Raw genomic sequence first — 72089 nt, 5'->3', positions numbered from 1 at the left:
CAATGGGTATTGATATTTAACCGTGATTTTATTCAAAAGCCGATAATCAATACATGGTCTCAAAGATCCGTCCTTTTTTGACACAAAGAAAAAACCGGCTCCTAAGGGAGATGACGATGGACGAATATGTCCCTTTTCCAAGGACTCCTTTATATATTCACGCATAGCAGCATGTTCAGGCACAGACAGGTTAAATAAACGACCCTTTGGGTATTTACTACCCGGGATTAAATCTATAGCACAATCGCACTCGCGGTGCGGAGGTAGAGAACCCAGCTTGGGTTCTTCAAAGACGTCACGATAATCAGACAGGAACTCAGGGATTTCAGAGGGAATAGATGATGAAATGGAAACCAAAGGTACGTCCCCATGAGTCCCCTTACATCCCCAGCTCAACACAGACATAGCTCTCCAGTCAAGGACTGGGTTGTGAGACTGCAGCCATGGCAATCCTAGCACCAAATCATCATGTAGATTATACAGCACCAGAAAACGAATAATCTCCTGGTGATCCGGATTAATACGCATAGTTACTTGTGTCCAGTATTGTGGTTTATTATTAGCCAATGGGGTGGAGTCAATCCCCTTCAGAGGAATAAGAGTCTCCAAAGGCTCTAAATCATACCCACAACGATTGGCAAAGGACCAATCCATAAGACTCAAAGCGGCGCCAGAGTCGATATAGGCGTCCGTGGTAATAGATGACAAAGAGCAAATCAGGGTCACAGACAAAATAAATTTAGACTGTAAAGTGCCAATGGAAACAGATTTATCAAGCTTTTTAGTACGCTTAGAGCATGCTGATATAACATGAGTAGAATCCCCACAATAGAAACACAACCCATTTTTCCGTCTAAAATTCTGCCGCTCGCTTCTGGACAGAATTCTATCACACTGCATACTGTCTGGCGTCTTCTCAGTGGACACCGCCAGATGGTGCACTGGTTTGCGCTCCCGCAAACGTCTATCGATCTGAATAGCCATTGTCATGGACTCATTCAGACCCGCAGGCACAGGAAACCCCACCATAACATCCTTAATGGCATCAGAGAGACCCTCTCTGAAAGTAGCCGCCAGGGCACACTCATTCCACTGAGTAAGCACAGACCATTTACGGAATCTTTGGCAGTAAATTTCAGCTTCATCTTGCCCCTGAGATAGGGACATCAAAGTTTTTTCTGCCTGAAGTTCCAAATGAGGCTCCTCATAAAGCAACCCCAAGGCCAGAAAAAACGCATCCACATTGCGCAACGCAGGATCCCCTGGTGCCAATGAAAAAGCCCAGTCTTGAGGGTCGCCGCGGAGCAAGGAAATCACAATCCCAACCTGCTGTGCAGGGTCTCCGGCAGAACGAGATTTCAGGGACAAAAATAACTTGCAATTATTTCTAAAATTCTGAAAACCAGATCTATTCCCCGAGAAAAATTCCGGCAAAGGAATTCTCGGCTCAGATACCGGAGCATGAACAATAAAATCTTGCAAATTTTGTACTTTCGTGGTGAGATTATTCAAACCTGCAGTTACACTCTGAAGATCCATTATAAACAGGTGAACACAGAGCCATTCAAAGATTAGAAGGAGAGAGAAAAAAAAAAAAAAAGACTGCAGCATAGACAGACTGGCAAGTGATCCAATTAAGAGCACAAAAAAAAAAAAAAAAAAAAAAAAAACTCTCAGCAGACTTCTTATTTCTCTCCTTTCTCAGCCAAGGATTTTAACCCTTTAGTGGCCGGTCAAACTGTCATGATCTCCATGGCCAGAGAACATTGCATAAGCCTACATATGAACAAGCTCTTGGAAGATGGGAACTGTACTGACCATGAACTAAACTTACCGCACAACTAGAAGTAGCCAGGTAGCATGTCCTACTTTTTATCCCTATATGCCCAGCGCCGGCCGGAGAACTAAATAATGCTAGCAGAGGGAAATATAAGACCTGGCTCACCTCTAGAGAAATACCCAAAAAGGAGACAGAGGCCCCCCACATATATTGGCGGTGATTTTAGAAGAAATAACAAACGCAGCAGGAAAATAGTTTTAGCAAATTTGAGGTCCGCTTTCTAGATAGCAGAAGACAGAAAGAACACTTTCATGGTCAGCAGAAAACCCTAACAAAACACCATCCAGAAATTACTTTAGAACTCTGGCATTAACTCATAATACCAGAGTGGCAATTCCTGATCAACAAGAGCTTTCCAGACACAGTAACGAAACTGCAGCTGTGAACTGGAACCAAAAAACAAAAACAAACATGGACAAAAGTCCAACTTATCTAGTTGATGTCTGGGAGCAGGAACAAGCACAGAGAGGCTTCTGATAACATTGTTGACCGGCAAGCAACTAACAGAGAAGCCAGGTTATATAGCGACACCCAGATCTGATGAGAACAGGTGAACAGGGAAGATGATGACACAAGTTCAATTCCACCAGTAGCCACCGGGGGAGCCCAGAATCCAAATTCACAACACCCAGCCCTAACTCTAACTTTAGCCCCAACCCTAACCCTAATGGGAAAATGGAAATAAATACATTTTTTTAAATTTTATTATTTTTCCCCAACTAAGGAGGTGATGATGGGGGTTTTATTTACTTTTATAGCTTTTTTTTAGCGGATTTTTATGATTGGCAGCCGTTACACACTAAAAGACGCTTTTTATTGCAAAAAAATAGTTTTTGTGTCTCCACATTTTGAGAGCTATAATTTTTCCATATTTTGGTCCACAGAGTTATGTGAGGTCTTGTTTTTTGCGGGACAAGTTGACGATTTTATTGGTACCATTTTCGGGCACGTGACATTTTTGGATCGATTTTTATTCCGATTTTTGTGAGGTAGAATAAACAAAAACCAGCTATTCATGAATTTCTTTGGGGGGGGGGGGGCGCTTAAACCGTTCCGCGTTTGGTAAAATTGATAAAGCAGTTTTATTCTTCGGGTCAGAACAATTACAGCGATGCCTCATTTATATATTTTTTATGTTTTGGCGCTTTTATACGATAAAAACTATTTTATATAAAAAATAATCATTTTTGCATCACTTTATTCTGAGGACTATAACTTTTTTATTTTTTCGATGATAATGCTGTATGGCAGCTCGTTTTTTTCGGGACAAGACGACGTTTTCAGCGGTACCATGGTTATTTATATCCATCTTTTTGATCGTGTGTTATTCCACTTTTTGTTTGGCGGTATGATAATAAAGCGTCGTTTTTGCCTCGTTTTTTTTTTGGTGTTCACTGAAGGGGTTAACTAGTGAGACAGTTTTATAGGTGGGGTCGTTACGGACGCGGCGATACTAAATATGTGTACTTTTATTGTTTTTTTTATTTAGATAAAGAAATGTATTTATTGGAACAATATATATATTTTTTTTTTCTTTATTTAGGATTTTTTTTTTTTTTACACGTGTGAATATTTTTTTTTACATTTTTTACATTGCCCCAGGGGGGGACATCACATTATAGTGACAGATCGCTGATCTGACACTTTGCAGTGCACTGTGTCAGATCAGCGATCACACAGGCACTGCAGGGAGGCTTCCTGGCGCCTGCTCTGAGCGGGCGCTTGGAAGCCACCTCCCTGCAGGACCCGCAAGGCCCCCCGCGGCCATTTTGGATCCAGGTCTGCAGGGAGGAGGAGGTAGGAGACCCCCAGAGCAACGTGATCACATCGCGTTGCTCCGGGGGTCTCAGGGGAGCACGCAGGGAGCCCCCTCCCTGCGCGATGCTTCCCTGTGCCGCCGAAACGCTGTGATCATCTTTGATCGCAGTGTGCCGGGGGTTAATGTGCCAGGGGTGGTCCGTTAGCGCTCCTGGCACATAGTGCCATGTGTCAGCTGCGATAGTCAGCTAACACCCGGCCGCGCTCCCCCCGTGAGCGCGGCTGATCGCGCTGGACGTACTATTCCGTCCATGGGAAGTAGGGCCCACCCCACATGGATGGCATAGTACGTCCAATGGTAGAAAGGGGTTAAAAAGTTGATTGGAGAGGGTAAAACTTATAAGGTACGCTGTTCTTCTGAACAATGTCTCGAACGACCCATATTTCTCAGGCTCTCAAGGAGAAATGCATGTATAACATGTCCTGGCTTCACCCTTTAATAAGGGCCACCTGATTCACACCTGTTTCTTCACAGAATGATTGACCTCACTAACTGAACTCCACCCTGCTATTTTGAACACAGCCCCTTTCTATTATTCTAAGTCTACTTTCACACTAGCGTCGTACAACGCACAACGCAATGCGTCGGGCCGACGTACCAACTCATGCTGTGAAAAAAAAGCACAACGGGGGCAGCGGATGCAGTTTTACAACGCATCCGTTGCCCCATTGTAATGTCCGGGGAGGAGGGGGCGGAGTTCCGTTTTTCTATGAATCTGTCTGCACCAACTAGTAAATTGTCTGACATGTGGTAATATAATTTATACCTAAACAGTGTTTTAATCTGGCTATATTGTACTGCTATTATTTTGAACACTACTGTAAATACTCCCCAACCCTCTTTTCCCATTTACATAGCTCCCGACTGTCCCTCATTCTGCGGGACTGTCCCAGTTTTGAGCCTTTGCCCCGCACTCCCGCACGGGATGCTCTGCTTCCCGCAGACAGCAGGAGAAGCAGCTGACACGCCCACTTGTGTTAAGCCATGCCCCTTACCCTTCCGTATGCAGTGCAGTACGTATCAGCCGGTCATCCCTGTTAGCCGGTCATCCCTGCACCCGCAGAGCCTTGCACCACATATTGGCTGCTCTGTGCGCACAAGACCTGTGATGAGGTCACAGGAGGGGAGGAGTCAGGGGTCACATGATCGGGACCTCCGTGGATTGCAGGACTCGGCTGTGCTGGTTGCCAACTTGCCATGGTGCTGCTGGATGAGGTAAGTAAACTGCCTTGTGTGGGGTCAGGAAGTGTTTACAGTGTGGATGTAGCAGAGCCATGTGTGTACAAGGTGTATGGAGCGGAGCCGTGTGTGTACAAGGTGTATGGAGTGGAGCCGTGTGTGTATGAGGTGTATGGAGCGGAGCTGAATGTGTATGAGGTGTATGGTGTATGGAGCGGAGCTGTGTGTGTACGAGGTGTATGGAGCGGAGCCGTGTGTGTACAAGGTGTATGGAGTGGAGCTGTGTGTGTACGAGGTGTATGGAGCGGAGCCGTGTATGAGGTGTACGGAGAGGAGCTGAATGTGTACGAGGTGTATGGAGCGGAGCTGAATGTGTATTAGGTGTATGGAGCGGAGCCGTGTATGAGGTGTACGGAGCGGAGCTGAATGTGTACAAGGTGTATGGAGCGGAGCTGAATGTGTATTAGGTGTATGGAGCGGAGCCGTGTATGAGGTGTATGGAGCGGAGCTGAATGTGTACGAGGTGTACGGAGCGGAGCTGAATGTGTACGAGGTGTATGGAGCAGAGCTGAATGTGTATGAGGTGTATGGAGCAGAGCCGTGTGTGTATGAGGTGTATGGAGCGGAGCTGAATGTGTATGAGGTGTATGGAGCGGAGCTGAATGTGTACGAGGTGTATGAAGCGGAGCGCATGTATAGCGGAGCCGTGTGTGCAAAGTGCGTGTGTGCAGTCGCATGTGTAGGAGTAGATGTGTGGCCATTATATGGTACGATGTATCATGTGTGGTCATTATACAGTATGGAGCATCATGTGCAGCCAATATACAGTATGGAGCATCATGTGCAGTCATTATACAGTATGGAGCATCATGTGCAGCCAATATACAGTATGGAGCATCATGTGCAGTCATTATACAGAATGGAGCATCATGTGCAGCCAATATACAGTATGGAGCATCATGTGCGGTCATTATACAGTATGGAGCATCGTGTGCGGCCATTATACAGTATGGAGCATCATGTGCGGCCATTATACAGTATGGAGCATCATATGGGGCCATTGTACAGTATGGAGCATCATGTGTGGTCATAATACAGTATGGAGCATCATGGGCCATTGTACAGTATGGAGCATCATGTGTGGTCATTATACAGTATGGAGCATCATGTGGGGACATTATACAGTATGGAGCATTGTGAGGACATTATACAGTATGGAGCACTGTGTGGCCATTATACAGTATTGAGCATCATGTGTGGCCATTATACAGTATAGAGCATCATGTGTGGCCATTATACAGTATGGAGCACTGTGTGGCCATTATACAGTATTGAGCATGTGTGGCCATTATACAGTATGGAGCATCATGTGCAGTCATTATACAGTATGGAGCATCATGTGGTGCCATTGTACAGTATGGAGCATCATGTGTGGTCATTATACAGTATGGAGCATCATGTGGGGCCATTATACAGTATGGAGCATTGTGAGGCCATTATACAGTATGGAGCACTGTGTGGCCATTATACAGTATTGAGCATCATGTGTGGCCATTATACAGTATAGAGCATCATGTGTGGCCATTATACAGTATTGAGCATCATGTGTGGTCATTATACAGTATGGAGCATCATGTGCAGCCAATATACAGTATGGAGCATCATGTGCAGTCATTATACAGTATGGAGCATCATGTGCAGCCAATATACAGTATGGAGCATCATGTGCAGTCATTATACAGAATGGAGCATCATGTGCAGCCAATATACAGTATGGAGCATCATGTGCGGTCATTATACAGTATGGAGCATCATGTGCGGCCATTATACAGTATAGAGCATCATGTGTGGCCATTACACAGTATGGAGCACTGTGTGGCCATTATACAGTATTGAGCATGTGTGGCCATTATACAGTATGGAGCATCATGTGCAGTCATTATACAGTATGGAGCATCATGTGGTGCCATTGTACAGTATGGAGCATCATGTGTGGTCATTATACAGTATGGAGCATCATGGGCCATTGTACAGTATGGAGCATCATGTGTGGTCATTATACAGTATGGAGCATCATGTGGGGCCATTATACAGTATGGAGCATCGTGAGGCCATTATACAGTATGGAGCACTGTGTTGCCATTATACAGTATTGAGCATCATGTGTGGCCATTATACAGTATAGAGCATCATGTGTGGCCATTATACAGTATGGAGCACTGTGTGGCCATAATACAGTATTGAGCATGTGTGGCCATTATACAGTATTGAGCATCATGTGCAGTCATTATACAGTATGGAGCATCATGTGGTGCCATTGTACAGTATGGAGCATCATGTGTGGTCATTATACAGTATGGAGCATCATGTGGGGCCATTGTACAGTATGGATTATCATGTGTGGTCATTATACAGTATGGAGCATCATATGGGGACATTATACAGTATGGAGCATTGTGGGGCCATTATACAGTATGGAGCACTGTGTGGCCATTATACAGTATTGAGCATCATGTGTGGCCATTATACAGTATGGAGCATCATGTGTGGCCATTATACAGTATGGAGCACTGTGTGGCCATTATACAGTATTGAGCATCATGTGTGGCCATTATACAGTATGGAGCATCATGTGCGGTCATTATGCAGTATGGAGCATCATGTGGGGCCATTGTACAGTATTGAGCATCATGTGTGGCCATTATACAGTATGGAGCATCATGTGTGGCCATTATACAGTATGGAGCACTGTGTGGCCATTATACAGTATTGAGCATCATGTGTGGCCATTATACAGTATGGAGCATCATGTGCGGTCATTATACATTATGGAGCATCATGTGGGGCCATTGTACAGTATGGAGCATCATGTGTGGTCATTATACAGTATGGAGCATCATGTGGGGCCATTGTACAGTATGGAGCATCATGTGTGGTCATTATACAGTATGGAGCATCATGTGGGGACATTATACAGTATGGAGCATTGTAGGGCCATTATACAGTATGGAGCACTGTGTGGCCATTAAACAGTATTGAGCATCATGTGTGGCCATTATACAGTATGGAGCATCATGTGTGGTCATTATACAGTATGGAGCATCATGTGGGGCCATTGTACAGTATGGAGCATCATGTGTGGGCATTATACAGTATGGAGCATCATGTGGGGCCATTATACAGTATGGAGCACTGTGTGGCCATTATACAGTAGAGCATCATGTGTGGCCATTATACAGTATGGAGCTCATGTGTGGCCATTTTACAGTATGGAGCACTGTGTGACCATTATACACTATGGAGCACTGTGTGACCATTATACAGTATGGAGCACTGTGTGGCCATTATACAGTATGGAGCATCATGTGTGGCCATTATACAGTATGGAGCATCATGTGTGGCCATTATACAGTATGGAGCACTGTGTGGCCATATTTTTTTGTTTATAATTATTCTTTATGAAACAGTGTGATCAGCAATGCTAAATGGGTGTGGTTGGGACGTGGATATGGGTGTGACTAGTTATGAATGGGTGTGGTCAGAGGCATGGCCTGAAATTTGCCGCGCCGTGCGTTGCGCGCCGCAAACTTTGTCCTTCTTTCCCATCTTCAAAAGTTGGGAGGTATGCATTTATTGTGGTATAAATTAAAAAGAAAAAAAAAAACACCATATTCCTCACCTGTGTGACGATAATCCATTTGTCCCACGCCGGTATCCATCTCTGCTTCATCTGGATGCCTTTGCTGAACGGCGGCATGATGCAACCATTCAGCCTGACATCCAGGAGACGCTGAGCATCAGAGAGCAGCTTCAGAGACATCATTCAGGTTACCGCAGGTCACTGAAACTGTGGCTCCCCTGGGCAGCTCATAGTGAGCGGCCCGAAGAACTGCGGTGACCTCTATTGTTGCGAGTACGTGAGAATTTGCTAGCGGGGAGGTCATGAAGGTTACTGCAGTCCACTGGCCGGCTCACACTGAACTGAGCATGGGAACTGCTGGCTTTAATCTGTGGTAACCTCTTTGACGTTACCGCTTGTCACTGAAGCTGCATCCCAAGCTCAGCTCAGTGTCTGCTCGATTCATGGCTGAGCAGTTGTGTCATGCCACAGTGGCTCAGCCATGTTATCCAGATATAGCAGAACTGGACTTTTCAGACAAATGGATTGTCTTCGGACAGGCGAGGATAATGTTTGTTTGTTTTAAATTATTTTCATATTTACAGTAATAAATGGGAACATGAGTGTGGGGTGTGTTTATTGCAATTAAAAGACGTTATCCTGGCTGTGTATTTTTACCATATGACTATGGGGTGAGTAATGGGGGTGTCTAATACAAAGCGGACATCAACCCCAACCCTATTACCCCACTTACCACTGCAGCAGGGCAAGTGGGAAGTGCGAGGCTAAGCGCCAGATTTGGTGCATCTTATGGATGCGCCTTTTCTGGGGCCACTGAGGTATGATGTTGGTAGCTTGGAAGGGGGAGGGGGCAATATCTCTGGCTCCTTCCCAGGCTATTAATATCAACCCACAGCTGTCTGCAAGTAATTTACACAATTTACAGAAATTCGGCAACTTCAATGACTCACCAAAAAGCTCACTGAGAATATATTGTACATCATATATATTGAATGTTGCAATTAACGCACGTAATCTAATAGACTATGTATGCTGAATTAGAATTGATCAGATTTTCTTTTATACAGTGTGCCGTTAACAATAATGTTTTTTTTTCCTTCAAAAAGGATAATCTGGCCTGTGAGCGGTTTCACACCGCACGTCACAGCCCAATATCCAAAGTGCGGTTTACCTCTCTCCTCTGCTTTCATTAGCCGCAAGCGCGCTGGATACTGGGCTGCGGCGTGCGCTCACAGGCCAGACAATCAGGAGGGGAGCACATGAGTGGGTCAGGCCTGGGTGATGCAATGGATTCTGGAACTTGACGATAGTGCCACTCTCAGGCTCAGATGGCAACAGGGGGTATTTACAAAAATACTTCTTTACAAGGTTTAAATCGGTGAGGGCATTATAGAATGTAGTGGACTGCCTCTTTAATCTGATAGCAGTTATAATATATATTTAGTATCTTTCATAAAATCAGGAATTTACTTTATCAAAGGTTGTAACAAGCTGTCAACCCATCCACTCAAATTTTCAATGAAGGAACCAATCCCTGCAATTATGGGACGCATAACTAGTTTGTGCACTTTGCGGAATGAATTGAAAACAGAAGAGTGCAAATTGTCACCATAAATTCATAATGATTTTTTTGCTAAAATTCTAGTTTCGACCCCATTTTGTACCAGTTTTAAAATTTTATTTTGAAAAGTCTGGACTGGATTACTAGACAACATTATGTTGTATTGAGGGACAACGTTTCTGTTAAGTTTTCCGTATAAACCCACATGAAAAATTACAACGGTTCCACCTTTATCAGCAGGTCCTGTAGTAATACATTTATATGGTCGTATACAGCTCTGGCAAAAATTAAAAGAGCACTGCAACAAAACCCTGTCATGGGCAGCCCAATCTCCAGACCTGAACCCCATTGAAAACCTCTGGACTGTAATCAAGAGGATGATGGATAGTTATAAGCCATCAAGGAAAGAAGAACTGCTTAAAATTTTGTGCCAGAAGCAGTGTGAAAGACTGGTGGAAAGCATGCAAAAGACGCATGAAAGCTGGGATTAACAATTATGGTTATTCCACAAAATATTAATTTCTGAGGTAAAACATTAGTATTGTTATTTCTATATGATTATGAACTTGTTTTCTTTGCATTATTTGAGGTCTGAAAGCACTGGGTTATTTTTTTTAAATTTTGACCATTTCTCCTTTTCAGAAAAAAAAAAATACAAAATGTATTGCTTGGAACTTCAGAGACGTGTTGTCAGAAGTTTATAGAATAAATGAACAATTTACATTTTACTAAAAAATATACAAATAAAGAGAAAAATCAGACAAACTGAAAATTTCGCAGTGCTCTTAATTTTTGCCAGAGCTGTATATTAATAGGAGTCACGTAAGAGATAGCCAAAAAAGGAAAAATGACTCCTCTACATATCAGTATCCTATATGCACATATAAAAACAAATAAAAAATAAAAACAAAGAAAATATCCATTGTGGATAGCTGACCGACCAATGTTCCATGTAATGAGTAGTGGAAATACATGGCAGTGTCTCCCCCTAGTGAGGTTGTTAGATATAGGATATAAAATATACCGTAGACTTCCAATGGTGGAAGATTTCTCAATATAACCAGATTGTTATAAGGAACAGAAACAAAGCTATACAATATAAAGGTTAAACATTACTAATATACCAATCCAGATTTCACATGGAAAGGACAATGCTGAAAAGTATTATAAATATTACCACTATATAGTCCGCAGCGGATGAACCCTCCGACCCGCACTTCGCTTGGTGACTTACTCAGATGGGTAACATTCCTTGCTTCCTCCATTGGAAATCTATATTATTTCACATATCTAACCACCCCACTAGTGGGAGACACTGTTGCATATTTCCACTACTTGTTATCTGGAAAGTACTTACGTGTGTGTGTCTTCACGCGAGCTATGTTAGCAGTGTGTCTGTATATTCACATGATTTTTCAGATACTTATCTAAACTTCTATACAAACATGATATTTTAATTCATTTCAGGGAGTGCAATAGTAATTCTTTGATCCATCTTTGTCAGGTATTCTCACCGTGTGTCTTCTCCGTAGTACCTGTCTTTGTTTTCGTATGTGCCCATATTTAATAAAGTGATTTTTTGATACCGCCATGTACAGGAATCATTCTCCCTTTATCAGTGCTATAGTAATCCTGCTATTTTCTTTTAGTTCAGATTGAATGACCTGTGGTTTAGTAAGGTTGTATTTTTTAAGGTTTGATGTTGGACCTCATGATACAAAATAGTTAAATTTCTTTCCACAAGACCTTGAAAAATATCTAACGCCTCCACTCTGTCTAAGGCTGCTGTCACACTAGCAGTATTTGGTCAGTATTTTACATCAGTATTTGTAAGCCAAAACCAGGAGTGGAACAAATAGAGGAAAAGTATAATAGAAACATATGCACCACTTCTGTATTTATCACCCACTCCTGGTTTTGGCTTACAAATACTGATGTAAAATACTGACCAAATACTGCTAGTGTGACGGCAGCCTGAAAGTGGAACAAAAAAAACCCCTTATTTTATATTGTTGTGAAGAATTGATAAACTCCTCCTGCTGTGTAGACTTGCTTTTAAGATGTTGTAAATTAGACACAATTCATCCTGATAGTATAAAGATGTACATACATCACTACATTCATAATTGGAGTATGATAAGAGGAGCAAGCCACTTTTCAGGTGCACCTGATTCATTAAGGGTACTCTTATCAACAAAGGATAACTGTTCAAACTAAGTCCCACCGCTTGGTGCTTCACGACGGGTCCAGTTTTTTTTTGTTTTTTTTTTTTTAAAATACACCTTCCCACCTGCTTGTTTCCCCTCTATCTCCGCCCCCCGTCTCTGATTGACAGCTCAGGCTTCATAGGGTCAGAGAAGGGTGGAGATAGATGGAAACCAAGCAGGTGCATAGAAAGGTTTGGCCCTGCCGTGATGCACCAAGAGTCTGTACTCTTGTACTCCTCTTAAATGGAACCCATTGGGTAACAATGCTATTAATCGTTCACTATCCAACCTGACGGAACTGGAGAGGATCTGCAAGGAAGAATGGCAGAGGATCCCCAAATTCAGGTGTGAAAAACTTATTGCATCATTCCCAAGAAGACTCATGGCTGTACTAGCTCAAAAGGATGCTTCTACTCAATACTGAGCAAAGGGTCTGAATACTTATGACCATGTGATATTTCAGTTTTTCTTTTTTTAGTAAATTTGCAAAAAATGTTCACGTTTTGTTTTTTTTTTTTGCAGTCAAGATGGGGTGCAGAGTGTACATTAATGAGAAAAAAAAATGAACGTTTTTGAATTTACTAAAATGGCTGCAATGAAACAAAGTGAAAAATTTGTCATCGCCATTTTGTGCTTTGCATGTTTTTTTGGACAGAGCATGTCACTTCTTTCAGCGTTTTTCACCCATTAAATTGAAGGGGAAAAAAACGAACCAAAACCTGAGTTTTTGCCGCAGCTTCTTTCCTGCCAAGCGCTGAAGTTTTGCTGCAGAAAAAATAAAAATGCCCAGTGTGAACTTAGCATTAAAATGCATTATAGGTCGGTCAATCTGTAGCTGATAAAAGAAAAGATACTTCCTGCACAGCGGGATATTATGTGATAGCCAAAAACAAAAGTACATTTTTGCACATAAAATGAAAATTAGGTATTGTATATGAGACGTTAGTCCAACTTGCATTTGTTTTTGTTGCAGAAGCTCATTTGTGAGAAATGATATGTACACAGCATTTTACAGTGCCAGCAAAGTGAACGAGATTTCTGAAGTCTGATGCACATGTTGCTTATTTATTTGCGGATTTGAACCTTGAAAGCGTTTTTTTCAAATTTGCAATATGTCAACTCTTTCTGTGTTTTTCACCCATTCGTATGAATAGGGGAAAAAAAAAAAAAAGCGGCAAAATCCTTGTTACCTAAAGTTCCACAATTGTGAGAAAAACGTACAACCATGCAACTTAGGGTACCGTCACACATTGAAATTTTCATCGCTGCGACGGCACGATTCGTGACGTCGCAGCGATCGTATGGTTATCGCTCCAGCGTCGTAGACTGCGGTCACACGTTGCAATCACGGCGCTGGAGCGATGCCGAAGTCCCCGGGTAACCAGGGTAAACATCGGGTAACTAAGCGCAGGGCCGCGCTTAGTAACCCGATGTTTACCCTGGTTACCAGCGTAAACGTAAAAAAACAAACAGTACATACTCACCCGTCGGTGTCCTTCAGGTCCCTTGCCGTCTGCTTCCTGCGCTGAGTGCAGCCGTACACTGAGAGCAGAGCGCAGCACCGCTGTGATCTGCTCTCACTTTCCGGCCGGCACTCAGAGCAGGAAGCAGACGGCAAGGGACCTGAAGGACACCGACGGGTGAGTATGTACGGTTTGTTTTTTTACGTTTACGCTTGTAACCAGGGTAAACATCGGGTTACTAAGCGCGGCCCTGCGCTTAGTTACCCGATGTTTACCCTGGTTACAAGCGAAGACATCGCTGGATCGCTGTCACACACAACGATCCAGCAATGTCAGCGGGTGATCAAGCGACGAAAGAAAGTTCCAAACGATCTGCTACGACGTACGATTCTCAGCAGGGTGTCTGATCGCAGTAGCGTGTCAGACACAGCGATATCGTAACGATATCGCTAGAACGTCACGAATCGTAACGTCGTAGCGATGGAAATTTCAATGTGTGACGGTACCCTTACTGGAATAAAGACGTGCCGAAATTTGTCATTTCTGTTCTCAGTAATAAAATCTAGAGACCTACTGCTTTGCTGGATCAGAAATAAACTACATTTTCTTTATGAAACATCAACGAGTAAATACAAAGCAACTTTGATCAGTTTTATTTTGTAGTTTCAGATAACCAGTCCATGTTCAGACAGATACCATTGATGAAATGGAAAGCTAAAAAGAAATTACGCTTTGTAGAATGGGAAAGTTTTTACAGTAAAAAGGAAAAATAAAAATAAAATCCTTAAAAGAATTTACACATGTTTTGCCTCCGGTTCCACTGTTTCAGATGTATTCTCATGGGATATTATATACAAACACTTTGTGGCAGAATACATCGGATGTTACCACGCTAGTCCTTTTGGGGCTTTAGATTTTCCTTTTTTTCCACGTTGAGTCTTCAGCTTCTTTCTTTGTCTCGGGTGCATCCATACGGGGTACTGCCCGTGCTCATCTCGGAGAGTTTTCTTGTTTCGTTTTCCATCTGTTTCCATCTTCGAAGTTTCACCTGAATGAGTGCCATAAAGAGTGGATAGCATGGATAAGAGAAAAAAAAGGCTTAAAGTCACAACCTGCAAAATATTTGAAATCATTCTCAAAATTAAAATATTGTTTTCTTTATAACAACCTCCTGCTTATATATTAGGACTTTTCTACTTAAACCCAAAATAAATGTTAAAGGGCTTGTCACTATGTGACTGCAGACTTGTGCACCATCACAGTGCACACACTGAGCACTGGAATGCTAACTACAGTATTGTCAGAGAAAACAGCACCAGTAAGTCACTGGTTTTATCAATGCTGTATACACATACTGTATATGCCCTATATCTACCACTATAGTCACTGTATGATGGTATTATTCAGTCACCACTCTATATGATGGGAATATGTGGTCATGGTATGGCGGTATTGGCTCCTTATAGAACAGTATTCATTTAACATTGGTCTTAATACATTGGTTTTTGTTAATGATGAGTATGGTGGTATTTGGTCGCCATGTGGTGGTATTATGTGTATACCTTCTATAGCAGTTTCAATGGCCATTGCGGTCTAGGCATACTGCATTATGTTCAGTAAAGGTATGGCGATAATACTGGTTCCTTGAATAGAGGTGTCATTTTGTGACTATTATTATATAAACAGAATTATCTTATAGCAATGTCTTGGATATCCAAGTTTAGATCACTTTTTGTGGGGAAGGAAGGACATGCTTATAGATCAAAAGCAACACACTGGTGGTAGTGGTGTTGAGGGCATCATGTCTTTGTAACAGGTCACCATTCATGGTGCATTAATTAGGAGAAAAGAGGCCGAGCTTAGTAGTTTTGATGGAAAGAAATGTGGTTCATGTACCGTATATACTCGAGTATAAGCCGAGATTTTCAGCCCAAATTTTTGGGCTGAAAGTGCCCCCTCGGCTTATACTCGAGTCATGATCGGTGGTGGGGTCGGCGGGTGAGCACCGTCATATACTTACCTGCTTCCGGGGCTCCTGTCGCCCCCCCTGCACGTCCCACTGTCTCCGGGTGCCGCAGCCTCTTCCCCTGAGCGGTCACGTGGGACCGCTCATTAGAGAAATGAATAGGCTGCTCCACCTCCCATAGGGGCGGAGCCGCCTATTCATTTCTCTAATGAAGCGGTGCCGGTGACCGCTGACAGAGAAAGAGGCTGCGGCACCGAAGACAGACAGGGGGAAGGAGCGGGACGCCGGGAGCAGGTAAGTATCGCATATTCACCTCTCCTCGTTCCACACGCCGGGCGTCGGCGCCATCTTCCCGGCGTCTCTCTGCACTGACTGCAGGCAGAGGGCGCGATGACGCATATAGTGTGCGCGCCGCCCTCTGCCTGATCAGTCAGTGCAGAGAGACGCCGGGAAGATGGCGCCGAGGAGCTGCAAGCAAGACAGGTGAGTATGTGTTTTTGTTTTTTTTATTGCAGCGGCAGCAACAGCACATATTTATGTGGAGCACCTATGGGGCAATGGTGCAGAGCACTATATGGCAGAGCTATGGGGCAACAGTGCAGAACACTATATGGCACAGCTATGGGGCAACGGTGTAGAGCACTATATGGCACAGCTATGGGGCAATGGTGCAGAGCACTATATGGCACAGCTATGGGGCAACGGTGCAGAGCACTATATGGCACAGCTATGGGGCAACAGTGCAGAACACTATATGGCACAGCTATAGGGCAATGATGCAGAGCACTATATGGCACAGCTATGGGGCAATGGTGCAGAGCACTATATGGCACAGCTATGGGGCAATGGTGCAGAGCACTATATGGCACAGCTATGGGGCAATGGTGCAGAGCACTATATGGCAGAGCTATGGGGCAATGGTGCAGAGCACTATATGGCACAGCTATGGGGCAACGGTGCAGAGCACTATATGGCACAGCTATGGGGCAACGGTGCAGAGCACTATATGGCACAGCTATGGGGCAACGGTGCAGAGCACTATATATATGGCACAGCTATGGGGCAACGGTGCAGAGCACTATATGGCAGAGCTATGGGGCAACGGTGCAGAGCACTATATGGCACAGCTATGGGGCAATGGTGCAGAGCATATATATATATGGCACAGCTATCTATGGGGCAACGGTGCAGAGCATTGTATATATGGCACAGCTTTATGTGGAGTATCTATGGGGCAACGGTGCAGAGCATTGTATATATGGCACAGCTTTATGTGGAGTATCTATGGGGCCATAATGAACGGTGCAGAGCATTATATATGGCACAGCTTTATGTGGAGCATCTATGGGGCCATAATGAATGGTATGGAGTATCTATTTCTAATTTTGAAATTCACCGGTACCTGCTGCATTTTCCACCCTAGGCTTATACTCGAGTCAATAAGTTTTCCCAGTTTTTTGTGGCAAAATTAGGGGGGTCGGCTTATACTCGGGTCGGCTTATACTCGAGTATATACGGTAGTTATTTTTCCCATCAGATAGGACAATCTGCCTTTGAAGGAGATGTGAACGTAGCCTTACATTGTAATCAAAACATCTTGCCTTTTGTGGTAAGAAGCAAAATCAGTTTTTCTTTTGACTTCTTTGGTTAAAGCCCCATAAAAGCTAATTGGTACTCCACATTATAACATGCTTTGTGGTGCTTCCCTAACTAGAAAAGACATGACTAAAGATGATGCAGTGTTAGTTTTGCAATTTACAACCCAAGTACAATGCCCAGAAAATGTCAGATGAAATTCTCCAGAGGGGCAGGAGAATCAATGCACGCACAGCATGACCGGGACCCACACAGGAAAATAAATCTGTCTTCGGTGGAGATGAAAACTGATACCATAAAAACAAAAGTCTTCAAGTAGACACAATGGATTGTGTGCCAGGATCCCCCACCGCCACCCGTCTGTACACAATCATGTGGATTCAGTTCAAAAACAAAAGATTCCTTGCTGAAAAGGAAATGTATTACAGATCTGGTACCATACCTTTACAGTCTGATCACACCAGCTGACCCGGACCATTAAAATGTTTTTACAACTGTGCCAATATTCACATCATTGCTTTCATTCTTTAACCCACTCTACACATTTCAGATACTTGGATACTAATTTCCAGGTACTTGACTTAAAGGGGCTATCAGGTACACATAAAATTGGCCATTTTTATGCGCTAAACGCTCTCATTTTTCATATTTCTAGTGCAGTATTGCAGTTCAGTTTTCATGTTTCATATTTGCATGTCTTAGCGCTGCAGTGTGCTGCCTTTTTTACTTAACTATATATGAGTTGGTTACTCTAGGTTCAGCACCTGTTCACACTTAGTCTATGTATGGATGTGACGGTCAGTTTTTTCAAATATATTATTTAGCCTTCTGACTGAGCACTCCGCCTCCTAGCCTCAGGTGTTTTAATCGCAGCAGGTCCAGTACCCCTCCACAGAGAGAGAGAATATGAGTCTAGGAAGAGGTTTTTCACAGGTACCCATTCACAAGGAGACGTTTATTCTCAGCGAGGTAGGCAAGCGTAGGACCTGATATAAGAGAGATGCCGTAAAGGGGCTATCAGGTACACATAAAATTGGCCATTTTTATGCGCTAAACGCTCTCAATTTTCATATTTCTAGTGCAGTATTGCAGTTCAGTTTTCATGTTTCATATTTGCATGTCTTAGCGCTGCAGTGTGCTGCCTTTTTTACTTAACAATCATGAGAGATAACATAAGAAAAAAAAACATTTTTAGGCTATGTGCACACGTAGGAAGGGTCCTCTGTGTAGGAAGGGTCCTCCCGCAGCGGATTTGATAAATCTGCAGGGCAAAACCGCTGCGGTTATCCCTGCAGATTTATCGTGGTTTGTCTTGCGGTTTCCGCTGCGGGTTTACTGCTGCACTTGCTTTACTATTGATGCTGCATCAATAGTAATGTTAAAAATAATAAAAAAATGGTTATACTCACCCTCCGACGTCCCGATCTCCTCGGCGCTGCACGCGGCGGTCCGGTTCCAAAGATGCTATGCAAGAAGGACCTTCGTGACGTCACAGTCATGTGACTGCGACATCATCGCAGGTCCTGCTCGCATAGCAACCCTGCGACCGGACGGCCGCGTGCAGCGCTGAGAGGTGAGTATATATATATATTTTTTTTTACACAGATATGGTTCCCAGGGCCTGGAGGAGAGTCTCCTCTCCTCCACCCCGGGTACCATCCGCACATGATCCGCTTACTTCCCGCATGGTGGGCATAGCCCCATACGGGAAGTAAGCAGATCAATGCACTCCTATGTGTGCAGAATCGCCGCGATTCCGCACAAAGAAGTGACATGCTGCGGAATGTAAACCGCTGCGTTCCCGCGTGGTTTTTTCTGCAGCATGTGCACAGCGTTTTCGGTTTCCCATAGGTTTACATTGAACTGTAAACTCATGGGAAACTGCTGCGGACCCGCAGCAAAATCCGCAACGTGTGCACATACCCTTATAGAATTTTATTTGGATGCTAATTTTAACAACTGACTATCTTTTCAAGTCTTCTAGCTCGACTTCTGATGTTTTTGTCATCTTGTGGATGACTGTTCTATACATTTCTTCAGCACAGTACAGCTCCATCCCAGTGAAGTCCAAATGCATGTGCCTGGGAATTTCACAAGGTTTTTGCCACCTGAGAGCAGCAAAATGTAACACTTATTGGTCTGCATGCTGTAATTTTGATTATCTCCTGCTGATAAAACAGCAATTTTATCACTAGAAAACCACTTGGTCTGCTGTCACATAGTCCAATCACACTCCACCACTGACTGGCAGTATTGGATTCTTCCTATACAGAGTGTACACAGAAAGCTATCAATCATTGGCAAAGGTGGGGTTATACAGAGCTCCGCATTCAGAAACTGCTGGATCTTCAGCAGACAAAAAAAAAATATATCAAAACAGAATCAAGCAGAACAGTAAGGCTAGTTTCACACTAGCGTTTTGCTGAGCTGCGGACTTCCTCCGTGAAGTCCTGCCCACGGCCGTACCTCCGCCGCTGAGCTCCGCCTATGTCTGCATGCGGCCTGCGTACCTATCTTTAACATTAGACACGCAGGTCGTGTGGATGTATGCGGACGCGGCAACCCGTGTCAGACGCAGCTGGTTGGAATTTTTTTTTTCTCTGCATCGTCAAAACGACGCATGCGGGGGCATCCACATACATCCGCACGACCTGCGTACCTAATGTTAAAGATAGGTACGCAGGCCGCATGCGGACGTACGCGGAGCAGAGAGGCGGAGGTGCGGCCGAGGGTGGGGCTTCACGAAGGAAGTCCACAGCCCTCCGCAGCTCAGCAAAACGCTAATGTGAAATTAGCCTAACTGATACATCACTGGAAGCTGGGTATCTATCCCTACATCATGCTGCTATGAGATGCGGTAGAAAAACAGGACAATAGATTCCCTTTAAAATTTATCCCTGATTCATGGGATAACTTACTGATCTCTGGGGGCTCGACCTTGTTATCCTAAGAAAAAGATCTCAAGAACGGTGCTCTGCAGAGCTCAATCGTCAACAAAGATGTGCCCATGCTCAAACTCTTCTCCATTCATAAATTCAACTACCCAAAATTCAAACTGTAAAAAAAGTTACATCTTTATTGAATGAATAAATAAATCATTTTTATATAGCGCTAAACATATTCCGCAGCGCTTAACAGTTTGCACACATTATCATTGCTGTCGCAGATGGGGCTCACAATCTAAATTCCCTATCATTAGGTCTTTGGAATGTGGGAGGAAACCCCCGCAAACACGGGGAGAACATACAAACTCCTTGCAGAAGTTGTCCTTGGGATTTGAACCCAGGACTCCAGCGCTGCAAGGCTGCTGTGCTAGCCACTGAGCCACCGTACAAAATTATATAAATTAAAATAAGGAGAAAAAGAAATTGTACAAAGGATATAATCGTACACTTTGTCATCAGGATTTTGTGTTTTGCTGCATTTTTGTTTTCTACATAGAGCACGTCACTTCTTTCAGCGTTTTTGCAGCGGTTTTCACCCACTGACTTGAATGGATGGTGAAAAAATGCTGCAAAAATGCAGGAGGACTTTCTTTTGCAGCGTATTTGCTGCAAAAAAGGCAAGGACAGCAGGATGTGACCTAACAGTCAGCTCTGCTACATCTAGATGGCAGGCTGCATGGTTGCATGATGCGACCATACAGCTTGTCAACCAGAAGAGATTAAGCCGGGGATCTGAACATACAGCGTTTGCCACCCTGTCATGTGCACGGCTTCTGAATAGCAGTAAAATCATCCCCGTCGGTCAGACAGCCGCGATTCCCACGCTGTCAAAAGACAGTGTGAGCCAGCAGCTGTGATTGACAGTATAAAGTTTACCTCCAGTCACTGCTGTCAGCTAATTGGACTACTGCTCCCATCAGCCGACACCTGCTGCCGCTAATAACAGTAAGAGCAGGAGCAGCTGCTGGGAGTGTTCATCAGCCGACTCCTGCACTGTAAATAAATAATAATAAAAAAAAAAACCTGCATGGGTTCCCCTGTATTTTTGATAACGAACCAGGCAAAACTCACAGCTGAGGGCTGCAACCCTCACCTGTCAGCTACAGCAAAACTGGCTTTCAAGGATAGAGGGGCCCTCCCTGCCGTGTTTAATTATTCAAATAAATACCGTAATTTAACAAAACTGCATGGGATTCCCCCCATTTTTGACAACCAGCCTTGCTAAAGCAGACAGCTGAAGGCTGGTATTCTCAGGCCAGTGAGGGTGTGTCCACGTTCAGGATTGCATCAGGATTTGGTCAGGATTTTATGCATGTAAAATCCTGACCAAATCTGCACCTGAGGTCACTGGCAGGTCACCTGTGTTGTCCTTGCGTTGTTTCAGCACTGTAAGGACAAGCTGCGTTCTTAAAAGACGCGCCACATGTCCGTTTCCGCGGGTCCGCCGCATGCGTCTTTTAATGCATAGTGGAGACGGGATTTAATGAAATCCCCTCCACTATGCTGCAACATCTGGAAGCTGCGTGTTTGACGCTGCGGCTCTACGCAGCGTCAAACACGCAGCGTTTCCTGAACATGGAAACATACCCTAAGGGACCATGGATATTGTCCCCCCAGCCTAAAAACAGCAGTATGCACCTAACAATTACTAATCCTACAGTTATATGGTAAATAAAGACACAGCATGTATAAAGTCTTTAATTTGAAACAAGGGTACGCAGGCGATCGCCGTCAGGTGTCAGCTGATTCTGATAGCTGGCACTAGGTGCCAGAAGCAGTCACAGACCACTCCCGGCACTTTAACCCCCGAAATGCTGTGATTGATCATTGCAGCATTACGGAAGCCAACAGAAGGCTGACAGCCCCTCTGCCTTTTGGATTGGAGACCCCGTGATGTGACGCGGGGTCCCGATCATTGCCATGGTGACGCAATGTTGTCATGACAACATCCGGGTCACCAGAGCTAGGAAACTCTCTTGTCAGTGCAGAGCTGACAGTTTCTATGGCATGGCGATGCTGCTTCATCTATATGCTTATACCAACAGGAGAAAAATAAGGAGCATATAGTATTTATGTACCAAAAAATCCTTTATTAATACAATAATATTAAAACAGTAATATATTTCAAATATATGGTGTTACCCAGTCAAGCACAAGAAGGGGAACTACCCCCTGTAATGCCCCCATATATAATCACATAAGTAAGCATAAAAGGAGAGCAAAAAGACAACAAGCCCCCCACGGTAAAGGATTGAAGTTATAAAGACACCAGAGTATATCCACCGCTAGTGCGGTAACCAAAACAGGGTCATAATAAAAGTGCATAGTGCATAATTATGTAGTGGATATCAGAGGTGAGCTTACCGATTAAGAGGGCAAAGCAGGGGGGGTCCCACCAGAACAAAAGAACGCCCTGACGCGCGTTTCGCGGCTTTACCACGCCGCTTTCTCAAAGGGGTGAAGTATGAGTGGTGCAGGACCTGATAATAACCCCCCCGGTCACATGTATAATCCCGGCCAATCCGAGCGGCACCGCCGGCGCATGCGCACTGCGACGGACGGGTCGGGAATGCGGGACGGGCGTCAGGCACAGTGCGCAAGCGCCAGGAGGGGGGGAACCGTCCGCCAGCTCGAGGACTTTATGAGATGCTTGAATAACAATACATTGAACATACGCTTAACATATGTTTTCAGTGCAGTCATGGTCGACTTCCTGGATGTCCGCCTGGAGATCGATTCCGATCGGCGCATCCAGGCCGACGTCTTCAGGAAGCCGACCTCTGTCAACTCTTTGTTGCATGCCACCTCTGCTCACCATCCATCTACTGTGAGGGCCATCCCGGTCGGACAGTTTCTCAGGATGCGGCGAATCTGCTCTACTGAGACCAAATTTACATCACAGGCGGACGATCTTAAACGGAGGTTTAAGGCCCGCGGTTATAGCAATAGAGCTATCAAAACTGGATACGATCGTGCCAGGGCAACCCCACGGAGTGATCTCTTGCACTGTACTACTCGACGTCGTGCTGTGAGTAAGAGTGGACCGATAAGGTTTATCTCGACCTACAATCATGAGTGGGAGAACATGCGTTCTATTTTCGCCAAACATTGGCCTGTTCTGCATACTGAGCCCTCCCTGCGTGCTGCCCTGGGTAGCCGTCCCCTTATGACCCCTAAAAGATGCAGGAATCTCAATGATATGTTGGTCAGGAGCCATTACATCCCGGCTCCAACAAATATCTTCGGTACGGGGGGGTCCCCGTCCAGGGTGTATCCCATGTGGGCGCTGTCTTGCCTGCGCCAATGTCCTCCGCTGCTCCGAGTTCACCTCAAGTGATGGCTTAAGAACATTCCAAATTAGACAGCGCATAACTTGTAGTACTACTAATGTCATCTATTATGCTACCTGTCCGTGTCCAAAGATCTATGTTGGACTCACGACCCGAGAATTGAGGGTTCGTGTGCGGGAGCATGTGCGGGACATTGGCGCGGCCAAGACGGCGCTCTCAATAACTGACCTAAAAACAATTCCACGGCACTTTAGGTTACACCACAACTGCAATGACAAATTGCTTCTGGTCAGGGGGATTGACGTACTCCATCTAGGTAGTAGAGGTGGTGATTATAAAAAGCGCCTTGCACAGATTGAATCCAAGTGGATTTTTCTACTTGATACTCTGACCCCTACGGGCCTGAATGAATCGTTGAGCTTTGCTCCTTATCTCTAGTATTGTCTTTAGACTAGTTCCTGTGGTCCCTCATCTCTGTCCCCCGTACTGTTTTGTTTTTATTCTTTGATTTTAATGTTTTTTGTGTTTTTATCACAGTAAGGCCGGCGTCACACTGGCGAGTTTTACGGACGTAAGGCTACGTTCACATTTGCGGTCCTCGCCGCAGCGTCGGGCGCCGCAGCGGCGCCGCATGCATCATGCGCCCCTATACTTAACATGGGGGCGCATGTACATGCGGTGCACTTGCGTTTGGCGCCGCATGCGTCCCTGCGGCGCCCGCGTCGGGGCGCAGAGGACGCAGCAAGTTGCATTTTTGCTGCGTCCGAAATCAATGAAAAAAAGGACGCATGCGGCGCAAAACGCAGCGTTGTGCATGCGTTTTGCCGCGTTTGTTTGCGTTGTGCGCTGCGGCGCCGACGCTGCGGCGCACAACGCAAATGTGAACGTAGCCTAAGAGCGCAGAAACTACGTCCGTAAAACTCGCATTACATACGGCACAATTATTCTCAATGGGGCTGCTCCTATTAGCCGTATATTACGGTTCAGTATTATACGGCTTTCTACGGCCGTACAAAATCGCAGCATGCTGCGTTTGTCAGCGTATTGCGCTAATAATACGCCAATGAAAGTCTATGGGGGCGAGAAAAATACGGATTCCACACGGACCTGCAGTGTGACTTGCGAGAAATACGCAGCGGTGTTAGTGAAAAGTCGGTAATTCAATTGCCGGCTTTTTCCTTCTCCTTCACAAACCCGACATGATATGAGACATGGTTTACATACAGTAAACCATCTCATATCCCCATTTTTTTTGCATATTCCACACTACTAATGTTAATAGTGTGTATGTGCAAAATTTGGGCACTGTAGCTGCTAAAATAAAGGGTTAAATGGCGGAAAAAATTGGCGTGGGCTCCCGCGCAATTTTCTCCGCCAGAATGGTAAAGCCAGTGACCGAGGGCAGATATTAATAGCCAGGAGAGGGTCCATGGTTATTGGCCCCCCCGTGGCTACAAACATCTGCCCCCAGCCACCCCAGAAAAGGCACATCTGGAAGATGCGCCTATTCTGGCACTTGGCCACTCTCTTCCCACTCCCTGTAGCGGTGGGATATGGGGTAATGAAGGGTTAATGTCACCTTGCTATTGGAAGGTGACATTAAGCCAGATTAATAATGGAGAGGCGTCAATTATGACACCTATCCATTATTAATCCAATTGTAGGAAAGGGTTAAAAAAACACACACACGATTAAAAAGGATTTTAATGAAATAAACACAGCGGTTGTTGTAATAATTTATTGTTCTCGCAATCCATTTGCAAACCCTCGCTTGGCAAAATAATAAACGCACAAGATACATACCTTCTGATGTCAGATCACGTCACACGATGTAATCCATCTGAAGGGGTTAACTAATATTACAGGCAGGAGCCCTGCTAAATGCAGCTGTGCTCCGTGCCTGTAATCCCCGGCGAATGAATGAAATGTAGGTCATTGACCTACATTTCCTTCAGTCGCGGTGATGCGCCCCCTGGTGGATGTCCTCATATGACCTGGAGCGTGGGAAAAAGTTCCCAGGCTGCAGTTCATGAGAACATCCACCAGAGGGCGCCTCACCGCGACTCAATGTAAGTACAGATCACTGCTTTCCTTTCAGCACCCGGGGATTACAGGCACGAGCGAGTGGTTTATCGCAGCTGTGCCTGTAATATTAGTTAACCCCTTCAGATGGATTACTTCGTGGGACGTGATCTGACATCAGAAGGTATGTATCTTGTGCGTTTATTATTTTGCCAAGCGAGGGCCTGGAAATGGATTGCGAGAACAATAAATTATTACAACAACCGCTGTGTTTATTTCATTAAAATCCTTTTTAATCATGTGTGTGTGTGTTTTTTAACCCTTTCCAACAATTGGATTAATAATGGATAGGTGTCATAATTGACGCCTCTCCATTATTAATCTGGCTTAATGTCACCTTACAATAGCAAGGTGGCATTAACCCTTCATTACCCCATATCCCACCGCTACAGGGAGTGGGAAGAGAGTGGCCAAGTGCCAGAATAGGCGCATCTTCCAGATGTGCCTTTTCTGGGGTGGCTGGGGGCAGATGTTTTTAGCCACGGGGGGGCCAATAACCATGGACCCTCTCCTGGCTATTAATATCTGCCCTCAGTCACTGGCTTTACCATTCTGGCGGAGAAAATTGCGCGGGAGCCCACGCCAATTTTTTCCGCCATTTAACCCTTTATTTCAGCAGCTACAGCGCTGAAATTTTGCACATACACACTACTAACATTAGTAGTGTGGAATATGCAAAAAAAGGGGATATGAGATGGTTTACTGTATGTAATCATGTCTCATATCCTGTCGGGTTTGTGCAGGAGAAATTAAAAGCCGGCAATTGAATTACCGGCTGTTCACAGATATCGCGCTGAATGAAATCTAAATACAGAATATATATATATATGTGTCTCAATGACATATATATATATATATACTGTATATATGTTTTAATGAACATTTGAGCACATAAATCCATTAGATGTCGGTTTTGCAAGCCTGCGCGAAAATCTCGCAGTACGGATGCCATACGGATTACATACGGAGGATGCCATGCGCAAAATACGCTGACACACCCTGACTACGGATCACTATTTTGGGAACATTTCACCGTATTTCGGCCGTAAAATACGGACCGTATTGTCTTACGCCAAGTGTGACGCCGGCCTAACAGTTTCGCATCTTTGGGTCCTCTCCTTATCCCTGCATTTGATGGAATATATGAACTAGAAAAAACTCCATCTACAGTCTGCTGTTTGAAACTATGGATCCCTTCTCTTTGGCTCTGTGCCAGTTATCCGGGTGCATAAGATATACAATGGACTGTGCTCATCCGTATAATTATATGCATGTATACATTGTCTTTTATTGTTGGTAAATGGCACCATTTATAATTTACAAATCTATAATGTACCTATGTTGGTGCCATCCATGTCTTTATTTTTGTCATGTTCCCCTTCCCCCGAGTTCACCATAACGGTGGGTAGTTATTTGGGGGCTTGGCATATATGTGTACATGTAATGGCACTTTTGCACTATGTCTTGGCACTTTAGCATATTCTATTTTTAAGATCACCTGTACTTATGCACTCTTTATATGGCCAGACACTTCTTTCTTTTTACATCAGCGGCTGTACCTTTCCCTCTTATTGGCTCACCCGGGTGGCCGTGCGCATTGCGCTGTGTATGGGCGGCTCTGGTCTGTGGGCGGGCGTCTCGGTGCTCCGTGCGCGATCTCCGTGCTCCGTGCGCGATCTCCAGGTCTTCTCCTGGCGCTTGCGCACTGTGCCTGACGCCCGTCCCGCATTCCCGACCCGTCCGTCGCAGTGCGCATGCGCCGGCGGTGCCGCTCGGATTGGCCGGGATTATACATGTGACCGGGGTCGGGGGGGGGGTTATTATCAGGTCCTGCACCACTCATACTTCACCCCTTTGAGAAAGCGGCGTGGTAAAGCCGCGAAACGCGCGTCAGGGCGTTCTTTTGTTCTGGTGGGACCCCCCCTGCTTTGCCCTCTTAATCGGTAAGCTCACCTCTGATATCCACTACATAATTATGCACTATGCACTTTTATTATGACCCTGTTTTGGTTACCGCACTAGCGGTGGATATACTCTGGTGTCTTTATAACTTCAATCCTTTACCGTGGGGGGCTTGTTGTCTTTTTGCTCTCCTTTTATGCTTACTTATGTGATTATATATGGGGGCATTACAGGGGGTAGTTCTCCCCTTCTTGTGCTTGACTGGGTAACACCATATATTTGAAATATATTACTGTTTTAATATTATTGTATTAATAAAGGATTTTTTGGTACATAAATACTACACTCACCGGCCACTTTATTAGGTACACCTGTCCAACTTCTTGTTAACACTTAATTTCTAATCAGCCAATCACATGGCGGCAACTCAGTGCATTTAGGCATGTAGACATGGTCAAGACAATCTCCTGCAGTTCAAACCGAGCATCAGTATGGGGAAGAAAGGTGATTTGAGTGCCTTTGAACGTGGCATGGTTGTTGGTGCCAGAAGGGCTGGTCTGAGTATTTCAGAAACTGCTGATCTACTGGGATTTTCACGCACAACCATCTCTAGGGTTTACAGAGAATGGTCCGAAAAAGAAAAAAAATCCAGTGAGCGGCAGTTCTGTGGGCGGAAATGCCTTGTTGATGCCAGAGGTCAGAGGAGAATGGGCAGACTGGTTCGAGCTGATAGAAAGGCAACAGTGACTCAAATCGCCACCCGTTACAACCAAGGTAGGCCTAAGAGCATCTCTGAAAGCACAGTGCGTCGAACTTTGAGGCAGATGGGCTACAGCAGCAGAAGACCACACTGGGTACCACTCCTTTCAGCTAAGAACAGGAAACTGAGGCTACAATTTGTACAAGCTCATCGAAATTGGACAGTAGAAGATTGGAAAAACGTTGCTTGGTCTGATGAGTCTCGATTTCTGCTGCGACATTCGGATGGTAGGGTCAGAATTTGGCGTAAACAACATGAAAGCATGGATCCATCCTGCCTTGTATGGAGCATCTTTGGGATGTGCAGCCGACAAATCTGCGGCAACTGTGTGATGCCATCATGTCAATATGGACCAAAATCTCTGAGGAATGCTTCCAGCACCTTGTTGAATCTATGCCACGAAGAATTGAGGCAGTTCTGAAGGCAAAAGGGGGTCCAACCCGTTACTAGCATGGTGCACCTAATAAAGTGGCCGGTGAGTGTATATGCTCCTTATTTTTCTCCTGTTGGTATATGTATTCTATGGAGCTTTATTTGTCTGGAGGCACCTAATGTGTATGTGCTTGGGTCCAGACTACCGCTATGACCTTGGGAATTTTGTTAACATTCATCTATATGCTATAGAAGCGATCAGCCTGCAAAAAAAAAAATCATTGTCCCAGACTTTATTCTGGCTGTGTCTTTATTTATCATATAACTATAGGATTAGTAATGGATAGGTGTCTTATAGACACTTCTCCATTACTAAGCTGTGTGTTGCTATTTTTAGGCTGTGGGGGGTCAATATCCATTGCCCCTTACAAGACTGAGAATACCAGCCCCCAGCTGTCAGCTTTAGCAAGGCTGGTTGTCAAAAATGGGGGAACCCCATGCCATTTTATTTTTTTTAATTATTTATTTAAATAATTGAAAAACAACAACAACAAAAAAAAAAAAACAGCACGGGGACCCCTCTATTCTTGATTTCCAACCTTGCTGAAGCTGACAGTTGAGGGTTGCAGCCCCCAGCAGTGAGTTTTGCCTGGCTGGTTATAGAAAATACAGCGGAACCCACACCGTTTTCTTCATTTATTTATTTATAGCCCAGGTGGCAGCTGCCGAATACCCCCACCAGCCGCTCCTGCTATCACTTTTATCACTTAAATATGACTCATCATTCTCCCCTGCTCGCACCGATCGCCGGCAGAGCCGTGTTCAGCACCTGATGCCGGGGAACAGCCGATGTGTGTTATCCATGTGCACGTGTGTGGGACGTTTTGCGGACAGTGCTGACATAAAAAAAAAACAATAAACGGACATGTCAGCATGTTTTGCCTACGCACACACGTTCTGTGGAAACACACTGACATGTGAAGAAAGCAGAAAAATCCAGCTCACAGATGGAGTCAAAAAAGTGCATTTTATTTTCCAAGGTACATGAAGCTAAGATTAAAATTGTGTGTTCACAAAAGAGAGTACAGGCATCCTTTGACGCATTGACAAAGAGCGCATGTTGCTCGAAACGCATCAAAGGATGCCTGTACTCTCTTTTGTGAACACACAATTTTAATCTTTGCTTCATGTACCTTGGAAAATAAAGTGCACTTTTTTGGACTTCATCTGCGAGCTGGAATTTTCTGCTTTCTTCATTAGATGTTGCACCCTGCCAGGTGCTATCCGTGCTCCAGAAGTGTGGAATTGCAGGTGGTGAGCTGATTTTCTTTGGCGATTACACTGACATGTGCACAGACCCTTTCACTTGAATGAGTCTACGTGTGTACGTGTCTCTGGTATGTGTGAAAACTGTTACCACACGTATCGGAGACACGGACGTGTGAAAGAGGCCTAAACCTAGTATCACTGTAATCGCACCGACCCGAAGAATAAAGTCGCCAAATCACTTATGCCGCACAAGGAACAGCGTAAAAAATAAATAAAACCAATTCTTCACATGCTGTTCATTTCCTCATTCTGCCTCCCAAAGATCGCAGTAAGGTTTGGCGCACATTTATCCTGCGCTAAGCGCTTGCACCGCTTGTGTAAATCTCTGAAATACGTGGTACAGACAGATCCTCTAGCTAGGAAATCAGCTGGTTTGGAGCCCAACACCTTAATAATCAGATGACAGCTGAAAATCCTGGACTTCCCCTTTAAGGTTCTATGCATTTGGAAAATGCTTTCATGATCTCAGAAGAATAATCTAGAATATGTCTGTCTCCGCAGGAAAGCAGTGGGCGTTGGTGCACGCATAGTGGGTATGGGATTTCTTGAACTCCCATCCACTATGCTGTAACAGCTGGATGCTGCACAAGTACGCAGCGTCCAACCCGCAGCGTTTACTGATTGTGGGCACCTACCCTCATGCTTTTATTCTAGGTCATACTCTTGAGATCATAAAAGCATGCTCCACATGCAGAGTGTCTTAAAGGGGAAGTCCGGGATTTTAAGCTAACGTATGATTATTAGGGTGTAGGACTCCAAACGATCTGATGTCCTAGCCTAATCATACATTATCAATATGAGTCCTAGCCAATCATTTAACAAGAGGCTGAAACGATTACTGTAGGCCTCAGTCAGATGTCTGCCTTTTACGTACATGTTCTAGTCATGGTTTGCACGGTTAAAACACACACATTTCATGCAATGTACCAATTCATGTAGCAAAAAGGAAGAAACATAAAAGGAGAACCCTCACCTTCTGCAGCTTCCACAGCAACTTTCTCCTTCACTTTCTCAGCTGTCACTACAGTTGTTATGTCTTTCACATCCTCCATTAACACGTCTACATTTGCTTTTGCTAACACATTTTTTAAGCGAGCAAGTTCTTTTGGGGCATTTTTCTTTCTCTTCTCGGCCCGCATCTTCCTCTTCCATTTGCTTCTTAAACTTTTAGCCATTTTTCCTCTGCTGGCAAGAATAGAAAATGCATTGTTACTATATTGAACACTATCATGTTAAAGGGAACCTGTCACCCCCAAAATCGAAGGTGAGCTAAGCCCACCAGCATCAGGGGCTTATCTACAGCATTCTGGAATGCTGTAGATAAGCCCCTGATGTATCCTGAAAGATGAGAAAAACAGGTTAGATTATACTCACCCAGGGCGGTCCCGCTGCTGCTACGGGTCCGGCGCCTCCCATCTTCATACGATGACGTCCTCTTCTGGTCTTCACGCTGCGGCGCAGGCTTACTTTGTCTGTCCTGTTGAGAACAGTGCAAAGTACTGCAGTGCGCAGGCGCCGGGCCTCTCTGACCTTTCCCGGCGCATGCGCACTGAGGTACTTTGTCTGCCCTCAACAGAGCAGACAAAGTACGCCTGCACCGGAGCATGAAGACAAGAAGAGCACGTCATCGTAAGAAGATGGGAGGCCCCGGACCGTGACACCCATCGGACCGGGACTGTCCCTGGGTGAGTATAATCTAACCTCTTTTTCTCATCTTTCAGGTTACATCAGGGCTTATCTACAGCATTCCAGAATGCTGTAGATAAACCCCTGATGATTAACTCACCTTCGATTTTGGGGGTGACAGGTTCCCTTTAAAGTGCCAAGTAGCAAAAATTATCAGTATAGTCAAAACCTCCAACGTATAGAACAGGCATCATAACGGTTTACAACACAGATCAGTGGCAGGAGGGTAAAAATCTCCTCGTCAATCTGTCTTGTCTGGAGAGCAGGGTTGAAACTATACCTTTCTGGACATTGCAGAACTTCTTGCACATTGTTTCGAGCACACCACAAAGGTAGCAAATTTAAAAAGTTGTATACTTTGAAGGGGTCTTCTAACTTTAGCCTCAGGCTCCAGTTTGGTCATTCACAAAGCTTTAGGGTACCGTCACATTAAGCGACGCTGCAGCGATATACAGGTCCTTCTCAAAAAATTAGCATATAGTGTTAAATTTCATTATTTACCATAATGTAATGATTACAATTAAACTTTCATATATTATAGATTCATTATCGACCAACTGAAATTTGTCAGGTCTTTTATTGTTTTAATACTGATGATTTTGGCATACAACTCCTGATAACCCAAAAAACCTGTCTCAATAAATTAGCATATCAAGAAAAGGTTCTCTAAACGACCTATTACCCTAATCTTCTGAATCAACTAATTAACTCTAAACACATGCAAAAGATACCTGAGGCTTTTAAAAACTCCCTGCCTGGTTCAATACTCAAAACCCCCATCATGGGTAAGACTAGCGACCTGACAGATGTCAAGAAGGCCATCATTGACACCCTCAAGCAAGAGGGTAAGACCCAGAAAGAAATTTCTCAACAAATAGGCTGTTCCCAGAGTGCTGTATCAAGGCACCTCAATGGTAAGTCTGTTGGAAGGAAACAATGTGGCAGAAAACGCTGTACAACGAGAAGAGGTGACCGGACCCTGAGGAAGATTGTGGAGAAGGACCGATTCCAGACCTTGGGGAACCTGAGGAAGCAGTGGACTGAGTCTGGTGTGCAGGAAATGGGCTACAGGTGCCGCATTCCCCAGGTAAAGCCACTTTTGAACCATAAACAGCGGCAGAAGCGCCTGACCTGGGCTACAGAGAAGCAGCACTGGACTATTGCTAAGTGGTCCCAAGTACTTTTTTCTGATGAAAGCAAATTTTGCATGTCATTCGGAAATCAAGGTGCCAGAGTCTGGAGGAAGACTGGGGAGAAGGAAATGCCAAAATGCCTGAAGTCCAGTGTCAAGTACCCACAGTCAGTGATGGTGTGGGGTGCCATGTCAGCTGCTGGTGTTGGTTCACTGTGTTTCATCAAGGGCAGGGTCAATGCAGCTAGCTATCAGGAGATTTTGGAGCACTTCATGCTTCCATCGGCTGAAATGCTTTATGAAGATGAAGATTTCATTTTTCAGCACGACCTGGCACCTGCTCACAGTGCCAAAACCACTGGTAAATGGTTTACTGACCATGGTATTACTGTGCTCAATTGGCCTGCCAACTCTCCTGACCTGAACCCCATAGAGAATCTGTGGGATATTGTGAAGAGAAAGTTGAGAGACGCAAGACCCAACACTCTGGATGAGCTTAAGGCCGCTATTGAAGTATCCTGGGCCTCCATAACATCTCAGCAGTGTCACAGGCTGATTGCCTCCATGCCACGCCGCATTGAAGCAGTCATTTCTGCCAAAGGATTCCCGACCAAGTATTGAGTGCATAACTGAACATTATTATTTGATGGTTTTTTTGTTTGCTATTAAAAAACACTTTTATTTGATTGGACGGGTGAAATATGCTAATTTATTGAGACAGGTTTTTTGGGTTATCAGGAGTTGTAGGCCAAAATCATCAGTATTAAAACAATAAAAGACCTGACAAATTTCAGTTGGTGGATAATGAATCTATAATATATGAAAGTTTAATTGTAATCATTACATTATGGTAAATAATGAAATTTAACACTATATGCTAATTTTTTGAGAAGGACCTGTAGACAACGAGCCGATCGCTGCAGCGTCGCTGTTTAGGTCACTAGGAGACGTCAGACACCGGCAACAGCAGAACGATGCAGGAGCGATCCAGTGACGTACTTATCGTTCTCGCTGGTTGTTCGCTCCAGTGCACTCCATGAAGAAACATTGCTGACATCGTTGCTTTTGCTGTCAAACACGACGATACACGCCGATCTGACAACCAAATAAAGTTCTGGACTTCTAGCTCCGACCAGCGATATCACAGCGGGATCCTGATCGCTGCTGCGTGTCAATCACAACGAGATCGCTATCCAGGACGCTGCAACGTCACAGATCGTTGTCGTTCTCGTTGGAAAGTTGTTTAGTGTGAAGGTACCTTTAGTCCTCTGATCTCATGAGGTCTTCACACATAGAAGTGGGAGAGCAATTTCTGCCAATTTGAGGTCACAAAGGACTACAGAACTACTAATGCAATTAATTTCCTGGACCATAATCTTCTGTAATGCTCCCTCTGATGGATATTACTGGATCTAGAAAAAGTAGATTGCACTAACCCAGGGGTCTTTAAGGGGGGTGGGGGGGGGGGGGCGGTTATTACAGCAGGTAAAAAAAACTGGTTAAGAGAAAGAAACCTTCAACCTATCTGTATCATAATGCCACAGGATCAATCCGAAAGAGCAAGTTCCTATATGGCGGTTATGCTGTGCTCCTACCTACAGTCCATAGGGGGCGACATCCCTATACACATACAGATTTCACTGTGGAACTGCAGCAAACTACTAAGCGGAAATATTCCAACACATGTGAATGCAGCCATACAGATCCATTAATGGATTCCCAATCCTTTATGTATGACATAGCTATATAGAGTTTTCTCTCACATCCCCCCATAGACTTTTAACAGTAATCGCTCTGCCACCTATAAGGCCATAACTTCTTATGAATGGTCTCATTTTTTAAGTGGTGGGGAAAGAAAATCTTTAGTCTGTACGGGGAAGAGGGTGCCCAGCCAGTGCGGGGCCCTACGGGGGAAGAGGGTGCCCAGCCAGTGCAGGGCCGTACGGGGGAAGAGGGTGCCCAGCCAGTGCGGGGCCCTACGGGGGAAGAGGGTGCCCGGCCAGTGCGGGGCCCTACGGGGGAAAGAAGGTGCCCGGCCAGTGCGGGGCCCTACGGGGGAAGAGGGTGCCCAGCCAGTGCGGGGCCGTACGGGGGAAGAGGGTGCCCAGCCAGTGCGGGGCCCTACGGGGGAAGAGGGTGCCCAGCCAGTGCGGGGCCCTACGGGGGAAGAGGGTGCCCAGCCAGTGCGGGGCCCTACGGGGGAAGAGGGTGCCCAGCCAGTGCGGGGGCCCTACGGGGGAAGAGGGTGCCCAGCCAGTGCGGGGCCCTACGGGGGAAAGAAGGTGCCCGGCCGATGTGGGGCCTTATGGGGGAAGCGGGTGCTATCTGTGAGCTATACGTCTTTTTCCCCCCCCAACATATTTGAATGGGTGAATTTGATCTGCAGGTCACATCAGACTTTTTTTTCCCTTTTTGAAGATATCAAGCAGCTATAAAGCCCAGACATGTGACCATCGCCGTAACTATAAGCAGCGCGTGATCTACCGTGTAAGGCATAAACAGGGCCTCGTGTGATTTGAGGCCTCTGACAAGTTTTCTGTATAGATTTTGTAGATAAAATAAGGTATTTGGAAAATAATCCGACCACATGTCTCCATGAAACCACTGGCGACCTTAGAAGCAACAACAACCTCCCCAGCATTTCCCACAGAAATACCCCCTAATAATACGTGTGACACATACCAGCACAGCGCACTTCTCCACGGCCTCCGCCCAACACGCAGATCCCACGCTGCACAGTGGACTGCCCCGGATACGCTCAACGCTAGGGAAAGGTCAAGGTGCGCTCTCAATCGGCACTAGAGGTAAAACTGTGCCCAACACAATGTCTTCTAACAGACTGGACCCGCCGCCATTTTCCTGAAGTCTACCCCTGACACTCAGTTCACAATTCACATCAACTGCACATAATACAGTTCACAAGACATCACGTGACTCATGAATGCCATATGGGAACGTCCGGAACAGCTCACTGCAGGCACCGACCAATGACGTCGTGATCCGCACACCTGAGGCGCGTACACGTGTACCATGTAAACCTGCCGCTCGTGCACGCTTCTCAGCGGGAGGGCGGACGGGTACGTAACGTCTTCTCAGCAACGCTGCTACAGACGTGGAGCGGGCGGAGCACAGAGGAGGACGGGCAGTGCGTAGTCTGAGCCCCCAGCACAGAGGAGGAAGTGTCGCGGATGTGAGCTACAGTGACGCTCTGGTGATAATGGCGGCTGCAGATCGCTACCCCCGGTCCTCTATCGAGGATGACTTTAATTATGGGACCAGCGTGGCTTCTGCCAGTGTCCAGATCCGTATGGGTGAGTAGGTATCCGTATTTCACAGGCTGTGTAATCCTCGCTTCCGTTATTGCACGGTCTCCCCCGTCGTTATGGCCATCGCGCAGTCTCCCCCGTCGTTATGGCCGTCGCGCAGTCTCCCCCGTCGTTATGGCCGTCGCGCAGTCTCCCCCGTCGTTATGGCCGTCGCGCAGTCTCCCCCGTCGTTATGGCCGTCGCGCAGTCTCCCCCGTCGTTATGGCCGTCGCGCAGTCTCCCCCATCGTTATGGCCGTCGCGCAGTCTCCCCCGTCGTTATGGCCGTCGCGCAGTCTCCCCCGTCGTTATGGCCGTCGCGCAGTCTCCCCCGTCGTTATGGCCGTCGCGCAGTCTCCCCCGTCGTTATGGCCGTCGCGCAGTCTCCCCCGTCGTTATGGCCGTCGCGCAGTCTCCCCCGTCGTTATGGCCGTCGCGCAGTCTCCCCCGTCGTTATGGCCGTCGCGCAGTCACTATGTGCCCCCCAATAGTCTGATATTGGCAGTGACATGGCACTGCTCTGGATCGCCATGAAGCCCTGAGCTTGGGATTTTGGGGTTGCTACTGTTTGATGGAAATAATGCCATGTAATTGACCCTTCTGTGAGAAGCTAAGCATCTCTGGTGCCGGCCGCTTGTGTACCAGCTCCTTTGTGACTGACATGCTCTTTCTCCTGTCTCCTCGCCTTCTGTCTTGGTCCTATGGCACAGATTTCCTCCGGAAGGTCTATACTATACTGACAGTACAAGTTCTTCTGACCACCGTCTCAGCGGGAATATTCCTGTATTTTGAAGCTGTCCGGTCATTTGTTCATGAAAGGTGAGTTTAGTTCGTGTGCTCTGGAGATCCTGCAGCATTTGGGGAGGGGAGTAGACATAATTTCTTCCATTTTAGCTGATGACATTCTTTCGTTTAGTTGAAATAAAGCTATACCGGTTAATGTATGGGGGGGGATTCCTTTTTTTTTTTTATTCTTAATAAGGCTAATGTCTTTCTATAAAATCTGTGGGGGTGCTAACTGTATATGCCATGCATATTAAATGAAATTATTGTTGTTTATTCAATTATCGTTTACAGAGCCCCCCATACACATTAGACCAGACATGCACAACCTTTTTTGGTCCGAGTGTTAAGTTTTGAGATTGTTCCGCTCCCAAGGGCTGTATAGAATTTGAAGGGGTATTCTGATCCATAATATATACATATCAAATTTACTATAAGTGCCATAATCTAATATGTGGTGGCTCCATTTCTGGAACTTCCACTATTGTAGACAGTCCTCTGCCCCCCTTGTTATCATTTTAGAAATAGTCAAGATGACCATATAGTGAGCGCGGCTATCATAGTTTGAGAGTTAGGGTCCTTTCCCACTGTCTAGTACACACTCGATGGCCCTGTCGGGGCATACGGCCGAACCCCCAGAAAATACATCTAAATCCCGTTTTGCAGGGGATTTTGGATGTGGGGCCACCGGGCGTGTGATAGATGCAGTGTAAAGGCACCCTTACTAGACGCAGAGGGTTCAGGGATGGCTGGGGGCAGCACCATACAAGGCGGAATGAAGTGACATCTTGATATACGCGATCTGATGTCTTATTTCAAGGAAAACCACATTCTTCTTAATCTGTAAATGAGTAAAGATCTATGGGATGGACATAGATCTCCCTGAGAATCTGCCTCCAGAGCTTACATTAAATGAAGGGGCGTTACCAGTGTGAGATATTGTTTGACTGATATTTAATCTCCTGAGCGACTTGTCTCACACTGGCATAGGGGGGTCGATCCTGCTGACAAGTTCCCTTTAAGTGTGTAGGTAAGTGAGCATTCTGCATTGATTGCCTGCTATTCATAGGTGGCACAGTCACACAGCCTCTTATTTTCTCTTGTTTTGCAGCCCGGGTTTGCTTTTGATCTCTGCCCTTGGATCCTTGGGTACAATCATCGCTCTGACAATTTACAGACATCAGCACCCTGTGAACCTGTACCTGCTGTTTGCATTTGTGAGCATGGTTTTTTATTCTATCCGATTCTTAGATACAGTAAATCGTGTGTAGCGTTTATTCCTTGTCGATTGAAGCACACGGCGTGGGTGTAGATTTAGTATATTAGCGGGGGGTGTTTTCATTTGGCTTCCGTGACAAAGCTGTCTGGAGAGAAGCTCTGATTTCTGCTCCAGTTTTACATGCAGAATGGTAAAGGTGCAAGTAGTTTCAGCAGGAGCGGTCTTCTAGAAATCGCGCCACGTGGCACTGCCATTGCTAATGCCCGGTAGACGACACTGAGCCACAAACTGTTCTGTTACACAAACAGGAACTTAAATGTCAGGTTTAGACAGCCGAAAAGCTGCTAATGTTTGTCTACTTCTGCACAGTCCCATGTAAGAACGTGAAATATGACACTTATTCTTTGTTTCAGGATACATTCTTAAACATTAATAACTGTTATTATCCCCTTAAGGACCAAACAATTTTATTTTTGCTTTGTTTTTTTTCTCCCCTTTTACTGGTACGTCCATTTGCACCAAGGAGTTAACTGTAAACACAAAAAATATGACGTTTTAAGCTTGAAATGACATTTGACAGCTTAGTCTGTGCTCACGCTTCTCTTGTGAGCCTCGGTTTTGCGTTCCTCCAGCTGAAATCTTGCTTTGGTGGTGGGGGCAACAGCCAAGTTGCAGACAAGATGCATGCAAATTGCAGCTGCATGACACTTGCGTTGAAATCTATGGCAAGTGAGTTGCATGCAACTAGCAACCAGTGACAGAAAGAAAATCCCACACATATGCATACATTTGTAACTCTTATGTCGCAGCTGCAGGTCGCAAATCCTTAGTAGAGGGGATGTACCTGGGTTTCATTACAAATGTTGCACTGTTTTGGCTTTTACAGGCCCTTGTTTCCCTGTATAATCAGAGGCATAAAGCGAAATCATTGGGCCATATAGCGAAAGTCCTAATTAGGCTCTCCTCCCTCCTACAAAAAGAGTAGGCGCAGTCACAGCACATAGCTGCAGTCACAGAAGAGCATGCCTCCCAACCTTTAAAGATGGGGAGAGGGACATGTATTGACATTTACATAGTACTTTTGTCTAAATTGAAGAACCTTACTGTTCTCATCACTCCTTTTATGTCCCCGATGGAGAATGCATCCAACACACTGCATGATACCACCAAAATGAATTCCCCCACAGTACCTCCAACTTTCACAGTATGATGACCTCACAAAGGCCCTACAAAATATGATGCCCTCAACACAGTGTTATGTCTTCACAGTTCCCTCACATAGAGTATGAGATCCCCACGGTGACTTCCACTTTTCATTATTATGCCACCACATATATTATGAGGTCCAAGTGACCCCCTACACAGCATGATGTTCCTACAGCTCCCTATACAGTTTGGCTCCCACACAGCCTGATGGCTCCTACACAGTATGACGTTTCCATAACTCTCTGTATAGTATGATGGCTCCTACACAGTATGACGTTTCCATAACTCTCTGTATAGTATGATGGCTCCTACACAGTATGATGTTCCCACATCTCTCTATATAGTATGATGGCTCCCACACAGTGTGATGTTCAAACAACTCCCAATACGATATGATGGCACCCACATAGCATGATGTTCCCACAACTCCCTACACAGTTTGGCTCCTACACAGTATGATGTTGCCACAACCCTCTGTACAGTATGATGGCTCCCACACACAGTAGGATGCTCACTATTCAGTATGATTGCTCCCACACACAGTGGGATGCTCACTATACAGTATGATTGCTCCCTATGCAGTATGATTGCTCCCACACACAGTAGGATGCTCCATATACAGTACGATTGCTCCCACACACAGTATGATTGCTCCCTATTCAGTATGATTGCTCCCACACACAGTAGGATGCTCCATATACAGTATGATTGCTCCCACACACAGTAGGATGCTCCCTATACAGTATGATTGCTCCCACACACAGTAGGATGCTCCCTATACAGTATGATTGCTCCCACACACAGTATGATTGCTCCCTATTCAGTATGATTGCTCCCTATGCAGTATGATTGCTCCCACACACAGTATGATTGCTCCCACACACAGTAGGATGCTCCCTATACAGTATGATTGCTCCCACACACAGTAAGATGCTCCATATACAGTATGATTGCTCCCACACACAGTAGGATGCTCCCTATACAGTATGATTGCTCCCACACACAGTATGATTGCTCCCTATTCAGTATGATTGCTCCCTATGCAGTATGATTGCTCCCACACACAGTATGATTGCTCCCACACACAGTAGGATGCTCCCTATACAGTATGATTGCTCCCACACACAGTAAGATGCTCCATATACAGTATGATTGCTCCCACACACAGTAGGATGCTCCCTATACAGTACGATTGCTCCCACACACAGTATGATGCTTCACCCCTGTTCCTCTGATGCATCGCTTCAGTCTGTGCACTATGCAGCAGGCGTGATGTAGTGACATCATTGCACCACCTGCACTGAGACACAGATACAATGGTTGAAACCTTGTTAAGGATACAGATACTGTGAAACGGCACAGAGCTCCCTCAACTCACGGAACCCATAATGGCCACATGGTCTGCTGCTATGGGCAGCACTCCCCGACTTTAATGTAGTTTGTGGCCATAAATTAACTGAGAGAAGCTCTGAAAAACACAGATAAGAGTTGCACACTTTCCTGTTCAGCTGACAGAACGAGCTCACTGATGGATTCTCAGGTAAAGAGGTTGGCCATTTTTTCTTGTCAGTACAACATTCTCCCAAACTGAACAGCATTTCTGTCTATAAAATAGCTGCTAGTGGAGGAACATGTAACCAGACCAGTCTATCAGCCTCTTCCAGTTGTAAAACGCCTCACAATGGAAATCTGTTTTCAGGAGAATGATGGATAGGCCTGGTAACACGCCCCTCCACCAGCAGCCATTTTATGGACCGAAGTGCTGGTGCAATTTTCCTCACAAACTGACCAACAATACAAGTGGCTGACCTCTTTATATGAGAATCCATCAGTGAGCTCCCTCTGACACTCACAGGAAAGTGTGTAACTCTTCTGTTTTTCTGAGCTTTTCTCAGCTGATTTATGGCATTTTTTTACCTCACGGAAAGGACAGCACAGCATCAGCTGCGATCCTATCTGTATATAAATTTATTATTATTTATTATTTCCAGATCTGATTAAAATGAACTTTGTTCATGGGAAAATCCGTTTTAACCATTGTAAATTGCAGATAAACCTTTTGTTCGATTTCACTGCCATTTACTTTGCCTTTTATTTGTTAATGGAAAATGCTGATGTGTTTTATTCAGAGGATAGCCTTTTCTGACACATCACACCAAACTCTCAGCTGTGATCCATGTTGGGTCAGGAAAGGTTTCCAGCCTTTAGATCTAAACTATAGTCTCCATCCCCTGAGAACATAGATCTTGAAAATGAGGTTTACTGCGCTGTCAAATAATGAGATATGTGCAGAATGATTCCTGGCAGGGCTGTGGAGCCGATATAAAATGGACCGACTCCTGAAATACATAATACATTTTGTACAGTAGTATTGCAGGATGTGCTGTAAATGTATTAATAATTTGAGAAACATGTAATGTCCTATAAATTTATGTTCTTGATCTAAGAATCTCAGCTTATAGTGGAGATGAATCTGTGCTGCACTTTATGCACATGCTCAGTAGTGAGGCAGCGCTGTGGGGTTGGGGTATGTACATGCTCAGGAGTGAGGCAGTGCTGTAGGTTCGGGGTATGTACATGCTCAGGAGTGAGGCAGTGTTGTGGGTTCAGGGTAAGTACATACTCAGTAGTGAGGCAGTGCTGTGGGGTTGGGATATGTACATGCGCAGTAGTGAGGCAGTGCTGTGGAGTCCGGGTATGTACATGCTCAGGAGTGAGGCAGTGCTGTGGGGTCGGGGTATGTACTTGCTCAGGAGTGAGGCAGTGCTGTGGGGTCATGCGCAGTAGTGAGGCAGTGCTGTGGGGTCGGGGTATGTACATGCTTAGCAGTGAGTCAGTGCTGTGGAGTCCGGGTATGTACATGCTCAGTAGTGAGGCAGTGCAGTGGGGTCGGGGTATGTACTTGCTCAGGAGTGAGGCAGTGTTGTGGGTTCGGGATATGTACATGCTCAGTAGTGAGGCAGTGCTGTGGGGTCGGGATATGTACATGCTCAGTAGTGAGGCAGTGCAGTGGGGTCGGGGTATGTACTTGCTCAGTAGTGAGGCAGTGCAGTGGGGTCGGGGTATGTACTTGCTCAGTAGTGAGGCAGTGCAGTGGGGTCGGGGTATGTACTTGCTCAGTAGTGAGGCAGTGCTGTGGGGTCTTGGTATGTACTTGCTCAGTAGTGAGGCAGTGCTGTGGAGTCTGGGTATGTACATGCTCAGGAGTGAGGCATTGTTGTGGGTTCGGGGTATGTACATGCTCAGGAGTGAGGCAGTGCTGTGGAGTCTGGGTATGTACATGCTCAGTAGTGAGGCAGTGCTGTAGGGTCAGGGTATGTACATGCTCAGTAGTGAGGCAGTGCTGTGGGTTCGGGGTATGTACATGCTCAGGAGTGAGGCAGTGCTGTGGAGTCTGGGTATGTACATGCTCAGTAGTGAGGCAGTGCTGTGGGGTCGGGATATGTACATGCTCAGTAGTGAGGCAGTGCTGTGGGGTCGGGATATGTACATGCTCAGTAGTGAGGCAGTGCTGTGGGGTCGGGATATGTACATGCTCAGTAGTGAGGCAGTGGTGTGGGGTCGGGATATGTACATGCTCAGTAGTGAGGCAGTGCTGTGGGGTCGGGATATGTACATGCTCAGTAGTGAGGCAGTGCTGTGGGGTCGGGGTATGTACATGCTCAGTAGTGAGGCAGTGCTGTGGGGTCGGGGTATGTACATGCTCAGTAGTGAGGCAGTGCTGTGGGGTCGGGGTATGTACATGCTCAGTAGTGAGAAAAAAAACACAAAAATTGAGCTTAACTTCAGTTGGTACACATGCAGAGGTTAAACGCATGTTCACATTGGCTACAAAACATTAAAACCTACAAGAGGGAAAAAAAGTAAGCAAAAACCCTGATATAACTAAGTAAAAAAGCAAAAGTGCATTTAAATAAGAGTTTTTAGTAATACTGTTTTTTGATATTAGACAGTGTAGGACTGTCCCGATCAGAGTTACCTTGACGAGGTGGGATGGCTTTTGTGCTATTTTTTTTATCAAAAAACAGGATTACTAAAAACTCTGTGTTATTTAAATGCACTTTTGCTTTTTTACTTTACTTTGTTATATCAGGGTTTTTGGTTACTTTTTTTTCTCTTGTAGGTTTTAATGCTCAGTAGTGAGGCAGTGCTGTGGGGTCCGTGTATGCACATGCTCACTAGTGAGATAATGCTGTGGGGTCGGGGTATGTACATGCTCAGTAGTGAGGCAGTGCTGTGGAGTCGGGGTCAGGAAAATGTCAGTCGGTGATTTGGCTTACCAACTGGACAGGCCAGATTTGTGGACATAAGGCAGCTGTCTTGCATGCAAAAACCCCTCTCTACACCCAGGTGGAAGAGGGAGGTGCTGCACAACCCCTTTTTCTTTTTTTTTTTTTTTAACCTCTTCATAACATATATGACTTAAGTTTGTCATGGTCAGGAAGGGGTTCAGCAAAATGACGTAACTTTACGTCATGGCTATCGTGTAGGCACAGGAGCTATGTCCGCGTAATCACCGTCAGGAGCGGTGCCCACACTCCCATATAATCGGCACCCCTGCAACATCATCGGAGGGCCTGATCGTTGCCATGGTAACCTGAGGTCTTCATGACTTAGTCTGCCAGCTGCTGAAGCATAGTCTAAGGCCTGGTTCACATATACGTATCTGTGCGCAGCGTTTGATCCGCATGCGTACATATCTTTAACGTGGTGTATGCAGGGGCGTGCGTCCTCGTGCGGATACGTATGCATGCGTCGTTTCGCAGTGTGTGGCGAACGCAACATGTTGCATTTTTTTGAAGCGTCAATTATGCGCAGCCATGCGCATGCGGATGATTGCAGATTGAGTCAAAAAACGCCGCATTACTGTCTATGGGAATGCATTGGTACGCAAAGGCTATTTGTCAGTGCAGCACAGACCGGTATAACGCATTGCTGTGCTAATGCAGTGCATTATAGCCGTGATCAGAGTAATGAATTTTTTAAGATCCATAGAGGGACTAAGAGAAAAAAAATAAAATAAATAAACCAATTAATAGATAATTTTATGCTAAAAAACAAACCACATATTTGGTGTCGATAGGTCCGGAACAACACCACTTCTAAAACTGTCACCTTAATTAACCCCTTCAGTGAATTCTGTAAAAAAAAAAAAACCACTATGCTTTTTCATCATAATGCCATATAAAGAGGAATAAAATGCAATCATAAAGTCAAATGTAAAAAAAGGTATATCTAAAAACGTCATCTTGTTCCAGAAAAAACAAGCCACCATTTTGCTCCGTCAGCAGAGAAATGAAAATGCTATAGCTCTCAGAATATAGCAATGCAGAAATAATAATTTTTTCTAGAAAAGTTTTTATTGTGTAAAAGCAGTGAAATATTAAATAAATTCTCTTAATGTGATATCGTTGTAATCGTACTAACCAGAAAAATAAAGCTGTCTTCTCACTTTCACCATGTGGTGAACGACATAAAAAAAAAAAAGTCTGGATTGCTGGCTTTTGTTCATTCTGCCTGCCAAAAATCTGAATAGAAAGCGATCAAAAAATGTCTTGTGCCCGAAAGTGGTACCAATAAAAACGGCAACTCGTCCTGCAAAATCAAAGCCCTTACTTGACTGTGTGGGCAGAAATATACAAAAATTATGGCTTTCAAAATATGGTGATTAAAAAAAAATTGTCTTTTAGTGTGTGTGACAGCATCCAAACATAAAGAAAAAAATATATATAAATCTGGTGTCGCACCCCGAGGAATAAAGTTCTGATCACTTATTCTTCACATGGAACAGCATAGAAAAATAAATCTTGACCTGCTGTTGATTTGTTCATTCTGCCTCCCAAAGATCGCAGTAAGGCTAGGCTCACATTTATCCTGTGCTCTACACTGATCACACATCGGGGTTTCCATGTTAATCTCTGAATTACGTGATTCAAGTTGGAACCCCCAGCAAAAGATTCCCTATAATGAGGCAGATGGAGACACTGGATGCCATCTGGCCTATAATCTGGCAGTGTCAGTCTTTTTAAGCGCGCATAAAAGTGCGGTTGACCAGTTTTGTGCACTTTTGTAAATGATGCCGCTGAACAGAGGTCAGGTGGAGTCCAGAGTAAGTCTGCTGCCTCATTTATAGTGCATTGATCCCTTGGGGGTTTCATCTGAATCACGTCATTTGGATATTTCAATGGAAACCCCAAAGGAAGTGCTCAGCGTAGAGTGCAAGATAAATGTGATCCAAAATATTATAAATTTCTATGACAGACCCATGTCAATATGATCACCGCACCCTTAGATGAATTCATTGAGAGTTTAGTTTGTAAAATGGGGTCACTTAGGGTGTTCTGCTGTTTTGGCACCTATGGGGCCGATGTAACATGGCACCCTCCAACATTCCAGCAAAATGTGGACTGTAGTATGTGTCTTCAAAATAAGTTTTTGACCACATATAGAGTATCGGTGGGGCAATTTGGGGCAAAACCAACATTATTGTGTGGGAAAAGCGTATCTTTTTTATTTCATCGCGCAGCGTTATAAAATTTTGATTTAGCCCAAAATGCTAAGTTTTGGGCTAATTTAACATTTATTCTTTATGGAACTGCCAGAAAAAGCCGAGCTCGGCAGCCACATTGAGATTGGAGCGACTGCCAGGTATGCGCACTACCGATCCATTCTAATAGGGATAAAAGCTTCCCGTTCCGCTAATTGGTGTGGGTCACAGCAATTGGTCCTCCTCTGATCAATGGTTATCAACTATCTGGTGAATAAGTGTTTTTATCTGACTACTCCATTTATGAGAACTGTATATCACTAACGGTGTAATAACTAGTACATATTGTAAATTTCCTTTGTAATTGATTTTGCACACAGGATTTAATAAACTGCTTTGTCCTTTTATTTTCAGACCCTTTTAGAAGCCATAACAGTTGGCATTGCAGGTAGCGCATTGATATCTCTTACAATTAGTTGTCAGTGACCATTATTTTGTTTTTCTTATGTCTTCAATAATTTAGTCCTATTTTTTTTTTTTCATCTTTAGTAACCTTCTATGATGTGGCAGTGGTTCTTCAGGCTTTTATATTGACAACCGCTGTTTTCTTTGGTCTCACGGCATTTACATTCCAATCAAAGAGGGACTTTAGCAAGCTTGGAGCTGGGTACGTTTCTATTCCTGCATTACTGAAATACATACCTACGAAAATAATGTATGCGATTATAAACATTGGTGTCTGTGTGATCAAAGGAGTCATAGGAAGGCAGTGTAAACTTGTTCTAGTTCTACACATGTAATTAAACTTGGGGCATGTTCACACGCAGCGTTTTTGCAGCATTATTTTTATTTTTTTTTTTGCTGTCTCTATCTACATACAAGGACTGGTATGTGCCTGTGAGGTTTTGCAACCCCCTCCTCTCCTCTGTGCAGGCAGTGACCACAGGAAAGGAAAGTTCACAGCAAAACCTGTTTAATGTCCCAACTCGCACAGTGCATATCACGTGATATTCTCCTGATCGCAGCCGGGAAAGCAAAGACAGTCCGTGACCTGTTGCCGTTGTCGACTGCACCGCCGTGTACGCTGAAGGTGCCAGGCCTTTTGACTTCGCTTGGCCCTGTGTTGCTTCACACAGGTAGAGCTCTGCAGAGCCTTCTGCTCTGTCTGCTTGCAAGACCAAAACTGACACACCCAACCTCTGCTGCAGGGATTTTTACAAAAAGAACCCTCTGGCCACATGGAAACCCGGGGAGGAAACGGACTGCCCCACTACCATCCTGTAATCCAATTCAAAAATAAAAGCCCAGAGCAGGCTTTCTTAAATCTGCCTTGCATAAATAGCTTGCCCAAGATCAACACTTACTTCTATTCTGCATTGCAATCACAGCTATGCCTGTGACTGCAATGCACTCCTACGGCCTCTAGCGACCCTTGCATATAACACCGGTCACTGCCTCACTATATATATGGTCACTGCCTCACTATGTATGTATGTTTGTATGTATATACTGTATGTGTGTGTGTATATATGTGTACTTCGATACTTAGTGCATATCAGAGCACTCCGATGTAAACTCAAGTAGAGGGTACTTGCACTCAACACTAGTGATGACTTAATGTTATCAAATTCTGTGTAGTACCTTTTGGGTTCGAAATCCTCACTATACCCCTGGACAAAAATCCTTGAGGGGTGGTTTTTTGAAAAGGGGTAACTTGTGGGGGGTCCACTGTTTAGGTACTTCAGAGGCTCTCCAAATTCAACATGGTGTTTGTTCTCGATTCCAGCCATTTTTCCGTTCAAAAAGTAAAATGGTGCTCCTTCCCTTCCGAGCCCTGTTGTGCGCCCAAATAGTAGTTTTCCCCCACATATGGGGTATCGGCATGCTCAGGAGAAATTTTAAAACAAATTTTGGTGTTCATTTTTTCCTTCCGCATTCCATTAATTCCTGTGATGGAAGGGTTAATAAACTTCTTGAATGTGTTTTTGAAGGGTGTAATTTTTAGAATGGTGTCACTTTTGGTTATTTTCTGTCACATAGCCGCCCCCCACCCCTCCAAAGTCACTGGAAATGTGTGGTCCCTAAAAAGAAAAAACCTACATGAATTTGGAGTGTCTAAGTGGTGTGCGCCTCCTTGCACTACACCTGATATCTTAATCCAGTCAGATACTGGAGAGTGCTTTCTAGCATAGAAAATGCTAAAGCTCGTCTTGAATTGGATGAGCTATGGCTATGATCTTCATAGCTGTTTGATGGTTATGGCGCTAATGCAGCAAATTAGCAGACAGCCATGAGCCGCACATCACAGGTCTACATGTGACTCCTGAGCCACTGTTGGGGACCTCTGATGTAGAAGGTGCTTTGAAATGGTTAATAAATGATAATCCTATTTTATGGGCAATATTAGGATGTGTATCTATAGTGTGCGTACACTTCCCACTCTTGGAGGGATTGTTGTGACGCAGAATGTTTTCTGCCACCTTTGTGGCAATGTTATACTTATATACTCTAAGTATAATTAGAAACTAAACAATTACATAGTTTGGAGTTTGTATTATTTGTTTTTTGTCAAATGTTAATTATTTTCTATGAAAGATACTTAAGAAAAAGAGTAACCAACCATCCAAAATAAATAAATGCAATTTTTTGTTGCAGGCTCTTTGCTGGTTTGTGGATTTTGGTCATAGCTGGATTTTTAAGGGTGAGTAAAGGGGTCACTGAAATAAAATCACCATGTAAAATGTATCTGCGCACTTCGTTCACAATTTGCTCCTATTCACTTCAATGGAGTTTAGTTGTACTACTAAAAACAACCTTTTGGACTAGTCTGGCACTGTTGTTGAAAGAAAGCAGATAGTTGTTTTGTGACATATTTTACATTGGAGGGCTGTTCCTTCTTGTAACATGGGGAAAGATATACGGTATATATATTTTTCTTTTTAAATTTTTCTTTTTTTTTCTTTTTAATCTCTTAACAAAAAAAAGTACTTAAGGGGTAGTGCCACCACAAAGAATACATTTAGTTAAGCAGAAAAATGTGTAAACAAATTTGTTTTTGTAGTTTACAGTTATTAAAAATGTTATGCTCCGTTCAAAAAATAACAACCTTTCATCTTCTGCAATGGACCCCATGGCGTTATTTCCTCTGTGAGCTTTATCTGTCCATCCCTGAGTCTGAGCAGGTGGCTGTGCATGTGCAGTTCCAGTCATCATAAAAAAAATAAAAATAAAAAATTCCTCCACCTCCAGTGTGTGCAAAGTATGTGAGAAGCTTCCAGAATGCTGGGAAGCGAGTGCAGCGATAGCAGAGACTTACCACATTCACACAGGTCTGACAGTTCGGTGAGACCGTTCCGCTTCACCTGTGCGCGCTGTCAGAGCTGTGTGAGTGTGTTTGCCGACAGATGCTACCCAAGCTTACACAGGTCTGACAGCGAGCATAGGATGCAGAATGCTGGGAAGTGAATGCAGTGATAGCAGACACTTCCCGCACTCACACAGGTCTGATAGCTGGGTGAGACCGTTCTGCTTCACCTGTGCGCGCTGTCAGAGCTGTGTGAGTGTGTTTGCCGACAGATGCTACCCAAGCTTACACAGGTCTGACAGCGAGCATAGGATGCAGAATGCTGGGAAGTGAATGCAGTGATAGCAGACATTTCCCGCACTCACACAGGTCTGATAGCTGGGTGAGACCGTTCTGCTTCACCTGTGCACGCTGTCATAGCTGTGTGAGTGTCATTTGCAGACAGATACTCCCCTAGCTGGCACAGGTCTGACAGCGAGCATAGGATGCAGAATGCTAGGAAGCGAGTGCAGTGATAGCAGACACTTCCCGCACTCACTCAGGTCTGACAGTTCGGTGAGACCGTTCTGTTTCACCTGTGCGCTCTGTCAGAGCTTTGTGAGCGTGATTACAGACAGATGCTCCCCATGCTGACACAGGTCTGACAGCGAACATAGGATGCAGAATGCTGGGAAGTGTGTGCAGTGATAGCAGACACTTCCCGCACTCACACAGGTCTGACAGCGAACAGAGGATGCAGAATGCTGGGAAGTGTGTGCAGTGATAGCAGACACTTCCCACACTCACACAGGTCTGAGAGCGAACATAGGATGCAGAATGCTGGGAAGCGAGTGCAGTGATAGCAGACACTTCCCGCACTCACACAGGTCTGACAGCGAACATAGGATGCAGAATGCTGAGAAGTGTGTGCAGTAATAGCAGACACTTCCCACACTCACACAGGTCTGACAGCGAACATAGGATGCAGAATGCTGGGAAGCGAGTGCAGTGATAGCAGACACTTCCCGCAGTCACACAGGTCTGACAGTTCGGTGAGACCGTTCTGCTTCACCTGTGCGCGCTGTCAGAGCTGTGTGAGCGCGATTGCAGACAGATGCTCCCCATGCTGACACAGGTCTGACAGCGAACATAGGACGCAGAATGCTGAGAAGTGAGTGCAGTGATTGTTGACAGGCGCTGGTACACTCACACAGGTCTGACAGAGCGCACAGGTGAAGCAGAACGGTCTCACCGAACTGTCAGACCTGTGTGAGTGCAGGAAGTGTCTGTTATCACTGTACTCACTTCTCAGCATTCTGGGAGCGCAGGGAGCTTCTCGCATACGTTGCACACACTAGGGAAGGTGGAGGAACATTTATTTAGACTTTCTGCGTAAGTAAATGTATCATTTATGGTGGCAAAACCCCTTTTAAGGTTCAATGATTAAAGTTTTTTTCATTTTCTACTTTACAGAGATGTAGTCATTTTGTTTAATTGAAGAAAATCGACATTAACCTCCATCTTTACAGGGACTGCTTAAAGGGAATCTATCACCAGAATTTCACCCCGAAAACTATTTGAATTTATAGCTCTCTGAGACAATTCCAGCAACACCTTTACATGACCAGTCCATTCTTCAGTTACTGAGAAATGAAGGGCTCCTTTGTCTGAAGTCACACCGCTTAGTGGCTTTCAGTCAAGCAGGAGGGGTCACTAGCTGGGAAATAGAGTGGAAGTGACAATTCAAATGCTGATTTCTCAGTAATGGAGTATCAGATTGGCCATGTACAGGTATTGCTGGAGTTGTCTTTGAAAGAGCCACTTGTACTTTTTAATAGTTTTGGGGACGGTGAAATGCTTCTGTCAGATTCAGTTTTAAAGCGACTGCCCCAAAGGCAAAGTTAAAGGGAACCTGTCACCTGAATTTGGCGGGACCGGTTTTCGGTCCGATGGGCGGTGTTTTCGGGTGTTTGAATCACCCTTTCCTTTCCCGCTGGCACCCGGAAGTATTTCGCTGTGTTCCGGGACAGTGCGCCGGCGCATGCGCACTAATGCTTTTCGGCTTTGCCCGCAGTTAGGCAAAGCATACTGCGCGTGCGCAAGGCAAGATTGCCTTGTGCAGGGGGTGTACTACGGAGAACAGAGAATGAACTTCAAGCCAATATTGCAGCCAGCATGCAGCCAGCGGGAAAGGAAAGGGTGAATCAAACACCTGAAAACACCGCCCATCGGACCGAAAACCGGTCCCACCAAATTCAGGTGACAGGTTCCCTTAAAAGGAACCTGAACTATAGATCGGGCAGCATGTATCAGTCACTAGTTTTATACTCCGTCTCAGCTAGATGTGTGACTGAAATGCTGCCGCGTCTCAGAGAAAAACATGCTTTCATAGCCACTAAGAACCGAGCCAGCAGCTTCTCCCACCCTGTTTGTGATGGGAACATAGATATGTGTCACAAAGATCCTTTCGGAAGAATGTTAACAATCTCTGAATTCTGTCTTCACAGCTTTTCTTTTATAGCGAGACTATAGAACTAGTCATGGCTGCGGGCGGAGCATTACTCTTCTGTGGGTTCATCATCTATGATACACATGTGCTAATGCACAAACTGTCCCCGGAGGAGCATATCCTAGCTGCTATCAACCTCTACCTTGATATAATTAATCTCTTCTTACATCTTCTTCGTCTGCTACAGGCTCTTAACAAGAAGTAAATCTCATTCTGGTGTTATGGCCATCTATGGAGTGTTATTTTTCCAAGTATTTTGCGCAACAGCTTCATTCAAAAAGTATGCTCATTTATAGGGATGTCCTCTTAAAGAAAATGTATTCAAAATTCCGGATTAAGTATTTGATGCAATCATAAACAATACATGAAAAACCAGAAAAAAAACCAAGTACCTGGTCAGATATCCTGTAAATTCAGATATCCAGGTAGTATACAACACTGTTCTTTTACCTATGACTTCTGAGAATTCCTTACAAATGGTTGGACTGGTCTAATCACCAGCATGACTTTTCTCTCCTAATGCCTCAACATGGTTGTCTTCAAAATGTGGTTCCATCTTCATCAGGTAGTTGTGCTGCTTTTGGCATGGGCAGTTTTCTGTTCACATGCAGTGTGATATTGGCTATGCATAGCGTTGCACAGCTATCCTCCCACGGCTCTATTTTCCTGGCAGTAGTATACTACTCCTCAAGGTGGATAAGTCATTGTGCAGTTTTTTTCTTCATAACATTCCTCCCACTTCACCTAGTATGTGTCCTGCAGTCAGTAATGTTACATGCGTTAACACTGACTCCACACAAGCTCATAGGCGAGCAATGAGTACTATAATGTATTCTAATCTAGGGATCTAGAATGCCCAGCATCATCCCTTCTGACCATTTGTTCTTTAAATTACTTGTTCTGTGGAGCCTGTACAGCCTCTATTCCTTCATTGTATCCTCTCTGTACCACATCCCCAGTCACTCACATCTTGCGGAGAATCCCAAGTCCTGCCCCCTGCATGGAGGGCTGTGCTTTACTCATAGGCTATCTTTTATTAAGGCAGGAAATCTGTGCATTGAACACCAGCAGTGAGTAATGAGCTTTAGGTGACTTGTCCTGTGACAGCTCAGGAACACAGCAGCATTTTTTCTTTAATTTTTAACCAGCTTTACAACGTTTTTAATAATCAGTGTTGCTGGATATTAACTTTTAATTGTTCACGCTGTTTTCTATATTTACTTTGATCGTATTTTATAGTGGGTTTACATGATTACGGTACTTGATCCCCTTTCATATGTCGTAACTGCTCAGAACTATAGCTTTTCTAATTTCCTTTCATTAGCTGCCCTTTTTGAAGAGCTACTCTCGTGGGTCACATGAACCTTTGACATTTAGGCACTACTTTCTGCAGGAGTCAGATCCATCACTTATCTGGATACCGGATTTTGACAGTGAGCGGAGCATGTCACTCTGCGCCTGATGATGGAGTAGTTTATGTAAAATGCTTGTTCTCTATACTGATCCTGCTGATGCTTTGGAGCAACCGGTCCCTTCAATTGACAAGTGATGTTATGGTCATTAGAAATCACGTGGTAGATCATGTCAGCTAAAGAGGCTTACACTTCAAAATAAGGGCAGGGTCAGTGCAGAAGACAGTGAATTATGTCCTCTGATGATGCTGTGGAGCACAAGTACCAGCCCCTACAATTCATAACTGCTAAAATTTGCTTTTGAATGATAATGCTTGTCAATTAAAGGAACCAGCGCTCCAAAGCATCGTAGGGTCAGTGTGCAGCAGTTTCATTGTGACATGGCAGCTGATCCACCCTTCACTTAAGTGGATCTGAACTATAATCCTATGGAAAAGTCTGGTGCTGTTACTGAAGGGGAATGGGACTGATTTTTTTTTTTCTAGGCATATTCTATTAATTAGCAAAGAAATAAGATTTACAAATATAAACAAAATTTAAAGCAGTGATTAACATTCAACATACAACTCCTCCTAAGAATAAAAACAAAACAAAAGCTAGGCTTTTAGGATCTAGAAAATCCAGGAGATAAAAGTCCAAAAATGACATTCTAAAGACCAAGAATACATTGCTTTGTATATGTCGGAAATGAAAAAAATGTACTCCTGGACAGTTACGTCTAGAACAAATACTTATAACATATACTTAAAAGAGGACCTGGCTCTTGTCATAAACATGCAATGTTTTTACTTGGTGTAAATCCCGCTCAGGTGATTCTGTAATAGTTTATTTTTTATTCCTGAGATGTATTCCTGAGTCAAGTATTGCAATGTATTAGATCAGTGATCAGATAAATAAGTCTCATAGAGAAAAAAGGATAAAAATGATAAAATAGAACAGAAAAAATTATGCTAATACGTATATCTAAAAATAATCAAAGAACACATATTTAGTATTGACACGTCCATATCTTAGAATAGGGCCATGCAAAAACAATTTTTTCTGACTAAATTATTGTGTAAAAGCAGCAAAACATTGAAAAACTATATGCATGTGGTATTGATGTAATCTTATTGACCCAGTGAATAAAGCAGTCTTATCCTGTTTACCACATGAACGGCGTAAAACGCATAAAAAAAATCCTAAATTGCTATTTATTTTTGTTCATTCTGACTTCAAAAAATCGGAATAAAAAGTGACAAATTATGTACGCCAAAATAGTACCAAGAAAAACTTCAATCCTGCAAAACAAAAGCCCCCACACAACTGTTGGCAGAAAAAAAACATTGCAGCTCTCAAAAATATGGTGATGCAAAAAATTTTATGTTTAACAAAAAATCAGTTTTCTACATTTGGTATTGCTGTAATCAGAATGATTCGAAGAAGCCCTCTGATCACCTACATTGCACGGTGAACGTAAAAAATAAAAGCAATTCTTGAACTGTTGTTGATTTGTTCATTCTGTCTTCCAAATGCCACAGTAAGGCTCGGTTCACATGTATTATGAGCTGTATGCAGAGCATTTACATTGGGGTTTCCAAGTAAACCTCTGAAAAAGACAAAATCCCTGATGCATTTAGATGGGAACCAGGATGTAAGTGCTCAGTGGAGAGCACAGGATAAATGTGAACAGAGCCATGAAAGTGATGCAAAATGTTAATGCTAAAAGCTTCAACTCAAGTCTGTCATCTCTTAAAGGGAACCTGTCACCCCCCCAAGCGTTTGTAAGTAAAAGAGCCACCTTGTGCTGCACTAATGCTGTATTCTGACAAGGTGGCTCTTTTAGTTCGGGTCCCTGGCACTGCTGTAATAATCGCTTTTGAAGTTTGTCCCTCATACCTGTGAAATTTCCCGGGGGGCAGGTCTTTTCCCCCCTAATGCAGACACCTCACAGCTGTCACTCATGGCCTCTGCGTACCAGGCGCCGCCTCCTCTTCCTTGATTAGCGTCCCAGGCACCTGCGCTGTTGTTTTTTTTTTTTTCGGGCATGCGCAGTTGCGCGGCCCTTCGAACTTACAGCGCAGGCGCCGGGGACACTAATGAAGGAAGAGGAGGTGGTGCCCGGCGCGCAGAGGCCATGGGTGACGGCTGGGAGGCGTCTGGATTAGGGGGTAAAGATCCGTTGTGCGGCGCATTCACTGCTAGCGTCGGTACGTCGCAACAACTCAATTCGTCGTGCGTCGTCCGATGCTAGTGTGAAAGTAGCCTTATAGATAAATTCACAGAGGGGTGTAATTTTTTAAAATGGGTTCATTAGAGAGGGGGTTTCTACTGTTCTGATACTTGCGAGATCTGCAAATTAAGTCTGCAAACTATTCTAGGAAAATCTGAGCTCCATAAGTTAAATAACTCTTCTTTCCTACCCAGGTTTGCCTTATGGCCAAACAGTCCTGCACAGTCACAAATGGTGTATTGCCAAGAGAAATTGTGCAACAATTTTTTGGGCAATTTTTACCTATTTGCCCTTGTGAAAATGGAAAACCTGAGGCTAAAACTTCATTTTAGTGTTAAAAATGTAATTATTTTTTCTTCACTGCCCAATAGTATATAATTCTGTGAACCGTCTGTTGGTTTAAAATTCTTATTACACCCCTAGTTGAATTGCTCAAAATGGTTTCCAAAATGGGGTCACTTGTTCTGCTGTTTGGCATCTGTCGCTTTGCTACTGTGACATGGAAATCTCAAGTTATTTCTAGCAAACATTGCCCTCCAAAAGTCAAATGACGCTTCATCATCTCCAAGCCCTGCAGTTTACCCAAACTAGTTTCTAACCATATGTGGGGTATTTGTGTACATGGGGAAAAATTGCACAACAAATTGTACTGTTCATTTTTACCTGATACCTCTGCGACTATGAAAATTTGGGGGCTAAAGTAACATTTTCATGGGGAAAAAATGTAAAATTAAATTTTCGCATCCCCAATGTTATAAAATTTTGTGCAGCACCTCTGGGTCCAAGATGTTGATCACAACCATACACTGTGTTCCAAATTATTATGCAAATTGGATTTAAGTGTCATAAAGATTTAATTGTTTTGTTTTTCAAATAAACTCGTGGATGGTATTGGCTCAGTGGATTACTGAAATCAATCTTAAACACATGTGATAATTAGTTTTCCAGGTGATTTGAATTAAAGGAAAACTACTTAAAAATGATGTTCCACATTATTAAGCAGGCCACAGGTTTCAAGCAATATGGGAAGGAAAAAGGATCTCTCTGTTACTGAAAAGCGTTAAATAGTGCAATGCCTTGGACAAGGTATGAAAACATTAGATATTTCACGAAAACTTAAGAGTGATCAATCATACTGTGAAGAGATTTGTGACTGAAACAGAGCACAGAAAGAGTTCATGCAGATAAAGGCATAATGAGGAAGGTTTCTGCTAGATAAATTCATTGGATTAAGAGAGCAGCTGCCAAAATTCCATTGCAAACCAGCCAACAGATATTTGAAGCTGCTGGTGCCTCTGGAGTCCCTCGAACCTCAAGGTGTAGGATCCTTCAAAGGCTTGCTGCGGTGCATAAACCTACTATTCGGCCACCCCTAAACAGTGTTCACAAGCAGAAACGGTTGCAGCGGACCTACACATACATGAAGACTAATTTTCAAGCAGTCTTGTTTACTGATGAGGGTCGAGCAACCAAAAGGATGGAGTAGTGGATGGTTGGTGGATGGCCACCATGTCCCAACAAGGCTGTGACATCAGCAAGGAGGTGGAGGAGTCATGTTTTGGGCCGGAATCATGGGGAAACAGCTGGTAGGGTCCTTTAAGGTTCCTCAAGGTGAGAAAATGACCTCTGCAAAGTATATAGAGTTTCTGACTGACAACTTTCTTCCATGGTATAAAAAGCAGAAATGTGCCTTGAGAAGCAAAATCATCTTCATGCATTACAATGCACAATCTCATGCTGCAAAGAATACCTCTGAGTCATTGGCTGCTCTGGGCATAAAAGGAGATAAACTTATGGTGTGGCCACCATCTTCCCCTGACCTCAACCCTATAGAGAACCTTTGGAGTATCATCAAACAAAAGATCTATGAGGGTGGGAGGCAGTTCACATCAAAACAGCAGCTCTGGGAGGCTATTCTGACTTCATGCAAAGAAATACAAGCAGAAACTCTTCAAAAACTCACAAGTTCAATGGATGCAAGAATTGTGAAGGTGATATCAAAGAAGGGTTCCTATGTTAACATGTAACTTGGCCTGTTAGGATGTTTTGGAGTTAAATAGCTTTTTTGTTCAGTGAATGAAACCTCCTAATGCTGAAAATTCCACAAATGAGCATTTTCAGTTCTTTAAAACATATCAAATGTTTAGAAATTCTACTGTGCCTAATAATTTGGAACAGTGCATTTTGAGGTTTTATTCATTTTGGAGATTATACTGTTATCATTGGGAGGTTTCTTCAACAAAATTCGGGTGATGACTTTTATTAGACTGACTGTCGTTTGCACAACCATTTTGGAAAATCCGAGAAAAATGTCATTTACATAATAATTCGGAACATGGTGTAGATGAATTCAATAAGAGGTGCAGTTTCCAAAATAATCGTCACTTCTGAGGGGTCTCTGGTGTTTTGGCACCTTGAGGCCTCTGCAAATGGAACATGGCATCTGCAATCTTTCCTAATCAAATTTGCACACTCCGAAAATCAAATGGTGCTCATTGCCTTTCAAGCCATGCTGTGCAGCCAAACAGTTTATGGCTGTGTTGTATTGGCAATCTCAGAAAATAGGACCACACAATCTACTATGCAATTTCTTTTGTTACTCTTGCGAAAAAAAGAAATTTTGGACTAGGAGTAAAAAAAAAAAACAAATTTAATTTACGTAACCCAGTATTATAAGATTCTGTGAAGCATCTGTAGGTTCAAAATGGTAATCACACCCTTGCATGAATTCCTTGAGGGGGTTGCAGTTTGCAATATAAGGTAATTTGTTGGGAGGGCTCTGGCACTTCGGGGGCTCTGCAAATGCAATTGCAATCTGTTCGAACCAAATTTACTCCCCAAATGTCTCTCTTCCTTCCAGACACTGTCATGTGCCCAAACAGTTTGTGATCACATACGAGGTATTGGCAAACTTGGGAGAAATTTTATAACAATTTACGGGCTCCATTTTCTTTTGTTATCCCTTTTGAAAATTAAAAATGTGGACATTTTTTTTATTTTTTTTCCCACAGCCCAATGTTTTACAACTCTGTGAATCGCCTGTGGGTTTAGGATGTTCATCACATCCCCATCTTAAATTCCATGAAGAGTTGTAGTTTCCAAAATGGGAACATGCTGTTTTGGCACCTTGGGGCCTGTGTAAATGCGACATGGCGTCTGCAACCTATTCCAGTCAAGTTAGTGTTCCAAAAATCAAATATTGCTCCTTCCCTTCCGAGCCATGACCATGTGATTTACTGGCGTAATTAGGGGAAATTTCACAACATTGCCTTTTGCCCTGGTGAAAATGGAAAAATCTGGAGTTAATGCAACATTTTATAAAAAAAATAAAAAAAAACCATCTTTTATTTTTTCCAGTTTGCATTGATTAATTTCTGTGAAGTACCTTAAAGGGGTTGCGCGGTCCAAATCTATAAGCCTGCAGTCTTATGAACCCTCCTCTCAGAGCACACATACACTTGCCCATCGCGAGCCCACACCCACTGGACGTCCGCCTCACTAATCAGGGCACAGCCTTGCTCTATACAAGTGTATGGAGTGAGACCAGACCTACTGAACGGGCTCTGTCCGGGAGTATGTATAACTCAAACATACCCTCCATGTCCAGCTCAGAAACTGGTGGATCCTCGCAGCGCACAGTGCGTGCGCTGGGGGGGGGGTTCATAAGTCTGCAGTTACACAGAGTGACTGCAGACTTGGTGATTTGGACCAGACAACCCCTTTAACAAACACTGTATAAAGGTTTTTTTTATAAGTTTAGGGGTGCAGATTTTAAATTATGGTAATAATAATAATTTTATTTCTATAGCGCCAACATATTCCACAGCACTTTACATTTTAGAGGGGACTTACACAGACAATGCACATTACAGTATAACCATAAACACAGATCAAAACAAATACCAAGAGGAATGAGGGCCCTGCTCGCAAGCTTACGATCTGAGGAAAAAGGGGAGACACGAGGTGGATGGTAACAATTGCTTAGTTGTTCAGACCAGCCATAGTATAAGAATCGGGTGTTCATGTAATGCTGCATGAACCGGTTATCAGCCTAAGTAACAGTACAGACACAGAGGGCTGTTAAAAGCATAAATTGTATGAGAACATGATACGAGGAACCTGGTTATGGTAAACATTTTGAATGGGCAACACAGGGATAGTTAGGTTAATGTATTGAGACGGTATGCCAGTCTGAACAAATGTGTTTTTAGGGCATGCTTAAAACTGTGGGGATTAATCTGGGTATTGCATTCCAAAGAATTGGCGCAGCACGTGAAAAGTCTTGGAAACGGGAGTGGGAGGTTCTGATTATTGAGGATGCTAACCTCAGGTCATTAGCAGAATGGAGAGCACGGGTAGGGTGGTAGATTGAGACGAGGGAGGAGATGTAGGGTGGTGCTGAGCCATGGAGTGCTTTGTGGGTGAGGGTAGTAAGTTTGTACTGGATTCTTGAGTGGATGGGTAACTAGTGTAATAACTGGCACAAGGTAGAGGCATCGGTGTAACGGTTGGTGAGGAATATGATCCTGGCTGCAGCATTCAAGACAGATTGGAGAGGGGAGAGTTTGGTAAGAGGGAGGCCGATTAGTAGAGAGTTACAATAGTCCAGACGAGAATGAATAAGAGAAAGTCAAAAGTTTTTGCAGAGTCAAAAGTATGAAAAGGGCGAATTCTAGAAATCTTTTTGAGGTGCGGATAACAAGAGCAAGCCAGTGATCAGATGTGGGGGGTGAATGAAAGCTCAGAATCAAGTATTACCCCAAGACAGCGGGCATGTTGCTGGGGAGTAATGGTGGAATGTGGTGTTTGCAAGTTTTCTGATCAGAAAAAGTTCAGTTTAATTGAAAAATGGCTTCAAAACTTTTAACACTTCTAACAATAAAGAGGTTTAAAAAATGATGCTGATTGATAAAATGTATAATTGGTGGAGAAAGGTTGAATTTGATGGACCTAGGTCTTTTTTTCAACCTATGTAACTGTAAAATAGACGTAAATCTTATCTATTCTGTGTGGTATGACTGTTTTGTGCCTCATTCAGACATTTTTCATGTATGCCAAAAAAAATGGTACAACTGTCATCAGTGTTTCATCAGTGATATTAAAAATAAATAAAATAAATTACAAAGCTTCTCTTGTTCATTGCAGTGTTATTCGCAGACCGCACAAAGATAACATCCGTGTGCTGTTTGTGAATCTCACAGACCCATAGACTTGTATCGGCATTGCTGTTCTGTCTGTGAAATCACGGATGGAACACGTACATGCAACACGACTGTCTGAATGAGGCCTTAAAGGAGTTTTCCCACAAACAAAAGTTCTTTTTAATCAGTAGATCTTGGAATATTACTAATTTTCACAATTGGATGTGTTAATAACATGTTCCTGTGCTGAAATAATCTCATAAATGTGCCCCTGCTGTGTACTGTGTAATGGCTGTGTCTGACCGTACAGGGACATGGTCTGATCATAGCACAGCTCCTGGGCAGGGGAGGGGGGGGAAAGTATACAGACATTACAGAAGGAGATTCTTTGTTTTAGTTTAAAAAAAAAAAATTGTTTAAAAACAGGCAGGGCATTGTTTTGCCATAGGCTATGTGTACACGTTGAACATTTGCTTGCAGAAATTTATGCAAAGCTTCTGCATCTCTTAGCGGCAAAAACACGCGGTTTTGTATAGAAATTAATTTCTTGGTTCCACACCACCCTTTCCATGCTGCTTCTGTGAGATCAGGGTAATGGGATTAGGGTTTGGTGTGAGCAGCTGTCATTGACACCAAGCTCTGGGCTTAGTAATGAAAAGGTGTCAGCCCGACACCCTCATCACTAAGCTGGTAAGTAAAAGCAAACACACACACACACATTGTCACCAGCCTATGTAGGAGCGTTAACAGAATGAACCTACATAGGCTGTAACAAAACAGCAATTCTTAATTTACAGGAAAAAAAACATTGCGTGGGCTCCTGTGTAATTTTCATAACCAGCAGAGGGAAAGCTGAGGGCTGATGTTAATATTCTGGGAAGGAGCCAATAGCCATAAAGCTTCCCAGGCTATTAATATCAGCTCACAGCTGTCGGCTTAGCCTTTACTGGCTAGTTTACAGGGGGACCCCAGATAAAAATTGACATAGGGTCCCCCTATAAAATCTAAGCTAAGGCTAGGCAGACAGCTGCAAACTGATATTAATAGCCTAGGAAAGGGCCATGGATATTGGCCACCTCCCAGACAAAAAAACCTCAGCTCTCAGCCGCCTCAAAATAGGCGAAACTATAAGATGCACCAAATCTGGCGCTTGGCCTCGCTCTTCCCACTTGCCCTGTAGTGGTGGCAAGTGGACTGATGGTTGGGGGGGGTTGATTTCACCTTTCTATTATCAGGTGACATCAAGCCCTGAGGTTAGTAATGGAGAGGCATCTTATACGCCCACATTACTAACCCCACAGTAATATTATAAAAACACATCCAGAATAAAGTCCTTTATTTGAATTAATGACACAGATGCTTTAATTGAATCTAAATAGAACCATACTTACCGAACGCCTAATCCACTGATGCCAACTTCTCCTGCAACAAAAATAAAAGGCAATATCTCTCACCTGTCCGCAGAGAAGATAATCCATAATGTCTCACGACAATCCTGATGACTTTGAGAGCAGTCACTGATGTGACTGACAGGAGATACACTGCAGGACCGATTATCACTGAGCTGCCATGAGAGAGGTCACAGAAGTTCATTAACTGATCAGCTCCGGTGATCTCTCTTATGGCAAAACTGCTGCGTGAGAAAATTCTCAAAAGTGAAGGCATCGGTGCTGATCAGCTGGTGAACTCTCAGCAGTGACTGCTCTACCCGGAGGCCGGGTAGAGCAGTCACATCTCCTGATGTGACTGTTCTACACGTGAGATCGCTGTGGGACAGTCACACTTTGGATAACGTGGACTACAGCGGACAGGTGAGTATATGGTGGTTTATTTATTTTTTTTCTAGGAGACATGGGCATCAGGGATTTGGCGTGAGGCCGGGGTCACACTTGCAAGTTCATTGCAAAAACTCTCACGACTCTCTCGCATCAAGTCCCGGCACTGCCGCCGGCACTCGGACCGGAGTGTGCTGCTGCATTTATTTCTATGCAGCCGCATGCTCCTGTCCGAGTGCTGGCGGCAGTGCCAGGACTTGATGCGAGAGACTCGGGTGAGTTTCTCACATTGAACTAACAAGTGTGACCCAGGCCTACCCTTTCACGACATGCGCCGTACATGTACTGCACATGCCGTGAATCCTGCTTTGATGTGGGCTCCGGCGCTGAGCCCACATCAAAATCGCGACATGTCAGCTGTTTTGTACAGCTGACATGTGCGCGCAATAGCGGCGCGTGAAATCGCTATTCACCCGCCGCTATTAACCTGTTAAATGCCGCTGTCAAACGCAGACAGCAGCATTTAACAAAAGCTTGAAGGAAATGACGTCATCGCCGACCCCTGTCACATGATCGGGGGTCGGCGATGTGTCAGGACAGTAACCATAGAAGTCCTTGAGACCTCTATGGTTACTGATGCCGGCCTGCTGTGAGCGCCCCTCTGTGGTCGGCGCTCACAGCACACCTGCATTTCAGCTACATAGCAGCGATCTGATGATCGCTGCTATGTAGCTGAGCCGATCGAGTTGTGCCAGCTTCTAGCCTCCCATGGAGGCTATTGAAGCATGGCACAGGTAAAAAAAAAAAATGTTTTTAAAAATATGAAAAAAATGTAAAAAACATAAAAGTTTAAATCGCCCCCCTTTCGCCCCATCCTAAATAAAACAATAAAAAAAAATCAAACCTACACGTATTTGGTATCGCCGCGTTGAGAATCGCCCGATCTATCAATAAAAAAAAAAAAGCATTAACCTGATCGCTAAACAGCGTAGCGAGAAAAAAATTCAAAACGCCAGAATTACGTTTCTTTGGTCGCCGCGACATTGCATTAAAATGCAATAACGGGCGATCAAAAGAACGTATCTGCACAAAAGTGATATTATTAAAAACGCCAGCTCAGCACGCAAAAAATAAGCCCTCACCCGACCCCAGATCACGAAAAATGGAGACGCTTCGGGTATCGGAAAATGGCACTTTTTTTTTTTTTAACCCCTTCACCCCCAAGGGTGGTTTGCACGTTAATGACCGGGTCAGTTTTTACAATTCTGACCACTGTCCCTTTATGAGGTTATAACTCTGGAACGCTTCAACGGATCTTGGCGATTCTGACATTGTTTTCTCGTGACATATTGTACTTCATGATAGTGGTAAAATTTCTTCGATATAACTTGCGTTTATTTGTGAAAAAAATGAATATTTGGCGAAAATTTTGAAAATTTCGCAATTTTCCAACTTTGAATTTTTATGCCCTTAAATCACAGACATATGTCACGCAAAATACTTAATAAGTAACATTTCCCACATGTCTACTTTATATCAGCACAATTTTGGAACCAAAATTTTTTTTTGTGACGGCGTTATAAGGGTTAAAAGTTGACCAGCAATTTCTCATTTTTACAACACCATTTTTTTTTAGGGACCACATCTCATTTGAAGTCATTTTGAGGGGTCTATATGATAGAAAATACCCAAGTGTGACACCATTCTAAAAACTGCACCCCTCAAGGTACTCAAAACCACTTTCAAGAAGTTTATTAACCCTTCAGGTGTTTCACAGGAATTTTTGGAATGTTTAAATAAAAATGAACATTTAACTTTTTTTCACACAAAATTTATTTCAGCTCCAATTTGTTTTATTTTCCCAAGGGTAAGAGAAGAAATTGGACCCCAAAAATTGTTGTGCAATTTGTCCTGAGTACGCTGATACCCCATATGTGGGTGTAAACCATTGTTTGGGCGCAGGGCAGAGCTTGGAAGGGAAGGAGCGCCATTTGACTTTTCAATGCAAAATTGACTGGAATTGAGATGGGACGCCATGTTGCATTTGGAGAGCCCCTGATGTGCCTAAACATTGAAACCCCCCACAAGTGACACCATTTTGGAAAGTAGACCCCCTAAGGAACTTATCTAGATGTGTGGTGAGCACTTTGACCCAACAAGTGCTTCACAGAAGTTTATAATGCAGAGCCGTAAAAATAAAAAATCATATTTTTTCACAAAAATGATCTTTTCGCCCCCAATTTTTTATTTTCCCAAGGGTAAGAGAAGAAATTGGACCCCAAAAATTGTTGTGCAATTTGTCCTGAGTACGACGATACCCCATATGTGGGGGTAAACCATTGTTTGGGCGCAGGGCAGAGCTTGGAAGGGAAGGAGCGCCATTTGACTTTTCAATGCAAAATTGACTGGAATTGAGATGGGACGCCATGTTGCGTTTGGAGAGCCCCTGATGTGCCTAAACATTGAAACCCCCCACAAGTGACACCATTTTGGAAAGTAGACCCCTTAAGGAACTTATCTAGATGTGTGTTGAGCACTTTGACCCAACAAGTGCTTCACAGAAGTTTATAATGCAGAGCCGCAAAAATAAAAAATCATATTTTTTCACAAAAATGATCTTTTCGCCCCCATTTTTTTATTTCCCCAAGGGTAAGAGAAGAAATTAGACCCCAAAAGTTGTTGTGCAATTTGTCCTGAGTATGCTGATACCCCATATGTGGGGGGGAACCACTGTTTGGGCGCATGACAGAGCTCGGAAGGGAAGGAGCGCCATTTGGAATGCAGACTTAAATGGATTGGTCTGCAGACGTCACGTTGCATTTGCAGAGCCCCTGATGTACCCAAACAGTACAAACCCCCCACAAGTGACCCCATATTGGAAACTAGACCCCCCAAGGAACTTATCTAGATGTGTTGTGAGAACTTTGAACCCCCAAGTGTTTCACTACAGTTTATAACGCAGAGCCGTGAAAATAAAAAATCTTTTTTTTCCCACAAAACTTATTTTTTGGCCCCCAGTTTTGTATTTTCCCAAGGGTAGCAGGAGAAATTGGACCCCAAAAGATGATGTCCAATTTGTCCTGAGTACACTGATACCCCATATGTTGGGGTAAACCCCTGTTTGGGCACACGGGAGAGCTCTGAAGGGAAGGAGCACTGTTTTCCTTTTTCAACGCAGAATTGGCTGGAATTCAGATCGGATGCCATGTCCCGTTTGGAGAGCCCCTGATGTGCCTAACCAGTGGAAACCCCCCAATTATAACTGAAACCCTAATCCAAACACACCCCTTACCCTAATCCCAACAGTAACCCTAACCACTCCTCTAACCCAGACACAACCGTAAATGTAATCCAAACCCTAACCCTATCTTTAGCCCCAACCCTAACTGTAGCCCCAACCCTAGCCCCAACCCTAGCCCTAACCCTAGCCCTATCACTAGCCGTAACACTAGCCCCAACCCTAGCCCCAACCCTAGCCATAACCCTAGCCCTAACCCTAGCCCCAACCCTAACCCTAGCCCTAACCCTAACTCTAGTCCTAACTCTAGCCCTAACCCTAATGGGAAAATGGAAATAAATACATTTTTTATTTTTTTTATTTTTCCCTAACTAAGGGGGTGATGAAGGGGGGTTTGATTTACTTTTATAGCAGGTTTTTTAGCGGATTTTTATGATTGGCAGCCGTCACACACTGAAAGACGCTTTTCATTGCAAAAAATATTTTTTGCGTTACCACATTTTGAGAGCTATAATTTTTCCATATTTGAGTCCACAGAGTCATGTGAGATCTTGTTTTTTGCGGGACGAGTTGACGTTTTTATTGGTAACATTTTCGGACACGTGACATTTTTTGATCGCTTTTTATTCCGATTTTTGTGAGGCAGAGTGATCAAAAAACAGCTATTCATGAATTTCTTTTGGGGGAGGCGTTTATACCGTTCCGCGTGTGGTAAAATTGATAAAGCAGTTTTATTCGTCGGGTCAGTACGATTACAGCGATATCTCATTTATATCATTATTTTTTTATGTTTTGGCGCTTTTATACGATAATCTATTTTTAATTTATATTTTATAATTTTATACGATAAAAACTATTTTATAGAAAAAATTATTTTGGTATCGCTTTATTCTCAGGGCTATAACTTTTTTATTTTTTTGCTGATCATGCCTTATGGCGGCTCGTTTTTTGCGGGACAAGATGACGTTTTCAGCGGTACCATGGTTATTTATATCAGTCTTTTTGATCGCGTGTTATTCCACTTTTTGTTCGGCGGTATGATAATAAAGCGTTGTTTTTTGCCTTGTTTTTTTTTTTTTTCTTACGGTGTTAACTGAAGGGGTTAACTAGTGGGGCAGTTTTATAGGTTGGGTCGTTACGGACGCGGCGATACTAAATATGTGTACTTTTATTGTTTTGGGTTTTTTTTATTTAGCTAAAGAAATGTATTTATGATAATAATAAATATATTTTTTTTAATTTATTTAGGATTTTTTTTTTTTTTTTTTACACACGTGGAGATTTTTTTTTTTTACTTTGTCCCAGGGGGGGACATCACAGATCGTTGATCTGACAGTGTGCACAGCACTCTGTCAGATCTGAGATCTGCTGTGCAGGGCTGCAGGCTTACCAGCGCCTGCTCTGAGCAGGCACTCGGTAAGCCACCTCCCTCCCTGCAGGACCCGGATGCCGCGGCCATCTTGGATCCGGGACCTGGAGACCCTCGGAGCAACGCGATCACATCGCGTTGCTCCGGGGGTCTCAGGGAAGCCCGCAGGGAGCCCCCTCCCTGCGCGATGCTTCCCTATACCGCCGGTACACCGCGATCATGTTTGATCGCGGTGTGCCGGGTTTAATGTGCTGGGGGCGGTCCGTGACCGCTCCTGGCACATAGTGCCGGATGTCAGCTGCGATATGCAGCTGACACCCGGCCGCGCTCCCCCCGTGAGCGCGGCCGATCGCGTATGACGTACTATCCCGTCGGTGGTCATACGGGCCCACCCCACCTCGACGGGATAGTACGTCAGATGTCAGAAAGGGGTTAAGCAAAGTTTTGAATTTTTTCTCACCCCTTGGATAAAAAATAACCTAGACATATTAGGTGCCTATGAACTCGTAATGACCTAGAGAATCACAATGGCAGGTCAGTTTTAGCATTTAGTGAACCTAGCAAAAAAGCCAAACAAAAAACAAGTGTGGGATTGCACTTTTTTTGCAATTTCACCGCACTTGGAATTTTTTTCCCGTTTTCTAGTACAAGACATGGTAAAACCAATGGTGTCGTTCAGAAGTAAAACTCGTGCCACAAAAAATAAGCCCTCACATGGCCATATTGACGGAAAAATAAAAAAGTTATGGCTCTGGGAAGGAGGGGAGTGGAAAACGCAAAAACGAAAAAGGGCCGCGACTTGAAGGGGTTAAAGTGAATATAAATATAAATAAATATATATATATATATATATATATATATATATATATATAATTTTTTTATTTTTTTTTCTAGGAGATGATGGCATCGGGTATTTGGTGTTAGGTGAGTATAATTGGTTGGTGTTTTTTTTTAACGTGTGAGCACAGGTGCCGGCTGACAAGAGACTACATCTCCTATCAGTGGCTCCTGCCATCACTGTTCTCAGTGACCGCAGACGTAGGCCGATGGGAAACACCATAGGAAGCTGGTAAAAGAGAAGAAAGAAACTCAGCAAATCCGCAAACATTTTCATATCTGCGCTTTTGCTGCCGATTTGACTGACTCAATTGAAGACCATGTATGGAAAACGCTACAAATCTGCACAAAAAATTGACATGCTGCAGAAAAAAATGAACTGCAAATACTCAAAAGAAATTTACTGATCATGTGCACAACACTTCAGGATTGTTATTGAATTAGCTTGCGTAAGGTTTCCGTAGCGTTTTTGGCCTATTTGCACCAAAAAATTAGTAGTATCCCAAGATCTACTAACTAAAATGAACTTTTGGTCGTGGGAAACCCCTTTAAGGAAATAAAAATTAAACGTTCGAAGACTGATAATCTTTCAAAATTTTTATCACGTTTTATATTTTTCATAACTGGACACAAAACATATTACCATTCACCGGTACTGTGGATACCTGGGCGAGGCGGGCAGAGGGTATGGTCAGCACAGTTGCTCAGTGGTTAGCACTGCAGCCTTGCAGCGCTGGAGTCGTGGGTTCAAATCCCACCAAGGACAACATCTGCAAGGAGTTTTTATGTTCTTCCCGTATTTGCGTGGGTTTCCTCCAGGTTCTCCGGTTACAGATAGGCTAGGTTCACATTGCGTAAGGGCGATCCGTTACTTAGCGGTACTAACGCAATGTAACGGATCCGTCAACGCGCCCATAGACTCACATTATCGTAACGCATCCTAAGGCATGTCAAAATCAGCATGCGTTACTTTGTGACGCACCCTCGAACGCGGTTTACTGCGTTTTCGGGTACGTTAGATCTAACGCACAGCGAACTGGCGTGTTAGCTGTGCATAGACCTCTATTGCTAACACATGCCAACACAATGGTACCATGCGTTAGCGCGATTGTAGCAAAAAAGCGATTTTGGGCTTCAGCGTTAGCGCATCCGTGAAACGGATGGCACTAACGCGATGTGAACCTAGCCTTAAACTCTGCAGCAGAGCAGGGAGATACTATCCTCCTCCACTGCAGCAGACCATATGGCAACTATGGGGCATCCTGGATGTTGATAGTTAAAAGCAATGATGAAAGAAGGAGCGTCACCCATCAGTCTTCCTCGTCGTCTGACTTCTCACCACAGTGGGCACACCAATATCACTATGAGGCACACGCTCTGTGATGTGCTTTAGAATGCTCACTTTACTGGAGCAGAGGGGAAATGAGGAGACTAAAGTACTGTATTTTTTTTTTTATTTTTTTTTTTTAAATCTTTGAGAACATTGTGGTGGTCATAATACTGTATGGTGGACTATGAAGTGCACTATGCTATGTGGATGACTATGGGGTGTGTTATACTGTTTGTAAGGCTATTGAGGGAGGGCTATGTGGGAGCCTTTATACTCTATGTAAGCAATTATACAGTGTGAAGGTTTGTGTGGGGGTCATTATACAGTGTGTAGTGGTGTGGGACTATTATTAGTGATGAGCGAGTGTACTCGTTGCTCGGGTGACCTCCGAGTATTTGTTCGTGTTCGGAGATTTAGTTTTCATCGCCTCAGCTGAATGATTTTCAGCTATTAGCCAGGCTGAGTACATGTGGGGGTTGCCTGGTTGCTAGGGAATCCCCACATGTAATCAAGCTGGCTAATAGCTGTAAATCATTCAGCTGAGACGATGAAAACTAAATCTCCGAGCACTAACAAATACTCAGAGATCACCCGAGCGTGCTCGAGAAAACCCGGGCAACGAGTATACTCGCTCATCACTAACTGTTATACCATACTTTTCCGGGGAAGTTGAGGGGTGGGGTAGTGTGGAAAAATTCACTGTGGGGGTATCTTAGTGTTTGTGGGGCACTTTTTTATTGACCTCATACTTTGAGTGCAATGAAAGGAAAGTCTTGGGCTCCAGTAGGAGCAAAATTAGAGGGAACACAGTAGGTATAGTAATAGGGACACATATGGTAGCAGCAGCGCAGGAGGAGTTTGTGCAGATTAGGAATAGATGGGGACAGTGCTGGATATGTGAGAAGTTAAATGAGTCTTTGCTGTAATCTCTGCAGCCTAGTACTGGCTGGAAGATATTGTCATGTCTGTCTGGGTCAGATGGAAAAGACAGGAAAGGTGACTGACTCCATCAGAAAGAACATCCGCTGTAAATCACTAACTTTACTGTAATGTCTTATATTTTCTGCAGCACTAGAATTTACCACCATATGGTCACCATGTGGCAGTAATATCCGTGTTTGGTCTTTGTATAGAGGGTTTGTTTTTTCTAAGAACCGTGCGGTCATCTGATGAGGTTCTCCTACATCCATCACCAGTGTTCGCCACCATAGTTGTAATAAAGGTTACCTGATTAGGGACCCACTCAGTTTTGCCCCAATCCTGAACCAAACCCCTAAGCTACGCCGTTGCCATTTAACAAAGTGCAATGGGTCACGAAAAAAAACAATCTCCTCACTGGGATATGTTAAAGCATTCCAGCGTTCTTTCCACAATTCTGACGTGCCATTTTATGTGGTATGAAATTACTATAGAATGCTTCAATATATCCCAGTGATTCCAAGACTGATGTTTGCCAAATACAGCAAACTGTAACATTACTGGTTATAGAGCAGGGGTCTCAAACTCAGCTGGGTAAATGGGCCGCATTCGTTACAGGACAAAGTGACATTTTTAGTGATCCCATTTTTATTTTTCTATACACCTTTTGATCATTTCTTTAACGCTTTTGTCATGTTTATTTTATTTTTTTAATTGGCATTCATCGTATGGGTAATGGTACAGTTTTATAGCCTCGGTCGCTATGGATGGGGCGATAGCAAACGTGTACTTTTTTGTTTAGTTTATATATAAAACAGCATTTTTAGTGGCAAAATATTTTTTTCATGCTTCATTTTGATTTTTTTTTTTTTTTTTTAGTAATGTCCTTGTCCAGGTCCCAATCTTGTAATGCCCTATCCTAGTCCCCTTCATATAGTAATGCCATATCCTGGTCTTCATCTTGTAATGCCCCATTCTGGTCCCTTTGTACTGATGCCCCATCCTGGTCCTCCTCTTGCACTGATGCCCAATCCTGGTCCTCCTCTTGCACTGATGCCCCATCCTTGGCATCCTTTCTGCATATGTGGCCCTCAGGCTCTGAAGACCTCTTGACAATCACAGCCCTGTCAAGGGACAACCAACATCAGCGCTTTATTTCAGTTGAATTTGTGTCCTTGTATGTCAATACAATTAACATTTATTGCCACTCAGAGACAAGGTCTCTGCACAGCAATTCCAGCCTCTGGCCAGTAGTTGTCATTGGCGTGCCGGTTTATGGCAGTGACATTATAAGCCGCTGCGCCGGCACGCCAGTGTCAGATGTTGGCCTCTGATTGGATGGTGTCGGTATTGCTGCGCAGAGAGCTTATTACTGCACGGCAATACATTTCAATTCAATGTGCATCCAAGGTTGAACATTCAACTGAAATAAAGCGCTGCTGGTGGCAGACCACTGGACTGGTGTGCGTCACGGAGTCTACAGTGCCTGTGGGCCGCATGAAGCAGCTTCAGGGGCCACATGTGGGCCGCATGTTTGAGACCCCTATTATAGTACAGGCAATCAGACGACTGCAGGTTCAAGTCCCCTAAGGGAACTATCAGCTTAAATCAAATTGTGATGGTGTGATATGCTATGTGGGTATCATTTTTGTGTATATTTCTATTTTACTGATTATCATGGTGTTACTGTATCTTGTAGGATGAGTTATTTGCCATCTGATATTCTCCCCACAGTTCTGTATTGTTATCTCTCCACAGGGTCAGTGAATAATGTTGTTTGCTAATATGCTAATGACATGTTGACATAACTTGTTGAAACAATGAGCCCCTGAGACCTTCCCCCTCCTGGCCTGTGAATGAGGGGGGAGACTTGTAAATATCAGGGAGGTGAGACACCTAGAGATCAGGCTGATGTGGAACCATGATGTCAAAGCATATCAGAGAGAAAGAAGGGAATATGGACTGTTATCCTCTGTGCTGGATTGTTGGACTTTTATTCTGTAACTGAACTGCATTCTTGTTCTGGAATATTTAATCCTTTGTGTGATGGATCGTATATATGGACCTTTCGTGTTTTGTCTAAATAAAGTTCTTGGAATTGTTCACTATTCTCTTGCTCTGTTGATTGTGTGATACCGGAGAAGGAACCCGTGACACAAATGTTTAAAAAAAAATAAAAAACAAATATTTGAATCACTCTTCTTTTCCCCATTAAAAATAAAGATCTTAAAAATAAAGATTAAAAAATACACATGGCATCGTTGCATTCATAAGAGTCCAATCCATCCCATCAAAAA

At 44.1% G+C, this 72089-nt stretch overlaps 2 protein-coding genes across 3 annotated transcripts; one reads left to right on the top strand and one right to left on the bottom strand.

The window, feature by feature from the left end:
• Positions 1-14346: 14346 nt before the first annotated feature.
• Positions 14347-35827, bottom strand: LLPH (LLP homolog, long-term synaptic facilitation factor). 2 transcript variants are annotated; one of them, XM_077265184.1, is made up of 3 exons: positions 35452-35827; positions 30925-31136; positions 14347-14757 (listed from the first exon to the last, which is right to left on the bottom strand). In XM_077265184.1, exons 2-3 carry the CDS (start codon positions 31124-31126, stop codon positions 14594-14596), a joined length of 366 nt encoding a protein of 121 aa, XP_077121299.1. In that variant the 5' UTR covers positions 31127-31136; positions 35452-35827; the 3' UTR covers positions 14347-14593. The 2 variants fall into 2 exon arrangements, with proteins under 2 accessions (XP_077121299.1, XP_077121300.1); XM_077265185.1 differs by having other exon boundaries at positions 30925-31133; positions 35452-35587.
• TMBIM4 (transmembrane BAX inhibitor motif containing 4) lies at positions 35740-54452 on the top strand. The gene is made up of 7 exons (XM_077265183.1): positions 35740-36080; positions 36784-36892; positions 37968-38073; positions 46183-46216; positions 46318-46435; positions 48424-48469; positions 51559-54452. Exons 1-7 carry the CDS (start codon positions 35987-35989, stop codon positions 51763-51765), a joined length of 714 nt encoding a protein of 237 aa, XP_077121298.1. The 5' UTR covers positions 35740-35986; the 3' UTR covers positions 51766-54452.
• The last annotated feature ends 17637 nt before the right edge of the window (positions 54453-72089 follow it).

This window comes from Ranitomeya variabilis, chromosome 5 (genome assembly GCF_051348905.1).
Source record: "Ranitomeya variabilis isolate aRanVar5 chromosome 5, aRanVar5.hap1, whole genome shotgun sequence".
Classification (NCBI taxonomy): domain Eukaryota; kingdom Metazoa; phylum Chordata; class Amphibia; order Anura; family Dendrobatidae; genus Ranitomeya; species Ranitomeya variabilis.
The sequence above is the reverse complement of the archived record's forward strand: the minus strand, read 5'-3'. Positions and strand labels throughout refer to the sequence as shown.

Bases quoted from the DNA above. Each gene is read 5' to 3' on its own strand.
- LLPH (XM_077265184.1), bottom strand. From the start codon at position 31,126: ATGGCTAAAAGTTTAAGAAGCAAATGGAAGAGGAAGATGCGGGCCGAG. The intron at 14,758-30,924 runs GTGAGGGTTCTC...GCACTCATTCAG, and splicing joins TGCTGTGGAAGCTGCAGAAG to GTGAAACTTCGAAGATGGAA.
- TMBIM4 (XM_077265183.1), top strand. From the start codon at position 35,987: ATGGCGGCTGCAGATCGCTACCCCCGGTCCTCTATCGAGGATGACTTT. The intron at 36,893-37,967 runs GTGAGTTTAGTT...CTTGTTTTGCAG, and splicing joins CGGTCATTTGTTCATGAAAG to CCCGGGTTTGCTTTTGATCT. The intron at 46,217-46,317 runs GTAGCGCATTGA...TTTCATCTTTAG, and splicing joins CATAACAGTTGGCATTGCAG to TAACCTTCTATGATGTGGCA.